This window comes from Musca autumnalis, unplaced genomic scaffold (assembly GCF_047663935.1).
Source record: "Musca autumnalis isolate F117 unplaced genomic scaffold, ASM4766393v1 scaffold_1, whole genome shotgun sequence".
In the NCBI taxonomy this organism is placed as follows: Eukaryota; Metazoa; Arthropoda; class Insecta; order Diptera; family Muscidae; genus Musca; species Musca autumnalis.
The window spans coordinates 116,848,739-116,911,428 of NW_027411644.1; the positions used below are offsets into that span (position 1 = coordinate 116,848,739).

Consider the following 62,690-nt stretch of genomic DNA (forward strand, 5'->3'; position numbering starts at 1 on the left):
TAATAGTAATAGGTAATCATTCTAATATATAGATAGTATGTAGATATATCGATATATGTAGTCATTATAATGACGGAATATTTGTTTTCTTGTGAAATATTTTCTTGTCCAGAAGAAAAGTACAGGTTTCCTAATTGATATGAAGCAATATGTAAAAAATTAAACTAACTAATTCTCCAAACAAACATACAGTAATTACTTTTCTATTATCAGATTACAGGGTGACGTAGGGGATGAAAGATACCAAGAAACGGCCATAACCGGTTTTAACACGCGCGAAGCCCACTACTTATCTCCTCTCTTTCATCACAAGCGGACACTGACCTACCCTTGGTGTCGACTGGATAGCTGACATGACAATCAAATTATTCTAGGCGATTTTAATGCCGAAATTGTATAGGAGAATATTTTTATTCCAGCAGTTGGGAAATTCTGTCTCTTCTCGACATTCATAAGGGCACCAGTCTATCACCAGGCAAAAAAAAACGTCGTTAGTTTGGACCGTCCAAAGTTTTTTGAAGTAAATAGAAACAATTAGTTCCCATTATTTTATAAAAGTACTAAGCTCTTCCTTTACGTAAAGGCTTATACCTTAGAGGAGCAGAATATCCTAACTGATGATAATCAATTAACATTGATAAATTTCTGCGTTGACGTTTTCTACCCATAGAGATTCCAAAATACCAAGTTACATTTACATACATAGATACAATCATCGGAATAACATTTAACACAGTAAGGGCCATTATTACATGTGTTCTTTTACTATCTGATGGATTTGAAAATGCAAAATAAACTAATTTTGAGGCATTAAAAACATAATTTTCACATTAAAAGTTAATGACTTGAAGCTACTCCTTGAAATTCAATCATCACTTTTAACTTTAAGTTAACCGGAACGCTGTAAATCTGTTCGGTAAATCCAAACTATAACAAAAGAAGACTTATAGTAATGGGGGTAAGGGTATGCTCAGTTCTTTTTAGATTACAATATAATTTCTACAGGACCATTGTAAAGTTGGATGACCTTTGCTACGAAAATAACAAAAAACAGAGGTCAATAAACTTTTGGAATCTTTTGGGAAATCAGATTACGCCAACAGCTCTGTGAACACTCACCTAAATCCATGGCAGTGACACCCACTACATCGGCGAGTTCAATACTCCTCATAATCTTCCAATAAAATGAAGAGTCCTCAGATTATGAGACAAGAAAAAAATGCAATCACATCTTCAATAAAACAATTCAAATCGGCCATAAATCTGATAAAATATCAAGATAATAATATTCAGGATTTATTAGATGCTCGAAATTCTCTAAAGACGAAAACATCCGTCACAACCAAGTACTGGGCCAGCCAGCATTCATTCAAATTATTTTATTGAAAGAAACAAAAAAAACAATGAGTTAAATCAAGAACAAAAACCCCAAATTGGATTGAATGGTCAGCAGGAAAAGAAAAAGTACAAAACAAAACATGTCACTAACGTGAGACAATTCCCTTAAATGGTGCAGACCGCAAACGGCGTTTATTACGGTGGCTCCCACCACAACCGCCACCAATTGTTTGGTAAGGTGTCAGTTTTGTAGTCTCTCATTTACACAATGGAGGAATTAACAAAAAAAAACTGAATGAAGTTTTTTTCTTAGTTGCCTTTGTCATAGCCCAAAATGAAGATGACGACACAGAGCAGCGACAAAGAAGGAAGGGTACAGGGCGAACCGTCACTTATGGAAACTGCCGTGATTGCAGTAAAGCCAATTGCGCATTGATGCTTTGATTTATTTTTATTGAATCCATTCACATTGATCACTGATTACGATCAGTTTTGATACCGAACGAAAAAAGAAAGGTCGCCATAACCCACCATATCCATAATGATCAAATGATGTATGATCTGGCCTGGCGTTTATTCGGAATTTATTTTTAATCGCTTCGAAACGATTCTTGGTAGATTACGCCAAAGAATTTTAGCGCAATTGTGGCGGCTATGTTTGTTTCTTCCAGGTAAATTCCGTACAAAAAACATTGATTTGAAATGGATGCTCCGTCTCCAGTCAATGGTTGACTTGCCATTATCAATGTGTAACCAAGAAGTTTAACGTGCGTACTGGTGCACGTACCATGATTCATGTTTAAACTCTGTTGTTCGGTTTGTTTTCCATACGCTTAAGACGTTTTTAATAAACTGCTAATTGATCAGATTAAAATGGTGTCCAAACTACGTTTTTATTCACTGTTAGCACGTGACATACAACATAACTCAATTTCTGGAGCACACCTTCCCACACATATCGCTGTTGTGAAGATGGATTATTATTTGTCAGACTTTGGGAATACGCGGAATTGTGGGTGAAGATGAAATTTGTTTGAATCAACAAAAAACAAACTTCGGTGTGGGAAGAAGCAATGTTGATGCCAGTAATGTAGACATACATTTTCTCTGAAATAGAAATGCCTGGCATGATCTTTCTCTGGGGGACTCTTTTTTAATTTATTGAAAATTTTCAGTTTATTTAATTACATAGTGCTAGTTGGCCGAGTGTTAACAATGTTTTGTGGAATATTTTCTTGTTCACGGAATGGAAGAACGTTTTATTCGAGGAAACCACTTGAACGTAGCATAATCCTACGGTGGCAGGTTCTATGCACTGGATTGACTCGAAGGAATCTTCGACCTCACCTCATCAATTATGTGTTTTTTTTGTTCGTGGATTTTTTTCACCATAGGAGAGGAAATTTATCCCGGAATGCCTGCTCCGAGCTCTTTTGGTCCGTGCTGGGATAGTATGGATGTATGGAATAAGTGCATTTCCCGAGATTACTGCGATAGGTATGTTGCTGCTTGCTGCGCCAGAACATCTTCCATTGTATCTCAAACTTCGTTGTCGGAATACGAGACGCCCCCGCAGTCTCCCCAACAACAAAAAACGCAGCATCTAACACCACAGGTAGTTGTTCAGCGGCCCGGAAATGCATCATTCCTGCAATTCAATTGCAACGGTATCCGCAATAAGGTAAGCGATAATGTGACTTTATGAGTCAGAAAAACATCATGATCGCCACGATCCAGGAAACGAAGTTCACCGCCACCTGTAGCTTTTAAGGTTGCGATGGTTACAGCGTTTTGCGGAAGGATCGCACAAGAAGCGGAGGAGGAGAACTCGCTTGAGCTTGACTCTAGTGACCCATACATGGAATGTGTGAGGGTAGCAGTAAAGTGTGGTACTGTCGAGGTAGTGCTGCTTAACGTGTACATACCGCCGATGAATAGCTGTGCCCTGCGTCATATGCCCGATATTAGTTCGCTTTTAGAGGGCAATTACCGTCTGGTGATAGGGAACTTCAATGCCCATCACGAGCTTGGGCATTCCGTCTTAGGTAATGAGGGGTACGGCGATGACCGAGTAAATTGATAGCTCCACGTTTTGCACAGTAAATGAAGACGCTCCTACGAGGATAAGAGGAGATTGCCACTGCTCGCCAGATATCACTATTGTGGCACCAGGTCTGATAAATGACGTATCCTGGAAACCCTTCATTTCCCTTGACTCAGACCACCTTCCTACCATCGTCTACGTAAATAGACCACCCGACATCACAACCTCTCAAGGAAGCGTTGGGCCCACACCGAATATTCGATGATAATGCTTAAGGAACTGGATGAACCTGGAGATGAACCTATCGTTAGCCACCCAGATTGTACCAGAAGCCTGGAAAGTTGACAGGGTGGTCCCGCTACGGACGCCTGACAAGGATACCAGCAGAGGTGAATCGTACAGGCCGATTTCACTCCTGTCGCCAGTAGCAAAGATTCTAGAGGCACTACTCCTCCCCACAATGAGAAGCAGTTTTCCAGTTGCCCAACATCAACATGGATTCTGGAAAATGCATAGTACTACAACAGCATTACACGCCATATCCACACATATCAGTAGAGGTCAGAACCAAAACAGGCCGTGCGACCGAACAATTATGGTGGCACTTTACCTATTGAAGGCTTGCCTCCCACGCAAGCCACAGCTATTTGTGATAAGATCAGAAGTAGGAACAAGGTCCTTCATACACTGGCACTTGGTTCGCTGACAAAGAAACCTTGTTGACCTCTTACAAAGCAATAGGCCTGTCTATGGTAAGCTATGCGGGGCCAGCGTGGAATGCAAATGTTAGCGCTACGCAGCCAGCGTGCAATGCAAATGTTAGCGCTACGCAGTGGAAGAGTATTCAAACTGCAACAGGGTACCATCTTCATGAGGAGACGAAGGTTCTACAGGCGCATCAGCACAACAGGATGTTGTCGATGCAGTACAGTCGAACCCCGATTCCGAACCCTGAATCGATTATCCGGGAACCTCCATTATCCGGGATAGAAAAGAAATGTTGGTCTCATTTTCATTACCTCTATTATCCGTTACAAACTCTATTATCCGGGAGTAAAAGCACACCTTTCATTTAATTTGATTAAGAAATTCTCCTTTTTCAAACAATTTGTGTATTTATAAGATCACAAAAACCACGAAACAAAATCAATACCGATGAATATGATTACGATGACGGAGCAATACATCCTTCAAAAAACTGCATGAATACCACTGTCTGCCCTAATATTTCAAAAAAAGATACTAATGTGTCCAAAAGCCGCATAAAAAACATTGACTGCATTATCCGGTCACAGGCACTACAAAGATACAGTGTGAATGCCGTACTTGGGGACCACTCCCATCCATCGCAGGCAAGCACGAGTGGTTTTAACCCAGTTAAAATCCGGACAATGCAGCCGCCTCAATTCGTTTTGGGCCTGAATTGATGCCACGATACCCAACACATGCCCAGCATGTGGATTGGCCACACGATACGCTGTATTTCTTCATCTGTCCACTTATTCTTTATGGACGCAAGCAGTTCAGGTTACAGAATTTTTGAGTCTGGATACAGAGGAACCAAAACCTGATAACTGAAAGAATGCACGAACGACCAACTTGAACGTAGCTAGTAGAGTACTTCCGTAGGCAGTGTACTTCCGTGCAGCACTCCTCATCCCCATAGCATATTGTCCACACCATGCTATAGTCGCATAATTAGAAGAATACAGGCACGAATCCAACAACAACACACCAACAAGCACAGCCGTTATGGAAATCCCAACCAAAGAGGAAGGCAACAAGATACTGAACTAAGTGAGAAAGAGCTTCGCAAAGCTCACAACAGAAACGAAGCAGCTGTCAGGAACTCAACCACCAAAGTTTCAGAAGTCCAGGTGCGGCTTAACAAAAAACAGCAGGATGTTCCCAAGGGGATCAAATACACTCCCTCCACTTTCTCGGAAAGGGGGGAAGGTATAATGTCTCCCGAAGAGCACTACATTGCGAAACCATCTAAAAAGAAGCTTCCCAACTTCAAGTGCCCCGCTAAACTTTGTCAAGGCCCACGCAACCGCTGTACAGAGAATCGTTTCGCAGAGGGCGACATGGTGTGCTCGGACAGGAAAAATGTGAGCCCGACCACTGAATCTTTTGGAAAGTCTAGGGATTCTGTCAATATGTCAATTGCAACCACAAATTATTGGACCACATCCTACAAGGGCGTGAACCAATATCAATTAGGGGGACATACATATTACTACTACTATAATTGGGCCGCATGCGCACTCTACCACTCATGAGGAGATAGTCAACAGTATTGTATCTCCTTGGGGAGGTGGCAAATTAAAGCTGGTGAGGAAGGATTAAATTCCTCACCTGACCAAAGCGGCGATGGTTGCAAATTCGAGACGAAACACACGCTCGTGGTCTTTGGAAGACAAAATGAGACTTCGGAAGTGAAGAGATGGGAGATCTTCTACAGGGAGAAGATACTCTCTCACTGGTCTGTCTGACAAAGATCATTTCAAGATTGACAGATGAGGACCAAACAAAGAACCTTCTATTTCTGACTGGCAGGCATCTTTACAGCACACCTTAGACAGAATATAGCGAATGCATGGCTTGCGACGAGGAACGCAGCTCCTGGAAGACAAACTAATTCAGGAAAACTAAATCAAGCCAAATGGGTTTTAACCCAGATATGCCGAGTGTACTACATGTAGTACACCTACTATTTGTAGGTTTCTGTGCTTATTTTACGTTAACTTTTCTAATAAACTTGCTGAGGTGCTACAGAACATAACGGCAAACAAAGCGTACTTTGACAAGTTTTGTCTAAAGTAATTGCTTGTGCGAATTATTTATGATCAAAGATTTCAGTTTTGTGAAATTTGAAAAAGTGTGAAGATGCCACGCAATCGGTGCGAAAAAAATTTATATGCATATTTTATTTTTGTTGGTTTTCTATGTTTTTCTAATTTTAACAGTTGTAAAAATCAATACGTGGCTAAAGTACGGATCAAAAAATTAATTACATGTGGTTTTAGTTGACATATTTCCTTGCGTACTACATGTAGTACGTTCGGCACTTGTGTGTAAAAAATAAAAATATTATTTTTACAGATTTTTATCATTAAATGAGATAATAAAGGCCTTAGAAGAAATATTTGAACAGTTTTTACACGATTTTAATGACATCGCAATTGTACCCGATGGAGATGTGAATACGAGGGCTACTAGATAAGTTTCTGGCCTAGGCAATATCGCTCAAAAACGGCCCTTGTACCAGAAAACATTGATGTCGTGTAAGAACTAATAATGCAAAATCGTCATGTGAGATAGAGGCAGCCTTGGTCATTTTTTGCACCAGCATACATTCGATATTGCATGAACATCTGTCCGTAAAAAAAGGTTTGTTATCGTGGGAACCTGCACAATTTGACAATCGCTCAAAAAAGGATCGTGTCGATTGGTGCAAAGAAATTTTGAAAACATATGGTAGCGGTGCTTCACAAGACGTTCATACCGTCCACAGAGGTGACGAATGGCGGATATATGCGTATGAGCCCGAAACAAAACAGTAATCGACCATGGGGTCTTCGAACACGAGCCAAATCCAACTAAAGTTGTTCATTGAAGAAGCACTTCGAAACAAATGGTCGCCTGTTTTTGCGGCTAAACTGACTATATGGCTTGAAAAACGTACGACGATAAATTCTGAGGGGTACACCACAATTTGTTCGATGTCTGATGTCTTCGGAAACGAACAAGAAAAGTCGAATCATTGTGCACCATGACAATGTGAGCTCTTACATATTCAAACCAAAGCATTTTTGACCGGAATTGATGGGTCATCCGCCGTACAGCCCTGACTTGGAACCCAATGTCTTCATTTGATTCCCGCACATAACGAAAAAAGGTGTGGTCAACGATTTTCGTCGCCAGTAGATGCTGTTACAGCGTTCAAAAACCATGTTTTGGAGATGTCTCATCCGGGGTGGAAAAAATGCTTAAACAATTGGTTTGAGTGCTGCCAAAAGTGTATAAATCATGATGGAAAATACTTTAGAAAACAACAAAACTATTTTTGTTGATAAATATTTGCATTTTCATTATTAGGCCAGAAACTTTCATAGAAGCCCTCCTAATTACATTATAGATGACGATCCTGGAGCAGATGAAGCGAATTTTAAAAATTTATCTCCACTATTATTAAATGTTGAAGCTGATTTTTTGGAAATCTTTATTCCACTGTTTCAGATAGCGATGACGATATTGCACTTGCGTTATTGTAACAGATCTTGCTTTTTCCTTCTCACTGGCGGCTTGATACGTCAGTGAAAAGAGCGAAGCAAAATCTGGAAGACATCGATGCTATTATTTCAGCATGTGATCAGGAAATTTTACCCAAAACCTTGGAATTGTTTTAAAAAATGTTGATGGTGATTTAGTGCAAGTTATTACTCAATTCTCCAATGACTATGCCCCAAACATAATAAAACTACATTTGTATTTTGCATACGTATATGCCGAGTGTACTACATGTTGTACGGCCTTAAAATCCAAGTTATAAAATATTTTTCTTTATTTTTTCTTCAGTTTTGTAATATTATCAGTCAGAATAACACTATTTTCGAAAATCACGAAAATTGCTTCATTAGTTTGCCCGTCGGCATATCCGGGTTAAGCAGGCCTCGGCAATAGGAGCCTCTTTTGTAAACATTTTTCAGACCGACAGTAAAAAAGAGACCCAACATACCAAATACAAATATGCTCTGTTACAGAACCTGCACGAAGCTACTATTTTTTACTACGATAACATTTTTTCCTTTATGTTATCGGAAAAAATAGTAAAAATTAGTAGATTCTTGCAGTACTGGAACAAACCAATAAAAAGTAAAATTACTTGAGGAAAATAGTATAAAATTAGAAAATTCACAATCAAAATATTAAGTTCGCAAACTTTTCCAAAGTCTGTCTAAATAATATTTGTATACACATTTTTGTTGATTGACATTTGTTGATGAATTAGTTTTCCTAAAAACTTTTTTTTTTAATTTTTAATTTGTATGTGATTAATTGTATATCCGCGTTGTGTTAAAAAATAATTATATCCGTATTGTGCTAGAATATAACTGCCGATTCCTAAAAACTATAAAAGAGTGTTAAAAGACAAAAAAATCATTAAACTTCTTTTGAATCATAAAAAAATACGAATCTGAAGAAGTTTTCAGGACTGGTGACATAAATAGCGGTCGTGATGAAACTAGAAGTAAATGCGAACAAAGAGAAAGTGACGAAACTACGATTAATTATAGCATATACAATGAATATACATATTGAGTACAGGATTACTCAATTTTTCCGCGTTCAAGTCACTCAAAGCCGAAAACTCAAAAAAGTTCGAAGACGATTTTTGGGGAAAATGACAATATTTTCTTGGATATTTTTATCTGAGACAATAGTTCCCATCAAAAACTAACCAAATGCAGTTTTTTGCCATAACAAAATATTTAATAACTTGTATTTGTTTTGGCGTTTTATATTGAATTTCTTAGTTATTACACACAATTCGAACATACTCGGTGAGAGCATTCCGTCGTCTATACGGTCATTATAGTCTATGATTATACCCTCAGCATTTATGCTAACGAGGGTATATACATTTTCATACGGGCAAAATGTGCCTCATCGAAATAATGGTTTTAGACCCCAAGTATGTTTGGACGAAATCCGTTTCAGACAATTTGGAGTTGATTTAGCCATGTCCGTCCGTCTGTGTGTCTGGCTGGAGCGCACGATAACTCTCGAACGGATTAACCGATATGGTCCAAAATTTGGCCTTCGTAATATTTTGTCCAAACTTAGTTTAAGTTCGAAGATGGGTTTATCGGTCCACTCTTTCCGGTACGTCCCCGACAAAAGTTCAAAAATGTTCGGAAAATTTGTGCGCACGATAACTCTTGAAGGAAATAACCGATTTGGTCCATACTTCGCACATCGTGAAATTTCTAACAGACCTAGATGAGGTTGCAATATGGACTCCATCGGTCCACTCCTTCGGTAACTCCCACACAAAAGTTCGGAAAAGTTCAGTTTAGGAACTACTCTCGAATCGCTTTGATTTTTTTTGTAACAACTTGTATTCACCGCTCCCCATACTACGGTACAAGTTTCATCTAGGGCAAGTCCATACTTCCTGAGCAAATAGCCTGTACGGTGCAAAAAACCCCTATGACACCGTGTGTAGTGTTTAAAGCGCAAGATAACTCTTGAATGGATCTGCAGATTCGGTCCAAAATTTGGCCTTCATAATATTTTGTTCAAACTAAGTATAAGTTCGAAGATAACCCATATCGGTTCACTTCTTCAGGTAACTCCCCCACAAAAAAGTTCAAAATTTTTCGGAAAAATTGTGCGCACGATAACTCATGAAGGGAGTGACCGATTTGGTCGATACTTTACACATCCTAATATATCTACCATATGTATATCCGGTTTGAATATGGACTATATTTACCCACTCCTTCGGGTACCTCCCACACAAAATTTCGGATAAGTTCACTTTAAGACCTGCTCTCGAATCACTTTGATTTCTGTTGAAGCAACTTGCATTCGCTGCCTCAATTACAGCGGTAAGTGCTTTTTCAAGGGCAAGTCCGTACTTCTTGAGAAAACAGCCCAAAAGGTGTCCAAACCTAGTTTCAGTTCGAAGATTGGCAACAACTTCCGGTACTTCCCTCCAATATTTAAAAAATGTCACTAACATGTTATGCACGATATCCCTTGAACGGGGCAACCTACCCCACAAAAGTTCAACAATTGTGTCGATCTGTCCGCAGATTAACGTTTCAATTCACATTGGCTGAGGGTATATCTCGACTGATACTTTTTTACTTGCTTCATATTGGCTTAATGACATGGCACCTACTTTTTATCGCCGAAACTGAACGACGTGGTTTACGACACCACTTGTTTAAAAGTTTTTCATGGTTGATCAGGAAACGTTTTTGCTCGGCCTAAGAATCGAAACCGTGCATACAGAGTGCAAGGCGCACGTGCTTACTATTGCAACGCTGCACCACCCATTATAAGAATAATTGAGGAAATCATTTTTCAATATGAAATGGCAAAGTGGAGTTGTTGTAGAAGAGCTCTGTTGAAAAGGAGCGGAAAGAAAGTGTACGAGTTTAAGCACAACAAACGCTATACAAAGTAAGTTTAATTTATAAAACGTACTGAAAAATTATCACTAAATTTCTACTTTTCATAGATGCCGCAACTCCAACGACACATTCATTATAGACGGTGCCCTAAAAATCATATAAGAATGCAAAACAATTATAAAACCAAAAAACGTAACTGTACCACAGATTTAAAACTTTACAATGATGCAAAGTAGGTTGGCTAGGTGGTCAAACTACAGAGAAATCGCAATCGGTAATTCATCCCATTTCTCCATTTTTGTAATCACGCTACAGGTCGCAATTTTGATCGGATCATCACGAAATTTCGGGGGCTGATGGGGGTTCCAGATAGAAAGAAGGCGCTAATCAGATCTTACTCAGGGTTCGTAATGGGCAAAAAACTAATGTGGAAAAAACTTAAATGTTTTGTTCTTATGCAAATATTTCCGCTTCCAGTAGGGGTATTCCAAAAGAAACGACTCTATGAAAGAAGAAAGCATCGCCTTTACAAAGATGCAAAGTAGGTTGGAGTATCATTTTTTAACTTAAAGTGTAATGACGAGTAGTCCAGCTTCGGTTGGGTGCATTTGAACAAAAGTGATCTATAATAACCAAGACATTCTGAGCTTTAAAGTGATCCCTTTGCGCCAACAAAATTGGTCAAATACTAGAAAAAGACACTCAGATATCCCAATTTCCAGTTTGTGGAATTTTATTTCTTGTTCTTGATAGATCACCTGAGCTTTAAGGGCCTGTTCATGTATGTCGATAAGAATATGAATGCGCAAAATTTGAGTGTGTTTTTCAAATTTGTTTTTTGTTTTGAAGCAAAAGCAAAGGCAATAATATTTCAAAAACTAAATTTTGGGTGTGTTTCATGCGCACACATTTTCGTTTCGAAATACATAAACAGGGGGTAAATTTGTAACAAATGCGTTGGCATTGATGGTAAAATATCAGAGTTATTGAAAAATGCGCTAAAGACACATTCCCCGGCTTCTCTTATTCTTCTCTTCTGCAAACCTTTCTATCACTATCAAATACATTGTCGGCAGTAGTTAAATATAAAACTATTAATAATTTGGTTCTGTTAGCCCTAACAGCGTGTTTTTGTAAAAAGTTTTTGCCCATTCGTTCGTCGATTTCATGAACAAAGACACAATTTGGTTTTCATAGCGGTTGACGTTTGTATTCGTGTGACAAACAAATGAAAGCTTTTTATTTTCGTAATTTTTTTGGTTTTCGTAACAAAATCAGACGAACGAATACGTCAAAAATAAACGAATGGAAAAGACCCATCGTTTTGAACGAAAATTAAATAATTAAAACACACGAAAACTGGAAGGGAATGCAATTTATTTATTTCCATAGGAGCACACGCGTATATGTATGTACATCCGTTTCTTCATATTATCACAATTATTTTTGGACAAATTTGATTAAATTTTTTCTTATTTTTTGTTTTTCATCTGTTTATCGGGGTTGCCATCAAGTAACACATATTACGCACAGATGCCTATGCAAAATTCACAAAATAAGTATCATGGAAACCCTGAAATATAAAAGCTTTTACGAAATAGGCGAAAGCTTTCAGATAAAAACGAATGGTTCGTAAAATTTTACAAGAACCAAATTTTGAAAGTATACGTTTTAGTACGAACGGTTCGCGTGACAGGCAAGCATTTTTACAAAAACACCCTGTAAGTCATTTGGAATAAGTTGGGTGAAAACTTTAGTGCCTTACTAAAAGAAATATTTTCCAGTGAAAAGCTTATACCCTAGACAGACGGCAGAGTTAATTTGCATTAAAAATGTCCTAATTTGAATTAATTTTTCACCCTGACAGACGATAGTATCTGCATTTATGAAACAGCTGTTTGTGTTGTTTTTTTGTACCCAGCAGACCATTTCATAAAGCTTTACAAATGTTCGCCAAAATATGCGAAACAAATACACTTTCGACCTTTGATCTTTTCACCACGATGAAGCAAAAATAAATTTAATTTATTCGCGATATTTTTGAGTCTTTTTAATATTATAAAAATATTGCAAAACTTTAAAAAACATTTGAGGAAGATATAATTTTCGATAGAATTGGTATGGTGGGTAATGAAATTTTTGTGAAAATAAAAATTTGAAAAAGAGATTTGTTAGAAGGCGTGAAAAAGGATTAGCTGCTATTCTACTCGCGTAAGACCACTACTTATTTTGAAGAAACGCGAAAATTGCTGATTTGCTTTCCATTTTTATTTTCTTAAACATGGAAATTTGACAAAAGACAATTGATTTTCAACAGCATTGCCATATTGAAATTGCTAAATTCAGTTTAAATTTCCTTTGATTTTGTGCATTAAGAATGTGGATAATGCACGAATTAATTTGAATTAAGGCAGTTAATGCAAATTAACGCTGCAGTCTGTCTAGGGTATAATGCACAGGGGTAGTGGTGTAGGGTATAACATCGTCGGCTCCGTCCCGACAATAGCCTTTGCTCACTTATTTAATTCCTCCCATGAGTCATTCATTGCTGCAAAAAACCCTAAATCAATTTTAAAACAAATGACTCTTTCAAACATTTCAATGTTATGGGAGAGATTCTTATTTATGGGAATTTAATAAATTTGTTCTTTATGATGTGTCCGTAAATCAGAATAAATTGCATAATAACCGTTACGCTGAATGGCTGAAATCCAAAACAAAAAACACAAATTTATTTTAATTGCCGGCTACAAAATATTTGTCATTTCTGGTCACACGTTAAAAATTCATGGTTTTTGATTAAAACATTCAGGACTTCATTTGTGGTAGCATCGATGTCTGTCATCAGCATTTAAGTGTCAAAATTTATGATTAAATTAAAATGCATTCAACGTTAGTCTTAGCCTCAGCGCAGCACTAAACGCCTCATTTACATCTTCAGTTCGTCAAAGAATATTCGATTTTAGCTTTGGCCAAAGGCTTTTTTATGACAGCAAAATTGCCAGCAATCCGAAGTGTGGGAGTGTGAATTTCATATCGATATTTATGTTATACCTATGTAGGTATGTTGGAAATGGTAGTCTGCAGAAATCGTAAGTATGTATGTATGTATGTCTGTTCCTTGATTATATTCATTCACATAATAAAGCCATAAAGTAAATAACCAAAGTCAATGGATAATTTCAATCATAAATATTGTTCAGAATCGCCAATTAAATTATTTGTAAATCACGTTCTTAACAAGGGGATAATTCATGGTTTTGCATAAAATAAATATTCATTAATGAGGGAAGTTATACGGTGGCTCAAAGTTATCAACATTCTGCATTAAGCAAAGAAAAAATAAGGTTTACAATGTCTCAACTCTAAATTTTATCTTAAACAAGAAATGTCTCTATTCACTCTTAATTAAAAACTACAGCTCAAGGTGGTAAATAAAAAACATAATCTTACGTAAAACCTTCCACATAAATAAATCTAAAAGCATGGATTTTATGGCCCCATCTAAACATTGTTAAATATTGACTTTTTAAAAAATGCTGGGCTATATCTCTGAAACCTATGTGAATCTTCATCTGACCTCTGAAGCAAATTGGTAGATAAGGGCAAGAATAAAATATTTGGAGAAAGAATAAACTCGAAAAACTAAATGTATTGGCTCAAATTTTATAAAATATCGAAAATTTCCATAATTTGAGTACATTTCGCACCATATCACAGTGCAAAATATGAACGCTTTAGCGGAACTTTACTAATAACTTTTAAAGGAAAAGGTGTAGATTCCTAAAATTTTGCACAAATGTTTTTTATATTAGTGGACAGTGTGGGGCTCAAATTGGGCCACATAGACCCGCGGTTTCCTGTAGCGCTCATGTAACGGTGACTGCCGTTTTTACGTTTTACATTCATTTTTCAATCGATTTTGATGCAAATTGGTATATTGAGTTTTCAGCGGATAGAAAACTTAGGTACAAAATATTTTCAATATAGATTCGCGTTTTGGAATAGCCCCCCACATGCCGGGTTCCCTCATATTGGGTATTTTAAAGGTTAAAGACAAAAATTGCAGCCGATTTTGATGCCAATGTAAATTTTAAGATGTTAGCGAATAAAAAATCTCCTCACACAAAAGCTGTCAACATAGGTCCACTTTTGGGTAAAGCCCCACAACTAAAATGTTAATATTTTTTGTTTTCATTTGTATCTAAAGGGTGTTTTTTTAAGCCCCATAGAACTTGAAATTGTAAAAAATAACACAAAAAATTAAATTGTAATCAAAAATTTTTTTTATTCGAAAGATCAATACGTGACATTAACATTTGAAAATGATTTCGGGCATATGGGCACCGCGGCTGTTCTTGACGAAGTGCATTCTGGACGTCCAATTTTTGGCCACTTTTTCGAGCACTGCTGGCCGTATGTCACGAATAACACGAACAATGCTGGCCTCCAAGGCATCAATTGTTGCTGGTTTATCAGCATAAACCAGTGACTTCACGTAGCCCCACAGGAAATAATCGAGGGGTGTCAAATCGCACGACCTTGGAGGCCAATTGACAGGACCACTTCTCGAAATCAACTTATCGCCAAATTTTGATTTCAATAAGTCGATGGTTGCGTTCGCCGTATGGCACGTAGCGCCATCCTGTTGAAACCACATCTCCTCCGGATCAATGTCATCCATATTTTCAAACAAAAAATCATTGATCATGGTGCGGTAACGATCTCCATTGACCGTAACGCGAGCTCCGGCCTCATTTTTGAAGAAATAAGGTCCGATGATACCACCAGCGTGAAAACCGCACCATACGGTGCATTTTTCTGGATGTAATGGAGTCTGTAGGGTCTCTTGTGGATTGGTCTCACTCCATATGTGGCAATTTTGCTTATTAACAAATCCGTTAAGCCAACACAATTTTGCGATAAAACAACGGGTCATTTGCCAACTGCTCTAGAGCCAATCGGCGAAAGAACGACGCATATAATGGTCTCGTGGCTTCAATTCCTGCACCAGCTGGATCTTATACGGGTGTAGGACGAGATCTTTGCGCAAAATTTTCCACGTAGTGGACGGACAGAGCCCCAATTTCTGCGACCGACGACGAATCGATAAATTTGGATTTTCTTCCACACTTTCGTTTACAGCGGCGATATTGTCTTCAGTACGAACATTCCTTCAACGTGCTGGTGTTATTGCATCCTCTAGAGAGTATGTGGTACGAAATCTATCCACAGTTCGACGAATGGCTTGTTCAGATGGACGATTATGTACGCCATACAAATGACGAAGTCGTCTATAAGTTGCGCGAATCGACGACTGATTTTCAAAGTAAATTTGGATAATTTCGTAGCGTTGTTCAAGCGTGAGTCTATTCATGATGATTTGTCAGAGTATACTGAAACAAATAAAAAAAAAAAGTTTCATCAAAATTTAATTTTTTGTGTTACTTTTTACAATTTAAAGTTCTATCTAGTTTAAAAAAACACCCTTTATAATGTTTATTGGTCCATTCAGCAGGACTGCACCATTAATTTTGTTAATAAAGTCTTTCAGATCAAGTTCAGGCCTGCACTGCATTACAATTTTTACCGTATTTTGGTATTTGCACCGCAGCATCTAAAAATGTTGCACTATATGTAAATCACCAACATTTAGAGGTCAAAACTATGAAAAATTGCGAGAGGTTTCTTAACTTTACAGAAATTATCATTGTTAGAATTAGTGAGTCCATTTCTTCAAAACACAGTCAACAATGGCTTTCATTTTCGCGTTTACCTTCCACTTTTGGAAAATGCAACTGAATGAAACTCCCGAAGTCTTTTTAGAAAATCTTGAATATCTCCAAAGACCGCGCGATACCGCACCATTTTTATAACTTTGCGAACAGAGGAGAATCCAATCTTTCAGATTATATACATATATCTTAACACGTGAATGTACGGAACTCACTTTTGAAATGTCCACGGAAAATAAAAAATTATAATTTTGAAAACTTCAAAAAATCACTTCTTTGCGACTAAAATTGCACGAAAACAATAAAGTTTTTTTGCATTTTTTAAAGTGTAAAATATCATAATTGTTTTGTAAAATATTAAGAAAAATAAATCATGGCATACTGACTTACCATTTGTCCGCGCCACTCCATTTGTCTAATGAATTAAAAATACATTTCTTACAAAAAAAAAATATTAAACAAAAGTGCAACTTTAAGTGCATTTTTAAGTCGTTTCGTGAAGTAAATCGGCAAACTGAGTATGGACCATTTGCAGTGGAGTACTTAGCTAACGAATTCAATAAAAGTTTAATTAATTTCATGTACTTTGAAAATCCCTTAAAGTTCCACTAAACTTCCCAAATTTCGCACTGTGCATATCTCCAAAACCGTTATTTTTATTCTTAATGTTTTCTTTTCGAAGAATATTCGCTGGAATGTAATACACAACTCTGTGTTTGAAATACACTAATACCTCGATTTGCGTTAATATTTGGTTCCGACGAACTTCAACGCAATGCGAAACACGTTTTTCCATATATTTATGTGAAGAATTTTGTAATTGGTTCCACAATTTTTTAAATTTAAAATTTGTCTCATTTTTTAGAGGTAAAGACCTCGGTACATAACAAGCATCGATGCCTGGCTTCCTTCTGACATAATAAAAATAGAAAGATAAAGAAGGCCAAGCCAATTTCGAACTAGGTTTGACTTCCCCCTTTTTTCTTCTATTTTTATTATGTCAAAATTGCCAAAAATTTCCTGATTGAAACCTATGTGCATGGTATAGGTTTCAATCAGGAAATTTTTGGCCAAAACCCTATTTTTGAAGTTTCGAAATTTTAATTTTTTTTGCACAGAATAATAATAAACACAACAAGTCATCTGAAAATAATTAGTTTTTGTAAATAGCATTAGTAATCGTTGATTGACGCAGTACCAAAGTTGACACTTTTTTATGTAAAAAATAAAACAGACTTTGTGCTGTAAAATATACAAGTTTTGTTGTATTGCGTCGCTGCATAAATATACAGAAGTGAGACCAAATTTATTGTGAATCGGGAAGCTGCTAATGAGTACTTTTATAATATTTACAAAAAGAACGATGAAATTTGTAAAATTTGCGTAATAAAATCAATGTTTTTATATATATTAAAAATTATTTTTTACAAATATTTTTTTAAATATACTTAAACTTTTAAAAAAATGTCCAAATATGTCCACCTCCAAATCGAATTTGAAAGAAAGCAGGGGGTCTGTACTAATAAATTCAGAAATCAAATCGTGCTCAAATTTGCCACAGTTAAAATAAATTGGATTTTTCTATTTTAAGATGGGAGAATTTTTTGTAAATACCTGTTTTGACTGTACCTAGTATCCAATTGAAATAGAACGATAATACCCACATCTATCAACCGATTTTCCTTAAAATTCATATTTAAGGGTTTCAGAGTGTAGAAAACAAGTATGTAAACGTTTTTGGAAAATAGGTCCATTTTTTGTCATAGCCCTCCACATAAAACTACCGTCCGATTTTAGATATTTTGTGGATTTTAGCGACACTTTATGACCGATTCGGCTGAAATTTGTTATTTTGACCTCTTGGAAGATCTGAATCCTTCGTACCAAAAATTATTAACATAGGTCAATGTTTTGGTTTAGACCCCACACAACGGGACCACCCTGTTCAACAAATTTTGGCAGTTTTTGGTCATTTTGGTCGATAAAACGTAAGAATTGCTGTTTTTACACATTTATTATAAATAATAATTAATTTCAATACAAAATGGACGTTGCAATAGTTTTGGCCAGAAAATTTTTATTTGGGACCATTGTGCCATGGCAAGAAAGCCAAGCGACAAAGCTTGTTATGTATTTCATTGGATTGTACTTCTGCTAAATGAATAAAGAATGACCGAAATAACTTAAGCAAAGCAGAAAAATTAATAGCTGAATTGAAGAGCTCAATGAGCCTCAAGTTATTCCTCTTCTAATGCATGTGCCATGTTAATGGAAAATAAAGGCTCGCCACAGATATGCACTGGATTTGAACTTTAGTTTCAAATCTTTTCGCAGATTCGATACTTGTAGATGAGAAACTCTTCCTTTAACCGTTAAAAATGTATAAAGCTAGGATTTGGTATAGAAGCATTTTTCTTTGGTTATTATTTTCTATCTATCTCGTAGTGCAAATCTCTAATTCATTTTTTATGTTACCGACAAAAATCGGTAAAAAAATGTGTGACAGTCTTACCATACTCATGATTAAATAACGCAATCGATTCGGTAATGAAATTCGAAACAAAATCTATTATTTTTTGATAACGCAAATCGAATCAGTAACGCAAATCGAAACAAAATCTAAAATTTTTTTGACGAAAATCGAAACAACGCAAATCAAGGTATTAGTGTACGTGATGTAAAAGATATGATGCAAAAAACCGCTGAAACAGCATGAAGTAAGCTTTTTAGAGTTTCAGAATATTCTGAAGAATTGCTGAGAACATTATTTGAAAAATTTATTAGTTCAACTTCCAAATAATTTTAACTGATACTGACCAGAATTTCAGCAATTATGTAAAATTGTGTATATTTTATAGATTTTGATGCCCTAGATGGAGTTTTTCTTATGTGGTCTGTTCAAAAGATAATTTCTACTAGTTTCCCATTTACCATTACCAAAGACAGCAAGACCCAATACCTAATCGTTTCTGTGATAAAGGCCCGATAAATGCAAAAATTTTAGTTTTATCCCGTTTTAGATGAGACCATAGGCTAGCTCTGACAGTACAAAACCCTACTAGGGATTTCGTAGCCTCACTATGTACTTTCAAAAAATGCATACTAGAATTTGTTTGCATCTTCAATGTTGCATTATCAAACACTTCGATCATTTACTTTGTCTTTCCAATTATGGATCAGTCACATCTTTACTGCATTGTAGTATTGGCCTTACAAATATGGCTATACAGTCAAACGACTCATTATATCCTCAGCCTTTAGCCTAAAGAGGGTATATACACTTTTCTGTGACTAAAAATGTACCTCATCGAAATAATTGTTTTATACCCCATGTATTTTTTGACTTTTCTATTCAGACAATTTGGAGTCGATTTATCCATGGTTCAATTATTAGAAGGTTGGACAGGTTCATGAAATTATAAAAAAACAACTCTGATGCCGGTTTGCTTATAACTTCAAATGACTAATATCAAATGCAACAGGTTTTGTTTATTTGAAATATTGTCAAATATTTAAATTGAAATATTTTATGTATGTATGTATGTATATCCACGTTTTGGTACAGTCCCATATAACACGAATTGTCGCTTTCTAGCATGTACCTATTAGCCCAATTTGGCGTTGTAATTTGGGATTTTGTATTTGCAGAGGTTAAAACACATTTCTACCAAAAGTTGTTTATAAAGTCCACCTTATAGTATAGCCCTCATATAATGCTACCAGCAGATTTTAGTTCAGAAAACTTGATGGTGGAGGATATAAACGTTCGGCCCGGCCTAGAGGATACTAAGCTCACCGTGGTGCCACCTTGGGAGCTACCTTTAACATCCGTTAAGGAGAGTGAGCTAACATGTTTACTCATAAGAACGTTAAAAATTTGTTTTGGGCATTGTATTAGCCCAATGTAAAACACCCATCCCTCCAAAAGATCGTACTAGAAAAACAGGGAAACGGAAAACAACCCCCTTTATGACCTCGGAAATGTTTTATGGATCATAAACAGCGAATCTGCACTTGTAATGTTCGGACTTTTTATAGAAAGTGCAGTTTACTCTTTGGCAGGTCTTGAAAAATACAAGACCTATATTACTGCCATACAGGAAATACGATGGATTGGGAAAGTGTCACAACAACACCTAAAGGGCCCTGGTATCCAGCTTTACACCAGTGATTGAAAGACTTACTACAATTCGCATAGAAGCAACATTTTTCAGCATCAGTTTTATTTGTGCTCATGCATCCACAGAGGACAAGGACGAACAGACCAAAGATATTTTTTATGAGCGCTAAGAAGAAAATCATGACTGTTGTCCTGCCCACGACATTACATTTATTTTATGCGATTTTAACGCCGAAATTGCAAAGGAGAATAACTTTGGCCCAGCAGTCCGAAAATTCAGTTTCCCCAGTGAAACTTCTGACAAAGGAATCTAGTTGATAGACTTTGCAGACGCAAAAAAACATGGTACTCAGCAGTACCAGATTTAAGAGTCTCGCCATTCATCGTTCCGAGGAGCTAACATGGACTCGGATCACCATATTGATGCAGCAAAGGTACGTGCTTCGTATCCGTTTAAAGGTTGCAAATAAAATACGAACAGACACAACACGGAAGTTAGACAGAAGCTGCACTCACAACACAGAGCCACAGCATATTCCACTCATCTGACCCAATTGTTTAATGAAAATAACTGTTTTCAAAATTGTACATTTTCTATATTTATTTTCGTTTGTATCCAATTTGATTTTGAATAAATTTATTTTGTCGTTTGTCAACTCTGTCAAAACTGTTTTGACACAATAGGAGGACCTCAGGAAAAAATTGTAATCAGATGTTTGCTGTGCCCTACCTTGTAATGATTGTACCATGGATTTAACCATGTCCGTCGGTAGACAGACCTATCTTGTTGGTGTACAAGCTTAGTTTAAGTTCTTAAACTTTCGTCGTTGAGCGTCAGAGGCTCAGAACTGCTCTTTTGAGATGAGATTTTACGATGCTCCCGCTGACTTCATCAACCCGCTTGAGGACTTTCTGGTTGTGTTAAATTTAAACTCCCCCTGAGCATCCCTGTCTTCTTCTCCCTAATTTGCACGTAGGTCGTGTGCTTATAGGAGTACCATGTATCACAGATGTCAAAGCACCCACATTTGTGAATGAGAGATTTGCTCTCGATCGCTTGATGACCGCAGGGCGGTATTTGCATAATTTACTCATTAGTGGCCCATTAGGAAATGTGGCGGCTACACCAACCGGATCTTACTTGTGTCAAAACAACTCTCGTTTGTCGAGACAGCTGTTATTCATCTGACATGTTTGTAAGTTTTTCCATTGCGTTTCACTGACGTTGCCACATCACACAGACGACCCCTTGGTTTACTACAACTTTTCGCGTTCTATGTCGTTAACTATTAAACTATTAATGATGGAACCCAAGGCCATAAGCGTAAAATCATCCCAGTACGTAATTACCTCAATGCTGTCAGGAGGGCGTAGAATTGCAGGAAGGTAGTGGTTTAACAGTTTTGGAGATATCATTCCTCTGCGGGGCTTAGACTCCTTGTTTCTGAATTCCACGTATGACTGGTCATCCAACGTTCCGACCGACCGTAATTGAAATTCCATGCGCTGAGGATGATTTTGTGCTTCAGATAACATCTGCAACATCACCCATAGTTTTGACGGTTTCCCTCGGCTCGAAGACATCGCAAACAACCCAAACCACTTTTACTCACATCCCATCCGAACGCTATCGTTGTGCTAAATAAATAATCGGCTCACAGAAGTTCCATTATCCCTTTTTTCCAGGGTTCGATAACGCCTTAACCGTTATGTTTTCAACGACAAACCTATTGAGTCCTAATGTATACGGTAAATAAGTTCTTATTTCTGACAGTTTTATACCCTCCAGTGGTAAAAAAAAAAAAAACATTTTCATTAAAAATTATAGACATAGGTATAGCCCTCATATACTAGTACTGATCGATTTCCGTTATTTTTAAGTTTTTGTCTATATTTTCGGTCTAGATTGACTGTAATTTTGCATATACCATTTAATGGTACAACCGATTCAAGTTTTTTTTAATTTTTTTTTCTACTTTTTCAGGCAAAAACTTCTCCACCTAATATTGTGGTCATTGGTACTTTCGTAACAGAAACTACACTTTAGTTCCGAATATTTCATGGTAAAGGGTGTAAGAAGTAAAAAAAAAAGTTCGTCCCGGCCCAACTTACTTACTCACTTGTTGGTATTAACATCGCCTAGAATAATAATCTGGACATAGGTCATTTGCTCATTAAGGCGGTCAGGAATTCTAACGTCGATGTTTTGAGGATGACTTACCATGGCTTCTTGACATCCGAAATTAAATCTTCTTGTCTCCGAGCTCAATGTTCGTCAAAAGCTTCTTGAGACATTTCTCCTCTGAATCTGAGAAACTGCTAATAAGTTTGCCTTTTATCATGTCATACATACATATTGTCAGCAGAAGGATTGATGATTATATCTGCAACTTTCTCCAAAATAAACAATCTTGATGATTTATTTGTAACGTTCGTTACCATTTTTAGTCCTTTTTATTTTGAGTTCTTCTGTCGGGAGTCACCAATTTGTTGGGTTGGATGCATGGTAGAACAAAGAAGGTAGAGTAATTACTACAACAAATACAACTCAACAACAACCATATAGAAATTTGTTTTTGTTTGTAGTGTCACCCGTATATGTAAACAACACAAGGAAATGTCTATAATGTCATGTTCACACGAGCGTTCCAATTACGTTGTTCGCCTGTCGAACGACGTACACGAATTAACCCGTTTCCACGACACCATTCGTAATAAACAGAAACATAAACAAAATCTCCTTCATTTTTGTTTCCTTGTTTTCACGAAAATTTGAACCGAAAACACATAAAATATACATTAAATGAATAGGAAAAGCAATAGACTTTCCTTCAAATGTATCTTCTATATTTAACTACACATATTTATTCATTTTTTCCATAAATTCTGAAAAGTTTTGTATTTTCAATATATTTTTATATGTTTCTATTTTCAAAATTAAAGAGAGAGAGACATGTCAAGACGATGTTTGTGTATACGGAATTTCAGTTATTTGCTTTCTTTTTGTTTCTGATTTTTTACGCGATTTTGAACTAATGGGCAAGAAATGTGTGTGGAATTAAGAAGGAAACACAACCATCTTCCTTCTGCCTCTATATAAAAAGTTTAGTACATTAATTTTCATTCATCTTTTTCCTTTTTTCTAAAAAATTTTGTGTTTTCAACAAATTTTTCAATTTTGAATTTAGACGTGTCATAATTATTTTTTCGATAAATTCTCTCATTTGTTAGGGATGGGACATACTTATTCGTCGTTCAGAGAGTATTTCTAATCGAACAACGTAGAAAAATCGTCGTTCGTTCATAGAATTTTGTATGGGGAAATAAGTAATTTATTCGTAGTTATGGGTCGAACAACGAATAGAGAACGAACGACGTACCGTGGAAACGGGCTATAAATTATTGGAATTTATAAAACTAATATCTTTTTCACATTTGTTTGAATATTTTGAAAAACATGAATGCAAATTCTTTACATTTTCAATATGAAAGTACGAGCCCTAACCACTATTAATTCGTACATCAGGTATTTTTTCACTATTTAACATGAAACTTTATTAACATCAAATATATGTCTAAAGAGAATAGATTTTCAAAAATTTTTGTAGGATTAATTTTTCAGCCATAATAATGAACTGGTAAATTTTTGCCATCGATTGGAAAATAATTGTGGCCTGTAGAGCGATTTTCGGAAAATTCGTTTTTGGTCCCCATACAAAGTTCTATGAAAAATAAAGAGCGGCCAGAGAGCACGGGTTATCGTTAACCGATCGTCATAAATTTTTGTAGAGATCATTTTTTAGTCACAATAATGAACTGCTAAAGTTTTTTCATCGATTGGGTCATAATTGCGGCCTTTAGAGAATTTTCGTGAAATTGCACCTTGACCCCATACAAATTACTATGGAAACAAAGTTCGCTTGGTAGATACGGGTTAACGTTAACCAATTCCCGTAAAATTTCATATATAAGGTTTTTGGATCAAATCGAAACAAATTTAGGAGGTAGGAGCTCCAAAATAAAAATATTTCATTTTTTATGGGTCGCCCTAATATACATACTATAATAACACATTGTTGAAATATGTTCTGTGTACGAATTAATAGTGGTTAGGGCTCGTATCCATATTCCACTGAATGGATAATTTCTCACAGAAAGTAGAATTTTTGCAAAATGTTTGGGGTCGCTAAAAATTCATTGAAAAAGAAGAAGCTGTTTCAAACTTTTGTTTTTGAAAACAAAGAAACACACGTTTATTAGGGCTTTATTTTTTTCAAATTTAACAAAATAACACACATATTAACAAATATTGTACCGCTTCTATAGGGTGTTTTTTTAAGCTAGATAGAACTTTAAATTGTAAAAAGTAACGCAAAAAATTAAATTTTGATGAAACTTTTTTTATTTGTTTCGGTATACTCTGACAAATCATCATGAATAGACTCACGCTTGAACAACGCTACGAAATTATCCAAATTTACTTTGAAAGTCGATTCGCGCAACTTATAGACGACTTCGTCATTTGTATGGCGTACATAATCGTCCATCTGAACAAGCGCATTTTTGCCTTAACGGGTTTGTTAATAAGCAAAATTGCCGCATATGGAGTGAGACCAATCCACAAGAGACCCTACAGACTCCATTACATCCAGAAAAATGCACCGTATGGTGCGGTTTTCACGCTGGTGGCATCTTCGGGCCTTATTTCTTCAAAAATGAGGCCGGAGCTCGCGTTACGGTCAATGGAGATCGTTACCGCACCATGATCAATGATTTTTTGTTTGAAAATATGGATGACATTGATCCGGAGGAGATGTGGTTTCAACAGGATGGCGCTACGTGCCATACGGCGAACGCAACCATTGACTTATTGAAATCAAAATTTGGCGATAAGTTGATTTCGAGAAGTGGACCTGTCAATTGGCCTCCAAGGTCGTGCGATTTGACACCTCTCGATTATTTCCTGTGGGGCTACGTGATGTCACTGGTTTATGCTGATAAACCAGCAACAATTGATGCCTTGGAGGCCAGCATTGTTCGTGTTATTCGTGACATACGGCCAGCAGTGCTCGAAAAAGTGGCCAAAAATTGGACGTCCAGAATGCACTTCGTCAAGAACAGCCGCGGTGCCCATATGCCCGAAATCATTTTCAAATGTTAATGTCACGTATTGATCTTTCGAATAAAAAAAATTTTGATTACAATTTAATTTTTTGTGTTATTTTTTGCAATTTCAAGTTCTATCGGCCTTAAAAAAACTCCCTGTATATGCGGTGTTATAGCGTGCGGCACGTTGTTCGGACATGGAAGAGGTTACATATCATTGATATGAAGAAGTCTTTACGGGAAATAGTTTTTTTTCTGATTTTTTTAAAAAAATATTTAATGTTTTTTTAAAAGACAAATTAGAACTAACTAGAAAAATGAAAATTATTTTGATTGTCACAAAATACATAAATTATGAAAATCAATGCAAAGTTCAAGAAAATGGAAATTTAAAAAATCAACGGTAACTTGCTGAAATAAAAATAATATTTTTAAAGTAAATAATAAATGAGTATTTTCAAGTATTCAAGTATTTTGTATGGGACCAAAGTTGAATTTTCACGAAAATTCTTTAAAAGCAGTATTTATGGCCCAATCGATAAAAACACCATTTACCAGTTCATTATTGTGGCTAAAGAACGATTCCTACAAAAAATAATGATGATCTGTTAACGATAACCCGTGCCTCTTGATCAACCTTTATTTTCATAGTTCTTTGTACAGGGGCCAAAGGCGAATTTTTCGAAAGTCGCTCTGCAGACCACAATTATTTACCAATCAATGAAAAAACGTTACCAGTTCATTGTTGTGGCTATTGGAAAAAAATTAGTGGTTAGGCCTTTCACAAAAATAATTTTGTCGTTTTTTGGACCTTCCTAATGCTCACATTCTAATAACATTTGTGCTCATCTGCTTTATCCGTTTTTCGCATAGGCGTAGATAGTACTGATTTTGAAGCAGTTTGCTTTATTCAAATTTTGGCTAGCTTTTCATTCACCGACATGAACCCGTACACGAGATGTTTTAGGCCCAAGCTTCAACCAACACACAACCAAACTCGTGTCTTGTTTCATTCCATCTATAATACTGTAAATAACCCTTAAATCTTATTTCCTCTCCTTTCCCGTTATGGCGCAGTTTCAGTAGGGCGATTATATCAATTGTGTACTTTTCAACTATTTCCGCCACCACCTACCGTATCTTATCTGTAAAGAGTCCGGACATTAGATAATTATTATTATTATATTATTTAGATAATTCGATACTTACGCCGATACAGACAGTTTTTTTAACCATAATGAAATCTTTAGATATTTTAATAATTACAAAATAGCCCTGTAGCAAATTTAACAAATATTTCCTTGAAACAAATGGCGACATTATAAGCCTACGTGGAAAAACGTTAACATTTTCTAAACATAGTTGATAAACGTTCAATCCCATCTTTTACTGCACTACCATGAACATGAACAACACTTAACTTTTCTTGCTACTATGTCCCCCCCAGTTGACAATGACAGTACCACCTGACTGACATACAACGTGTGACTTAACCTAAGCCATACCTGCACTTCGATGTTCTCCTATCGGTAATTTGTCAACATCGGCATTTTTGCTGTCTATTGCCGGCAGCAACTTGTTATAAATTTTATTCTTATCTTAATTTTATGTATCTTCCAATAATTTTATTATTTCACCATTTTTTGTCGTATTTGTTCTAAGGTGAACTAATTCTACGATAACAAAAAACAATATTTTCCATATTCTCTTTGTGCAAGAGATTGATTGTCCCATTAGATGTAATTAATGGACATAATTTTTAATAAAGACTCAAAGCAAATAGCTGCTGTTTATGCAAAATGTAAATTTATTTACTAAACACTTTCAGAATAGCATGGAGGGTAGGTAGGTAGAATGGCTGGTATTATTCTCCAACGTCTTATTAATTGATTTAAATGCAAATTGCAGCCATAAACAGCGGATGCAGGAGGCTGCGGACATTTATATGATCTTTATGAATATTTTCCTAGATAAGCGGGAGTGGTTATTTGTTGTGGGATAAGTGTTAGATGCTATGGCGAATTCAAATAGATAATTTTTTTAATTTTTTGAAAATGTTAAAAATCCAATAAAGAACTCTTATAGAATAATATGAAAATGGACACTATGGAAGAGTACGGCTGACTTGCAGATTCTTTGTAGTTTTTTAACATCGTCAAAATATTTCAGTTGCACCCTCATGATTTGTTCCTCGAAAATGCAACTAAATGCATCAAAAATAAAAATGATACATGTTTGCTTTTTACTGCGTTAAAAATGCGCAATTGTGACGTTTTGAAATACATAACATCGCATTTGTTAGGTATTACGGCGGTATGGAAGACACAATACTTCAGACATTTGTAGTAATTTGCCAAGCATCTGACTACACGGAAGTCGGCCTACATAAACAATTTAAATTGAAAATTGAACAAATTTTCACGATAATAGCAGATTTGTTTCCGCCCGGGTTCGAACCGGGGACCTTGTGCGTGTGAAGCACACGTGATAACCACTACACTACGGAAACTACACGTCCGAATCGGAGTTTCAAGATATTCTCGACCAATATCTTCAAGCTTATCAGTTTGTGTTTTCAGGATGGTTGAAATTAGGACTCTCACAAAAACGACAATTTTTTTTGAAACACCTACCCCCTACATTTTTTTCCATTTGATCCGAAAACCTTATATATGTATGTATATGAAAATGTATGGCGATAAAATTCTCTAAAGGCCCCAATTATGGTCCAATCGATAAAAAAAATTTACCAATTCATTGTTGTGGCTAACAAACGAATCCTACAAAAAAATTGTGAAAATCGGGTCGGATTTTTTCATAGCTATAGGACCAAAAATAAGTAAAATCGGCCTACCGAAATTCATAAAAATATATTTTCTATTTTCACCATGGGACAACTTAAAATATTATCTGCAAATTTAATGAAAACCCGTTCAGTAAATTAGTAGATATAACTTATTTAAACAAGTAAGAACGGCGTTAAGTTCGCACGGTCGAACTTTTTATACCCTTTACGACGAGTTGTATTGAAGTAAAATTTAATCATTAGTTTCCTTTCGTTCATGAAGTAGACTAAATACCCAATTCCAGTAATTTCGGTAAAACAATGTGGCTAAACTTCAAAATATCGAAATTCGGGAGGTACCGTTCTATGGGAACTATATGAAATCGTGGATCTACACCGACAATTTTAGGAGGGAAAATTGAATACCCCCATCGACGACTAAATACTAATTTCCAGCCATTTCCATGGATTATTAAAGCCACAACCGTCCTATAGGGGCATTATTAAGGCATGGAACTATTCCTACAAATTTCAGGTGGAAAGTTTTGTGTCCCCAACGAAGGCAAAATATCAAATTTCAGCCATTTCGGTAGAATATTGAGGTTACAACCTTCGTTCTATGCGGCTATATGAAGGCGTGGACCTATACCGACAAATTTAGAGGGGAAAACCCCAACATAGATTATATACCAGCCATTTCGATGGATTATTGTGGCCATAACCTTCAAAATACCGAAAATAGGGCGGTATCGATCTATGGGGGGTCTATATTAAGGCGGGGACCTGCACCGAAATTTTTCTGGGGGAAAGTTTTATGCCCCCAACGAAGACTAAATACCAAATACTACATACTTGTTCTGAAACCTCCTACTTTACTACAGGTCATTTATCGGCAGCTGTTTCTTTCGCCTAGGCTTTACACTCTGGATACTTCCCCGATAGTTTTTTCTTGCAGGAATCCCACTGTGAAATATAACTTTCAACAATGTATTAATGACAATCGAAGGACCAACAGTTTCCGTAGTGTAGTGGTTATCACGTGTGCTTCACACGCACAAGGTCCCCGGTTCGAACCCGGGCGGAAACAGATTTTCTTATTTTGTACATCATTACATTAATATATCATTAGAAGAAAAATGAACAAATTATTGGTTGCTAATGTTTTCAATAATTATTGATATATGTTAACATATTTTTTCACTTATTCTCCGCTATCTGGTCGAAAATGTATAAAAATTATATTTAATTTTGTAATTCGTGTGCCTATGGTTACATAGGCGTAAGTTCTTAACAGATAGTTTCCGTAGTGTAGTGGTTATCACGTGTGCTTCACACGCACAAGGTCCCCGGTTCGAACCCGGGCGGAAACAGAGCTTTTTAATGACAATGTAAAAACACCCAGTAAACCAAGCCTTTTAGAAAATGTTCCCCGAAATCGCTCCGAAACTCTAATGCTGCCTTGAGGTTTCAACCCAGCAAAAAATCTTTACTAAATAATCGCCCTTATTAGGGTTGGCGTAGTCGTATGCGCGTTCAAATGTCGTAGTCGTAGTTTACATTTTCTATATGATAAAAAATTATATACTACTATTTTTTTATTTTATAGCATCATAGGTCCATAAAATATCGAAAGAAACACATTCATAATTTCCTGGACGTATTTCTTGGGTTATAAATAACATTTATTTTTTGATACGACAAATCGGTATCACGTATGGCGTTGGAATACGAGGAAAGAGTCGACCGATTTTTTTAACGACTGGATATAAAAATAAAAACAAATCAATTACAATTTTTTTTTTTTTTTTGGCAATGATTAATGAAATTTATTGGAAAATAACTAAAATAAGTAAAATAAAATTTTACTTCTTTTATTAATTTTCGTATGACAAATTTCGTGTTGTTATCGGATGACAAACTTTCTATTGAAAATCTGTTAAGGCCTGCTTACATAAGCTGCCTCGCCTAGTTGCCTTGCTTTCCTACTTCATTTCTGACATACATAATAAAAATAAAAGAATAAAGAAGTCCTAGCAAATTTCGGACTGGCCTGCCCTTTTCTTTTTTATTCTTTTATCAGAAGCAAGCAAGGTCAGCAGGCGAGGCAGCTTATGTACGCAGGCCTTTAGAGTCCTCGTATAACGATTCAAGCAATGCAAATTTCTTAAGGCCGCTGCACATACGGCGCGTTGAGCGTTGCGTTACAACAACCACATGAAAACTTCAATAACAAACTTGGCATCACTTACACATTTTTCATGTGGTTGTTGTTTTCAACGCGCAACGCGTCGTACAACGCACCCGCTTGCAAGATGGAGTAGTTCGGCATCGGAAACTCGTCGATTCTCTGGGTTACAGTAACTAGTTCCACTTAAGACCCCTCACAGTGCAATCAACTGTAAACTTTAACATGGGAATATCATAGGAGGTAACCAATTGACCCTCTATGCATTACCTGTTGGTGGTATTGTACTAGTTCCAAGTTTACAGTCATATACCACTACCATTAAAAAAGTGGTAGATTTTATTTAAGAGTAAATAGTAGCAACTGACGCATCTTCGTTTACTTGGGTATAAAAAGGTGTCAATTGGTTCCCTTCGCATTTCTTATGGCCCCGGCACATACGGTCCGTTGTGCGACGCGTCACGCGTTAAAAACAACAACCATATGAAAAAAGTGTAGGTGATGGCAAGTTTGTTCTAGAAGTTTTCATGTGGTTGTTGTAACGGGACGCTGAACGGACCGTATGTGCCGGGGCCTTTAGGGGTCAATATTTGTACTAGTACGGATTAGAACTAGTTCTGGACTACTTCAATTGCGACAATTGGAATTTTCGTTGCAAGCGGGTACCGTATGTATTTGGCCCATTAGTTCTTGTTCAAAAGATGATTTCGAACGAATTATTTTACAATTAAAAAAATATACATATATTTTTTAATTTTGTATGAGAAAAAAATTTCGTTTTCGTAAATTTTTCGTGATACCATAAAAACCCCTCTTAAATTATGTCCACCAAAAATTTGGAATATATTTAACTCAAAACAAGCTTTAAAGCCACATAATAATAATACTTACTTACTTAGCTGGCCCATTACATAACATTTGTTACATAGACCGAACTAAGAAATGATTTCCAATTCCCTCTATTTGTTGCTTCGCACTCTGGAATACCGCGCCTTTTCATCTCATCATCCACTTGTTTGTGCCATCTATTCCTTGGCCTGCCAATTCTGCGTGCACCGCCAAGCGGTCCGTATTTATACGCCTTTTTAGCGGGTTCATCATCGCTCATTCTTATAATATGGCCTAGCCAACGCAATCGCTGCATCTCGATGAGTTTAACAATATTGATGTCGTTATATAGCTGACACAGCTCGTGGTTCATGCGACGTCGATATTCACCGTCAACGCAGATTGGTCCGTAGATCTTTCGAAGAATTTTTCTCTCAAACACACCAAGCACTGCCATGTCTGCTTGCGCAAGTACCCAGGCTTCGGAGCCATGCATCAGCACGGGTAGTATCAGTGTTTTGTAGAGCGTTAGTTTTTTTTGCGTTTTGTTTTTAAACTGCTTACTTAAACCAAAGTAGCATCTGTTGGCCAATACAATTCTTCTTTTTATTTCACAACTGATGTCGTTTGTTGTGTTTACGAGGTAGACGAAGTCTTTTACTACCTCAATATTATAGAAACCAACTTCCACAGTCGGTCCGAGCTCAATGGCGCGTCGACACCATCAACTTGGTCTTCTCACTGTTTACCGTCAGACCCACTTTAGCGGATTCTCCTTCGACCTTCATAAAGGTTACTTCTTTTACTGATCGGCCCATGATGTCTATATCATCAGCATAAGCAAGTAACATGTGACTATTGCTGTAGATTGTGCCACTTCTTTTGACGTTTGCCTCTCGTATAACCTTTTCCAGTCGGATGTTGAAGAGATCACACGAAAGGCTGTCTCCTTGTCTGAAACCTCTTTTGGTACCAAACTCTTCGGAGAGGTTCTTTCCTATTTTAACTGAGGACCTCGTGTCAGTTAAAGTCATTTTACAAAGCCGGATGAGCTTTGCGGGGATGCCAAATTCAGACATGGCTTGGAATACCTTTGAACGCAGCGGGCTGTCGAAGGCTGCTTTATAATCGACAAAAAGGTGGTAGGTGTCGATCTGCATCTCTTGGGCCTTCTCCAGGATTTGCCGCAGGGTCTAAAGCCGCATTGGTATGGTCCAATTATCTCGTTGACCATAGGCTTTAGTCGTTCGCACAATATCCCTGACACGATCTTGTAGGCAATAGGGAGCAGACTTATGCCCCTATAGTTAGAGCATACAGTCTTATCTCCCTTCTTGTGGACGGGGCACAGGATACTCAGGTTCCAATCGTCGGGTACTCGTTCTTCCTGCCAGATGGTGCTAACTAACGTTTTGAAATAGCCCCCATAGAATAGTGCCTCACATTGTTTTACCGAAATTGCTGAAATTTAGTATTAACAGCCTGTTTCTGTATGTCGAAAGAAGAATGTGTGCGAAAGAAACACGTCCAAACTCTTGTGTGTTTTTCAAATTTGTTTTTTGTTTTGAAGCAAAAGCAAAGGTAAAATTATTTCGAAAACTAATGTTCGGGCGTGTTTCATTCGCACACATTCTTCTTTCGACATACAGAAACTGGCTGTAAGTCTTCTTCATACACGAAAGGAAACAAATTATTCCATTTTACTTCAATACAACTTGTGGTGGAGGGTATAACAAGTTTGGCCCGGCCGAACTTAACGCCGTTCTTACTTGTTTCAATGTATTACTAACCAAAAACAAACTTAATATACCCTCCATACTTTTGCAGAAGAAGTTACGCTTGGATTTAGTGAAGATTTTTTATTATTTGCGTTAACGTCATAAAGTTTTGTAGATTCCTATTAAATAAATAATTATTTCATTTTATTATTCTGTAGCATTTTGCATAGAAAACAGCATAACTATCATGCAGTGTCATTTTTGTAGTACAACACACTCAAGCACTAGACGTACTGAGCAAGCAAAATGGATTGTATCCAAACCCTCGTACCTTAACTTAAATTTTGTTGACTTTGTTATGACGTTTTAATTCAACATTTTTAGGTTTTAAATAACAGAACCTTAAATTTTAATTGTGCCTTAACCTTCGACCTTCTAAGTATGTTTCATGCGGAAGTACCCCCACTGTGTACTGTTCAGAATGAATTAATACCAAACACTTAACAGTTTTCGTAGTGTAGTGGTTATCACGTGTGCTTCACACGCACAAGGTCCCCGGTTCGAACCCGGGCGGAAACAGGTTTTTAATTGCAACTTTACACGGAGAGACAAAAACATCATAGTACGTTTAATATATAACCGCATTTTTAACAAACCCACCCACTGGGTTTCAAATGTCAATTCCTATGCGTCAAATAAATCCTCGGTTAAACATGCAAATTTCCCCACAATGTTGAATTTTGATAGGTGGTTAGCAGTGATGCCGGATTTGCCGATTTGACGATTTTTACCCCTAAAATGCCGATTTTTAGTTATGTCAACTTTTTTACATAAAAATTCTGTTTTGTATGAATATAGTGGTTGGTTGCACTGATCTCTGTAAGACAACTATACATAAATCTATCACATTATTATAGTACGTGTATATATATTACCGGATTTAATAAAGGCACTGGGTTTTAAATGGCCATCTCATTGTGTATACTTCAAATAAATCCACATAAAGAAGGTTAACCCGACAAAAAAGCTATATTAGTTGTGTCTTTTTACTTTTTCAGTAATAATTATTCAGTAACTTCTTTTCAGGGAGTAAGAGAGATTTTACTCTTTGATACGAAAATAGAGAAAAAATAAAAAGACAGCATTTATGCCCGTAATTTCTACGCGTAGTTATCTATGAGTTCTTAGATATCTCTCGTGTAAGCAAAATTTTATAATTTCAACTCATAGGTAACGTTACCGGGCCAAAAACGGTCGCGTTACTTACACCAAGGATTTTACCTAGTTGATCGTTGCCAATGTGTTAACAGATGTAAAACACTTTTATGTGGCAATGATTTTGCAAAATCATGAATGAAAATCACCAATGTTACCACATGATTTCAAAAATTACACCCCTCGGTAAATGGCACCTAGAAATTACCAAACGCGTAGGTAAAGATAACTAATAGTTAGCTACCTACCCGGTTACCTAGACGTTGAAATTACGGGCATTAGTAAACTTTACCAAGATAACAGTTGATAACCAAAACAAAAACAATTTTAACCAAAATAATAATATATTAATAAAATAATCAATAAATATAGCTGATTCGTAGTATTTATAATATTTTTCCACAAAAATCAGGGGCCAAATTGCGACATTCGATTCGATCGAGTATTTGCTCGTAAATAAAAAATCGAACTATGAAAACATATACCACCAACCGTACATTTAATAAGGTAGATATGTACATTAGCAATCTCTTACAACAATGTCAAAAATTTTTACAAAAATAAAAAAAAATTCGTTCATTTTCCCAGCACAACTTTATTCGAAAATTATTCTACAAAGTATTGTTCAACGATTTTAACAAATATTTACATTTTTTTCATTCATTATTTTGTTTTTTAGTTTTTATTTTAAAATAAACGCATTTTTTACCATCTACCTTCTTAATTTTACCATCTACCTTCTTAATATTCTTTAAAGAACGCATAGGTTGTTATAGTTAGATTTTTTCATTCAAGAGCAAATACTCGATCGAATCGAATGTCGTAATTAGTCCCCAGATAAACATTGAGCAGCTGACCATTAGCAGATGATTTAAAAACAGCTGATCGAACTTGCTAAATGTTGCTGGGAAAAATTCTTTCAGCAACTTTTAGGAATTTCTCAGCAAACAACTGTCAAAATTGTTCTCTCATTTCGCTCTCTTTTACTGAACTTTTGTGTAAAAAGACAGCATTTAGTAACATTTCGTAATAATTATTACAAATCATCACGTAAAAAGTTTTAAAACTATATCTGTATATGTTTTGTTAAAAAGCTATCACCTAGTCGTTCAGCTCAAAAACATAAATTTTTATGATTTTTTTAAAGAAAAGTACCAGTCCTTTTTAACCGATAATTTTTTTCATGTGGAAAGGCACATTTCGGTATTTTTTTTTTTTTTTTTTTTTTTTTTGAGTAATATTGTATAGAAAAGTGTTATGTGGTGTCCGCTCTATCTCGAAAACGACTGGACGGATCATCACATATTTTTGTGGGCTTATTAAATACCTAATAACCTCGTCTTTAAACGAGGGATTAAAACAATAAAATTTTTTAAAAGAATGGTGGACTGATAAACAAATATTTTTTAAAATAAATTGTCTAGTTTTTTTGCCAAAAAAAAACGTTCAATGATCCCATCCTTGTTCCACAAACACCCACAAAAATATATGATGATCGGTACAGCCCTTCTCGGCCTATAGTGAACACCGCTTATTTAAAAACAGTGTCTCAAAACTATGCAATATTCTTCAACACATACATATGTACATGGTAAAACCATGTATATGGTAAAACCATTTATATTTGTTCACAGTTTACATTGTTGCCCTGTTTGCTGAATTGGTTTTCTTTACATTTTTTAACTCATGCTTATTATATGTATATAACAATAATTTGAACTGAAATACACGTTATTTTCTTTGACGATTTTGAAATACTATTTTGACGATTTTGGCAACCGAAATTTGACAATTTTCGAGCAAACTTATCTGGCATCACTAGCGGTGAGTGTTGTTAGTGTTTTATCCATTACCACCCACTAAAAACAATTCCTGTCGAGTTTTCTCTCATATTAGATTTTTTGCAAAACATTTACCGATTTCTCAAAAATTTCCTTAAGGCCTGGGTACATAAGCTGCCTCGCATCGTTGCCTTGCTTTCCTGCTTAATTTATGACATAACATAACATAAAAGAATAAAGAAGGCCGAACCAATTTCGAACTAGTTTGCCTTTTCCTTCTTTATTCTTTTATTTTTGTTATGTCAGAAATGAAGCAGGAAAGCAAGGCAACCAGGCGAGGTAGCTTATGTGCTCAGGCCTTTAGCTTTCCTTTCACCAAGATTTCTTTTATGAATCCCTGCACATTTTCTTGTGCTTGTTTAGTTAGGCCGTCATCAGACCATCTGCTTTTTCACATGTATGACATCAGCTGTTCTGTATATTAGTATACCAAAGTGACAACATACATGTGAAAAAACAGATGGTCTGATGGCCGCATTACTTCTCAAATGTTAAGTGACAAAGACGTAACGGAACAAGTTATTTTGTGATTAAATCGCGCATGTTTTAAAACAAATGAAAAATTATAAGTTTGCATACATATTTCTTAAACGTTGTTTATACAAAGCAAAAAAAATCATCAATAATGTTTTATAGTACATTTTGGTAGTCGTCATCATTATTTTAATAGGGGCATGCCGCACTGGATAACTAGTTATTATATAACCACTAGAATAAGCAGTTATCTATGGGCCACTAGAAGTTGAGATATTATGAGTGAAATCGGACACTTTTCCAAAATGAGTTTTTGATTTCCTTTATTTTTTGCTGTGGTGACGCTACTCATCATTGATTGTACTCTTCGATTTTCTTGAAATTGTTTTGTATTGAACTACGATCAATTACAATAATTTTAAGTCCTATTTGGTAGTGGGATTCGAATGTATACTATTTTTTCTTAATTTTTTAAAATTTGTCAACACAAAATTTCCTTTATACCAGTGTGAAACATTTGTTTGTTTACCAAAAGATACAAAATTACAGTTTATATTTAGGAATTCATCTTAAACATCAGGGGTCACGAAACTTCTCCGCCAAAAATCGTCAACATAGGTATATGTTTTAGTATAGCCCCCATATAAAGGTACCTCCCGATTTTCGATATTTTGAGGATTTTAGCTACACTTTTTAACAACACTAGCTGTAATTTGACATTTGATGTTCTCTGTGGCCACGAAACTTCTCCACCAAAAATCGTCAATATATAACAGTACCTCCCAATTTTCGGTTTTTTGAGGGTCTTAGCTACAATGTTTAACGGAACTACCCGTTATTTGACTTTTGGGGTTCCCTGCTGTTATAAAACTTTTCCAACAAAAAAATTTAAAAATAGGTCGACATTTTGATGTAGCCCTGTAGGTTTTACCTTTCTCCTGGCTGAACACACTTTTCAGATTACATAATTAAGGCATTTGGGGTATCCATGGTCGACAAATTTTGCCATGGTCGAAGGGAAACTTATTATTCCATTTTAATAAAGACTATTTTATGGTGGAGGGTATAAAAAGTTTGGCCCGGCCGAATTAAACGACTTTTTACTTGTTACACCCTCCATCATAATATGGAGGGTATCATTAAAGTTGTCATTACGTTTGTAACACATCGAAATATTCATCGGATACCCATTAAAGTATGAATATTCTTGATCAATGTAAAATTCTAATTCGATATAACTATCTATGTCCGTCCGTCTGTTGAAATCAAGATGATACAGCTCACAATTTCTAAGATAGAGCTTTGTAATTTGGTATAGAAGTCTCTATTGCTCCTAGGATGTTTGGTATTGCAAATGGGCTATATCGGTCCACGTACCACCCGATTTTCGGTATTTTGAAGGTTTTAGCTTCATTATCACGCAGAAATGGCTGAAATTTGGTAATTAGTCTTCGTTGGAGGTACAAAACTTCCCCCCAGAATTTTGTCGGCATAGGTTCACTCCTTCATATAGCCCCTATACAACGGTACCTCCCGATTTTCGGTATTTTGAAAGTTGTGGCCAAATATTCCTCCGAAATGGCTGCAATTTGGTATTTAGTCTTCATTTGGGGTTTAAAACTTTACATATGAAATTTGTCCACGCCTTCATATAGCCCCCATAGAATTTCCCGTATTTTGAAAATTGTGGCATCAATATTGCCCCGAAATTGTCGAAATTTGGTGTTAAGTCTCAATTTTGGGTACAAACTTTTCCATATGAATTTTGTCGGTATGGGCCGACGCCTTCATACAGCCCCCATAAAACAGTACCTACCGATTTTCGGTATTTTGAAGGTTGTGAACTCAATAATCCAACGAAATGGCTGAAATTTGGTATTTAGTTTTCGTTGGGGGTTTTCAACCTTCCCCTCTAAATTTGTCGGTACAGGTCCACGCCTTCATATAGCTCCATAGAACGGTACATCACAATTTTCGTTATTTTGAAGATTGTGGCCTCAATACACTAATACCTCGATTTGCGTTGCCTCGATTTGCGTTGTTTCGATTTGCGTTAACGAAAAAATTATAGATTTTGTTTCGATTTGCGTTACAGATTCGATTTGCGTTATATAAAAAATAATATATTTGGCTTTAAATATCGTGAAGCGGGCATTCATGGGTTCTTAACGTCACACGATAAAACAATTAGAAAATATTTTTTATTTTACATTGCCTCGGAACATGCATTAGAGGGACAATCACTAGCGACAAATTACCTCCGAAAAAATATGTTTGAAATTCACTCAAATATCAGAAACTAATCAAATTATAACCAAAGCAATTGAAATGTTTGTGTAGCTGTAATCCAAAATAGGCTGTGTGAGATGCAATTAATATTTTTACCAAAAAATTTATTCGGCCAAAATTGAAACTGCTTTTCTCAGAGTAATAAAATGCTATAAATCAGTCGCATATTGTGACGATTGTTTAAAAGAATAAATAATTTTATAGGAATGATTTTTTTTTATATTTTAGTTAAGTTTTTCGTAAAAAGACTGATTTTGATATTCTTTACACACTAATAATAATAATTGATATAGCACTTGTACCATTAAATGTTAACAACCACATCCGTCTGAATTTTTAGTGCAACATTTAGAAAAAACGTTCTAAAAAACAATTTGGGAACCAATTAACAAGTTCTTCACACAAACACGTTGAAACATGTGTTTCGATTTGCGTTGTTTCGCATTGCGTTAAAGTTTGTCGGAACCAATTATTAACGCAAATCGAGGAAATGGCTGAAATTCGGTATTTAGTGTTCGATGAGGGTACCTAACTTTCTTTCTGAATTTTTTAGGTATAGGTCCACGCCTTTATAGAATGGTACATCCCGATTTTCGGTATTTTGAAGGTTTGTGGTCACAACTTTCAAAATACCGAAAATAAGCCATCGAAATGGCTAAAATTTGGTATTTAGTCTACGTTGGAGGTAAAGACCTTTCCTACTGAAATTCGTCGGTATAGGTTCACGTTTCTATATAGCCACCACAGAACGGTACCTTTCGATTTTCGTAACTCTGAGGGTTGTGAATTATCCCACCGAAATGATGCAATTTGTTATTTAGTCTTCCATGGGTTTAGAAAATATTCCTGAAGAGAATTAGGTCCACGTCTTCCCATATCCCCCATAGAAGCGTACCTCTTGATTTACGGTATTTTGAAGGTTTTAGGCACATTATCTTATCGAAATATCGGAAGTTTGGTATTTAGTCTTATTTGAGTCTAAAAACTTTCCGCCAGAAATTTGTCGGTATAGATCGAAGTTTTGATATGGCCCCCATATTTTGAAGGCTGTGGCCTCAATATTCCCACGAAATGGCTGAAATTTGGTATTTAGTGTTCGATTGGGGTACAAAACTTTTCCCCTGAAATTTTTAGGTATAAGTCCACGCCTTCATATTGCCCTTATAGAACGGTACCTCCCAAATTTCCGTATTTTGAAATTGCTGAAATTTGGTATTTAGTCTTCTTCATAAACGAAAGGAAACTAATTGTTCCATTTTACTTCAATACAACTCGTGGTGGAGGGTGTAAGAAGTTCGGCCTGGTCGAACTTAACAGCTTTCTTACTTATTTTATTTTGCTCTCTGGTGGAGAGCTGAAAACACATCCAACGTTTGAAAAAAGTTTTGTGTCAACTGAGCGACGAATGAATCGTTTCCAACTCATTCTTGTGTGTCGTTCTCGAAAAAAAATATCCGCAAAACTATCGAGAAACATTCGAAAACGATATCGTGTTCCATAGCAATTACACAACCGTGGGTTGTGTTTTCAACGCTCACCGTCAGGTTTTTGTTAACAAAATAAACAGCGGTTGGTAGTGCACATGTAATGGGCCAATGGGACACTCAACTCACCGTGAGTGCCGGGGCCATAATGGGCCAAATACATACGGCCCGTTGAGTGACGCGTTGCGCGTTGAAAACAACAACCACATGACAAATGTGTAAGTAATGCCAAGTTTGTTCTTGAAGTTTTCATGTGGTAGTTGTAACGCAACGCTCAACGAGCAGTATGTGCAGAGGCCTTAAGTGTTTAAACAAGGGCTTAACCCTAAACACATTCAACGTTTGAGTAAAGTTTTGTGTCATTTCTGGTAGATGAATAAAAGACAAAGTGCTGCCAAGTTCACGGTATTGGCGAAAAACATTTTTGGTGTAGTTTCTTTGATGTTTCTGTTATGGCCCCGGCACATACGGTCCGTTGTGCGTCGCGTTGCGCGTTATAAAGAACAACCACATGATAAAGGTGTAAGTGATGCCTATTTGGCTGTTGAAGTTTTCATGTGGTTGTTGTAACGCGACGCTTAACGCACCGTATGTGCAGAGGCCTTTATGTGTCTTTTTCGTCTTTATTTCTGTTGGGCCAAATACATACGGTCCGCTGTATGACGCGTTGCGCGTTGAAAACAACAACCACATGAAAAATGTGTAAGTGATGCCAAGTTTGTTCTTGAAGTTTTCATGTGGTTGTTGTAACGCAACGCCCAACGCGCCGTATGTGAAGCGGCCTTTTGTTATGTTTGCGATACTAGGTGTGTTCGTTTACTCAATAATTTGTAAAAGTCCAATAACTTCTTGCAAACTGTAGAGTAAACGAACAACATTCAGTAACAATTTGTACAAATTCACACACTGTTGATAAACATTCCCGCCATACCAACAGGATATTAATTAACCTCTTAAAACTATATTTGTATTAGTTTTGTTACAAGGGTCACACCTAGTCATGCAGATCAAAAAACCTAATTTTCTAAGATTTTTTTCCAAGAGTATCAGACTTTTTTAACATATACTATTTTATGAGGAAGGGCACATTTGATCTACCCTCGGGAATTTTTTGTTGAACAATACTACATAGGTTCGTAGAAAATATCCATCTACGAGACACTATTTTTAAAAAGGGTCTTGCGGTGTCCATTCTGTCTCGAAAACGACTGGACGAATCATCACATATTTCTATTGGCTTATTAAGTATCTTGTCTTTAAACGAGGGAATTTGAAAAGGATTAATAAAAAAAATGGTGGACTTCCACAAACATCCCAAAAGCGATAAGTGAGAGCTGGGATGGTGTTGTACTCTATAAGCCCACAAAAATATATGATGATCGGTACAGTCCTTCTCGACGTATAGTGAACACCGTGTTTTTGTAACAGTGTTTCGTAGGTGGTCATTTGTCACAAAACTGCTTTGTTTTATGAATTTATAATTGCTTTCTTTACTTAACTTTTTATTTTTTATCGTATATAGTAATAATTTAAACTGAAATCCAAGTTATTGTATTAGAAAATTTTTTGACGATTTGAAAAACTATTTTGCCGATTTGACGATTTTGGCTGCCGAAAATTGACGATTTTCGACCAAACTTATCTGGCATCACTGAAATTGTGAAATTTTCTTGGTCAGAAATGTTAACATTTCAAGTGGATTAAAAGTCAGCTGGCCAAACTTAGTCTGTGTTTAGACACACAAATTTCTCGGGAAAGTAAATTCAGTTTTTGGGAGAGAGCGGAGAGCAAAGAGCTCCTCAATACTCTTCCCTACCCCCTATTGCCTAAAAACTGAATTTACTTTCCCGTGTGTCTACACACGGACTTACAAATTTTTACGGGACAAATTTTCCCAGCAAAAATTTGCAAGTTCTTAGTCACAGAACTGGCAAAAAATCTCTATCAACTCGCTCTCTTTTACTGGACAAATTTGTTATCGAACAGCATTCAGTAAAAATGTGTACGAGTTTGTACAAATTTTTGGGTTACACTGTGTGTAATTTTTTGTGTCATGGAAAATTAACCATATTCTGACACCGCAGCGTGATAGAAGACGACAAATAAGAAGACACGTGTCTCGGCGTTTTTCCCTGTTACTTCGAATTTCGCGGTAATGGGCCCCCAAAGACCTGAGGCCTTGATGTCAAAAAGGACCATTTTGTTAGGCTCATATCTTCTAAACCGCTAAGAATTTTGGTTTACTCGTGGAGGCAAAGTTGTAGCTCTCATCTTAAAGACTAATAATTGTGAAGACATAAAATCCATTCAACCTTATCTTCAAGGTCAAAATCGTTAAGGTCAAGTTTTCGTTATAATTTTTTCTCAGATTTTGGCCTATAGATATCAAACCGATCAAAATTGAATCAAACAACCAACTACAAAAATGTACCTTAGATCTCAATAAACAACTTTCTAGAACATACGAACCCTGTAGAAATGGTTCTTAAAGGTCAAAATAGCAAAACAAATGCAATATTTATTTTCTTTTTTCGGTTTCTGCTTCATAGAAATTAAACCATTCAAAACTCAAGAAAACATTTTACCACAATAATGTAGCGAATATATCAATATACAACTTTGTGGAACATCAGAGTCCACTACGAACTGTTCTTAAAGGTCAAAATAGCAAAAAACTTTAGAAAATATTCGGTTTTTATACTTTTTTCTGCGATTCTGGTCCATAGATACCGAACCGTTCAAAATTCAAGAATACAAGCGACTACAAAAATTTACCTAAGATCTCAGTTAACAACTTTCTAGAACATATGAACATTCTAGGAGCGGCCCTTTAAGCTCAAAATTCCATTAGTTTTACCCATTCTTTCCTGGTCAGGTCCGTAAATAACAAACCTTTCAAATTTTCTAGAGTGTTGAACAGTTTGTTATTTCCAGACCTGAGCATTAACCATAATATAATTGTTAGTGAATTTTGAACATGAAGGACCGTTCCTAGAATGTTCATATGTTCTAGAAAGTTGTTAACAGAGATCTTAGGTACATTTTTGTAGTTGCTTGTATTCTTGAATGTTGAACGGTTCGGTATCTATGGACCAGAATCGGAGAAAAAAGTATAAAAACCAAATATTTTCTAAAGTTTTTTGCAATTTTAACCTTTAAGAACAGTTCGTAGTGCACTCTGATGTTCCACAAAGTTGTATATTGATATATTCGCTACATTATTGTGGTTGAATGTTTTCTTGAGTTTTGAATGGTTTAATTTCTATGAAGCAGAAACCGAAAAAAGAAAATAAAAATTGCATTTGTTTTGCTATTTTTACCTTTAAGAACCATTTCTACAGGGTTCGTATGTTCTAGAAAGTTGTTTATTGAGATCTAAGGTACATTTTTGTAGTTGGTTGTTTGATTCAATTTTGATCGGTTTGATATCTATAGGCCAAAATCTGAGAAAAAATTATAACGAAAACTTGACCTTAACGATTTTGACCTTGAAGATAAGGTTGAATGGATTTTATGTCTTCACAATTATTATTCTTTAAGATGAGAGCTACAACTTTGCCTCCACGAGTAAACCAAAATTCTTAGCGGTTTAGAAGATATGAGCCTAACAAAATGGTCCTTTTTGACATCAAGGCCTCAGGTCTTTGGGTGTCCATTACCGCGAAATTCGAAGTAACAGGGAAAAACGCCGAGACACCTGTCTTCTTATTTTTCGTCTTCTATCACGCTGCGGTGTCAGAATGTGGTTAATTTTTTTCGTGTCGCACAGTGTTATCGTATAAATCGCGTTTTTACAATAATTTATTTTTAAATCAGTATAATAACCGCGATAACTTGTTTCCGCAACGACCAAAAGTAGGCTCGCGAGGGGATTCGTACTTAACCTATGTACGAAAAATCGCTGATGTAGCGCCAAAAGAAAAATTATTATTTTTTTGGAATTTTTTTTTTTTTTTTAAATTGAATATATAAAAAATTGGCGACATTTCCCATATATTATCCACCACTGTACATATTCGGTACTAACATCCAAATTGCTTATCTTCACGCCTTAAACACGTGAACAACAGAAATCTATAAATAGCAACATGTCCACCCCTTCCCAGTGTGCAATAGAATGTTTAATTCGCCTTTACTTTAAATATGTTATTTGGCAACAGCCCCGTAGAGGTTTTCGTAGTGTAGTGGTTATCACGTGTGCTTCACACGCACAAGGTCCCCGGTTCGAACCCGGGCGGAAACATACTTTTTTCATCTTTTTTCTTTTAATTTTAATTATTAAACAGTATAAAGGAATTTCGTGACAGTTGACTAGTATTCTGAATATAGCTTCAATGTGGTTCCTATAATAGTATTTTACCCAAAATAATCAATTTTGTTCTAACATTTGTTAATTTTATCAGAGTATTTTCGGCGGGTCAAATGGAATATTATTTTATTAAAAAATAGCATAGATAGTTTGGTTTTGTTTGAAAATAAAAGCAATTCAAATATTTTTCAAAACACAAAGTTTGGTTGAAGCTCGAACGAATTTGTATTCGAATCGTCTTAGTGAAAAAGGCCATTAAATATACATAAATGACAGAATGTTTTTGGTTAGATATGTATTTTCTAAAGTTTTCATAGGTATAATAACACGGGTATCGACACTTTTACTTGAAATGTCCTGCCAATAACATGTAATATTCATGCTTTTAGTGAGCTGAGCTAAATCATGTTCAACAAAAAATAAAACGATTTGGATTATTTATTTCTTGCGATTTCCCATACGCATACATATGTATGCATGTTTGTAACCTGTGTCTTTTGAGGTAACAAATTAAAAATATTCAAATTATAAAATGTTGCTTTAATGAATGAAAATTTAAAAGTATGTACCTATTCGAAAATTATAATTCTAATGTTTAACCTCAATTAAAATTCTTCCCAATATAATGAATACAATGAATTCTTTTGTAAATGAATTAACTGGGCGGGATCAGTAGACGCCGGTTAAAGATTCTATTCTTATTTTATTTTTCTTAAAATGTCACCGGTACACCTCCGTTTTTATATTCCTAGCTATTGTTACCTTAACCACAATATCACCTATGAAGCGGTTTGTAATCACTACATCACAAGAATATTTATACCTATTTCCCCTGGCTCGCCCTTCCTCTCTCAGATATGACTTTAATTGATCGTAAATATCAATTCAAGATCAAGTTCACAATGGCTAAAGCGCACTTCGCACGAACACACTTGTTGCTGTTGTCCACCTTAGCGTGATGAGCGAGTCTGGAACTCATCAAAAGGAGTGTCAATCTGTCGGCTGTTGTGTAAACATTTATTGAAATTTATGGGATTTTAATGATCTGCTTTTTTTCGTTCAGTTGATTGTTTGTTTGTTTCAGAGGTCGTATCTCATAATCTATGAGAGAATGTTTACAAATATCTAGCACATTATTATGATGATGACGAAACACCGAACGAAGGCATGATCCTCCTCCTCCAAATGTTCATTTCATTCACATGACAGACAAAAATGTGTGTAAAGATCATTTCATTGTCAATAGGTTAAGGGCGAGGTATCGGCAACCCTCCCTCCTCTTTATTTATTAAATGTGAATAAAGAACACCCGTTATTTTATTGCCGATCGTTAAGTGATTGTTTTTCGATCAATGATTTTTATTATCCCCGAAGAACACTCAAGGCGTGTAGGGAATTGTCACGCATTACATGACATTCAGAATAAAAACAAAACAAAAACTCCTTTTGTATTTGAAGAGCATAAAATTATTTTGTAATTCACAGAATAATAGAAGTATTTTTTTCTGTAAAAAAACAAAAGTGTCCTTTGTTTGCAAAGAAACTGACAAGATTCTCTAGAGTCTAATCTGTCGTCATGATATTCTTCATTATAACCCTTTTTTCTTGTGGTAAGCATTGTTTTTATTGTTCAAGAGAAAGTCTTAGAGAAAATAATTTATTACATCCATTGGCTATATTGAAATGCTAAGGGATTTTTTTGTAGGCAGTGTGGTTTTAAATCTATTTCGTTCTTAACACATACATACATAAGAAATTTCTATGTACCATAAAACTGGGTGGTCTTCTGAAAATGTCTCCATTCCAAAGGAAGTAGATATGCTATTTAAAATCTTATTCTAGAAGACGGAGTTAAGTAAGGAGGGAAAGCAACTGAATATTTGCGAATATTAAAAACAAGCAAACTGTAAACAAACCGTACGTAGGTACATAGTATTTACATATATGCTAAAAACTAAAACATATAAAGAAGCGTTAAGTTCGACCGGGCCGAATTTGTTATATCCTCCACCATGAAATATTCTGAACTCATATGGTATAATTGTTTTTATTCTGTTACGACATTATTAAAGCCCATTATTCGGTCATATATAAATTTAAAAACAAAAAAAAATGAAATCGGGAGTACCCTTTTATGTCTACAATTGTTGATGGAAAAGTTTTAACCACTGAGAACCACAAACACCAAATTGCATCCAATCTTGCCGAAAATGTAGATAAAAACTTAACTAAAACTTGAAATCGGTGGTGATATGGGGTTATTCCAAATTATAGCTACTTCGGTCTGAAAATATAGATAAAATCGTCTGAAAATGTAGCCAAAACGTCAAAGTACCTGAAATTAGGCGTTACCGTTATATGGGGACTATACCCAAACTTCGTCCTATGTCCACAAAAAGGCAAATTATATTTAATTCGGTTTGAAAAAGGAGCTAAAAATGTCTAATAACCTCACATCGGGTGGTAACGTTATATGGGGGCTATACGAAAACAGTAGTGCGATTCTCTAACACATTTTTGGTATATGAGTAAAAGTAAAAAAAAAAATAGTTTCCTTGAAGCCAAGGTTTATAATACGCGAACTATGGTAGTTTATCAGTAACCAAGATCTGTTTACCTTTTCCCAAAAGGAACTAGTTCCTTAATATAGTTCCATAGTTCCGAGAGGGATATAGTTCAATAAATCTTTCTCTTCCGTCGTTCTTTTTATTTCCTTAGTTCCAAATTGTTCCGAGAGTGAAGTAGTTTAACGGATCTTTCTCTTTCTTTTTGTTTTCATCTTATGGAGGATAAATTGGCATACAAATAAATTAATTGTAGCGATTTAACGAGAATATGATTTACGTTTATTTTACAACGTAACCGTATTTGACAGATTGAAAACACTACGCTGACGTTTTACGCCACCTTATAATTTCATCATGCCAGTAATTATGACTATTGTTAGATCAAATTAAGTGTCTTTTAACAAAGCTGAAAAATACGGCTAAAAAACTAAACAACACGCAGAGAAAAAAATATGTTTGATCCAACAATATTCCAAGAGCAAAATATGTATTGTTAACATATTGTTGGATTCCTCATGTAGTATTGTAAGTCCAAAAATAGTTTGTGTCAACTGAACAATATTTCTCTCTTTTCTTCGAAAATTTGTTTCTCTTATCTCGCTATTCGATGCCGTGTTGAAAAAACAATTTTGGTGAGTTGTGGTGTGTTTGTATGACATGCTGCCTTTACCTTTGTTTTTGTGTGTATGTACTTGTGAGACTCTTGTTTTTATTTGTTTCTGTTTTGTTTCATTCTTCTTTCCTTTTCATGTTTGTTATGGTGTTTAATTATTCCTTATGTTGTGGTGGGTTCTTGTGGCTTTTTGTTTGTCTTTGTTGTCAGCCAATGCAGCAAACCATGTATTGTGTTCATCAATGATTGCAATATTATACGCGACATTTATATCCAAGTTATGCGAAAAGTGTATATGAGAAGTATATGCACTCAAATCAAAAATTTCTGGGCTGGTTTTCTGTATTGACAATACTTTTTGTAAACAAAATTAGATTATGATAGTTCCTACAATCGGTATTGTTAACGATTTTAACAATATTGCGGAAATTCGAAAGTTGTTTTTGTTTTCTATGTTTGGAACAAAAGATGGTATTTTTGGATTTGGATTACAATGTTTAAACAAAACAAATACATTTTTGGAACCAAAACATATATTTTTGTTCCAACAAAAGCGAAAAATATTTTTTCTCTGCGTGTACGTGGAAGTTATGACCGCTTAAAAACTCGTTGAAGCTAACAAGTGTTTTACGATCTTATTCGATTCGATTGCTGGTTAAACCATTCAAATAATGGACATCTTCCCAAAGTAAAAGTGGATCTCAAAATGAAGATTACACTTCTAATGTACCACTTTTCAAAATATCCTCTGCATCCACCTTTTATGGATGCTGACACTTTGAATTCGTATTTTAGGCGTTTTATGTATTTTTGATCTGGTTGCGATGCGCATTCACCTATTTCTAAAAACCAAACATAGGATTAAAGTACTCCCGATTACGGATAACTTCGTATGTATAATGACTATGTAGCCTAGAGGAGCATCACAGCAAACCACTACCAAAGGCTAAAATTTAGGGCGATAGTATTTCAAAAAAAAAAAAAAAAGAAAAAAAAAATGTACAGTACTTACAATATCTTCTTGATTGTGCTGGGACCCCGCGATATTTTAGTTTTTTGACGGTTCGGATCATATAAATCATAGCTCGGGAAAATCCATCCACTAGAACGGCGGAAACTGCAAAAATTGAACAATTTACGAAAAATGTTTTTGATCGTTTCATTTTCAGTTAAGAAACCGACACATCACTCGCATTTTTGCGGACGCAGAGGTTTAAAAAGTTTAGCGGTATGGAAGCTGTATCCGATTTATTCAAGTGAGCAAAGGCTATAGTCGGGACGGGGCCGACCATGTGATACCCTACACCACTACCCCTCTGCATAAGCTTTTCGCTGGTAAACATTTCTTTTAGGGAATATAATCCGACTACTACCAAACATAATACCCCCTTTTTCTCTCTGGGACCCCCATAAGCAACCAAAATTTCGTGACCATCCGATCAAAATTGCGACTTGTAACGCAATTGCAAAAAAATGGAAGAATTGGATGTATTACCCACCATGGTGGTATCTCCCTTGTTTGGCCACCTTCGCCAACTACTTTACTCCTTTGAATTACTTCCTTAAAACTTTGAATTTGTCTCCACATACGTTTTTCCCCATTCCGACCCCTAAATATTATCCGACTATCACCAAAATCAATAGGCTTTTTATTCTATGGGGCCACCATCAACCCCAAAATTTCGTGACTATCCGTTGTTGTTTGACCACCTACGACAACCTACTTTACATCGTTGTAAAGATGATATTTTCTACTTTCAGTGCCATGTTTTGCTTTTGATATACCTCTTAATGAAACAAAGATATTGACTTTGAAATACAACGTTGACCTTTTCTCCAAATAGGTTTTGCCCATTCCGACCCTTAATATTATCCGACCATCATCAAACTCAGTAGGCTTTTTCCTATGTGGGTCGCCCATTAACCCCCAAAATTGCGACCCGTAGCGTGATTACAAAAAATCGGAAAAATGGGATGCATTACCGACGATTGCTATAGCTCCGTTATTTGGCCACCTACGCCAACCTACTTTGTATCATTGTAAAGATGGGATTTTCTACTTTCATACCCAGGCTTTGCTTTTGGAAAGTCCACATCCAAATCTGTGATATTCGTCATTATGATTAAAATCGCAAAATTGAAAAGTTGGGTTGTATTTGCGACTGTTGTGATATCTTCGTTGTTTAATCACCTACGACAACCTACTTTAGGTCGTTAGAAAGGTGATATTTTCTACTTTCATTAGCAGGTTTTGCTTTTGAAATACCCATTGTAGATGTACAGATATTCGCTTTGAAAAAAAAAGTTGATATTTTCTCCAAATAAGTTTTTGGCCCATTCCGAGCCTTAAATATTATCCGAGCATCACCAAAATCAATAGGCTTCTTCCCCTCCGGGACCCTCACCAACACCCAAAATTTGGTGACGATCTGATCAAAATTGCCACCTGTAGCGTGATTAGATGGACAGACGGACGGACACACATAGCCAGATCGACTCAGCTCGTCGAAACATTCATTTTGGTATATATATATATATATATATATATATATATATATATATATATATATATATATATATATATATATATATATATGTATGTATGGGTCTATAGACAAAAACAAAGGTAAAGGCAGCATGTCACCACGCACACACCACAACTCACCAAAATTGTTTTTTCAACACGGCATCGAATAGCGAGAGAAGAGAAACAAATTTTCGAAGAAAAGAGAGAAATATTGTTCAGTTGACACAAACTATTTTTGGATTTACAATACTACATGAGGAATCCAACAATATGTTAACAATACATATTTTGCTCTTGGAATATTGTTGGATCAAACATATTTTTTTCTCTGCGTGTACGACCATTATTTCGATGCGTTACAAACCGTTTGTCCAAAACCAACTTATACATAGTGGTGTAGGGTATAATTAATTGTGAATGTACATCCACGGTTCTTGATGGATTTTTTTTAAATAGGTTTAGATCGATGTATTTTTCATGGTTGATAGTGAAATCGGATGCGCATAAAAAGTGTATACACTTTGTGCAAATTATAACCGTTATGCAGTTTTTTGCCCACTAAACTGCAGAAGATGCTACAATTTCGCCTCAGGAACTTGCCCCCACCCCGCTCTCAACTTCCCCCCAACCCTCAAATCACCCCCCGCCCTCAACTTGCCCCCTCACCTTCACCACATAAACTTCCCCCAAAACTACACAAAAAAAAAATTAAAAATATATATCAACTATTTTTCACTCGATTTTACTCTTCGAGTAAACTTTTACTCTATTTCGAGCATTTTTCATTCCCACTCCTATTTTTAAACCATGAGTACTCGCGATTGCTCCCAAATAAAACAAAAGAGTGAAGAGTAAACTTCTTTTAAAACTAGTACTCTTCGAGTACTCCCACTCGCGAGTAGTTTTCACTTTCGCACTGGTATCTGACTAGCTGTTTGCAAAATAGGGTCCAAGTAGTTATTTTATTTTTTGGGTAACTTTTAACGGTGAAAATGTTCTATACAGAATCAGACTTGATGGAGTGTCCTATATGTGTATGTTCATCGGGTGTCTGACAGCGACAAAATGGGGCGATATCACCGGATTTCACCAAAATACTGGTGGATTTATTATTTAGACACTCGAATGTGATCAAAATAAGTTAATAAGTCAAAATAAAGGCATTTCAAGCTAAAAAAATAAAAAATATCTTACTTTTGGCAAGATTGTAAACTTTCTTTTGACTCTTAAAAATGTGGGTTATTTTATCAATATTTATTTATTTCATAATTAATTTAATCTACCACTAAACACTTAAAAAAATTCATTGATATTTTATATTTATTATGTACAGTATAGTCTCGATAATCCGGACACTCCTTAATCCGGACAACGCGGTAATCTGGACACTAGAATTTTTTACATTGTAGACTCGGTAATCCGGACATCACATATTTTATTTTTGTTTCCTATCTTGAGCGTTAGATTCGTATGTATTTCATTGACGTTTTCGTTCGTAACAATAGCAATAGGTGTATAAATAACAAAAAATTAAGTTTTTCAAAGTTTTCAGTCAAAATCTCGAACTAGATATCCACTGTCAATTCAGTTATACAGTCAATATGGAATTAACTATATGAATCTGTCAAATAATTTTCCTATCGTTCAACCATTGATGACTGGCACTGAAACAACTTCTAGTATGCATTTTTTGAAAGTAAATATTAAGACAACAAAAACCCTAGTAGGGTTTTGTCTCGTAAGATTCAGTTCAGATTTTGTGGCTTCATCTAAACCGGGCTAAAACTACAGTTTTTTGCATTTATCAGACCATTATCTCAGAAACGATTATGAACTTGGCCTTGCTGTTTTTGGGAATATTGTAGCCCTAAAATAGTAGAACTTATCTATTGAACAGACCAGATAAGAAAAACTCCACATAGGGCATCAAAATCAAATCAATTCTGGTCAGTATCAGCTAAACTGTTGGGAGTTGAACCAAGTAACCATTTGCAGAAATATTCCAAATAAAGTTATCAGCAATTCTTCAGAACATTCTGAAACTCTAAAATGCTTACTTCATGTTGTTTCGCCGGTATTTTGCATCACATCTTTTACAACACGTATTCCAAACGCAGTTCACACCACATGATTGACATATTTACTAACTGATCGTTGAAAAACGTACTGAAAACAACGTGATAGAGGCGTTTTACAACAATGACATATTCTGAAGAGTTGTGGATTACATTCGTGCGAAATTTTTTCTAAAAGAAAACATTAAGACAAAATTAACGGTATTGGTATTCGTGCGAAATGTATAAAAATTATGGAAATTGTCGATATTTTATAAAATTTTAGCCAATTAATGTAGTTTTTCAAGTTCATTATTTCTTTAAATATTTTATTCTTGCCTTTATCAAAAAATTTGCTTCAGAGGTCAGATGAAGATTCAAATAGGTTTCAGAGATATATCCCAGAATTGCTTTAAAAAGACAATAAACCATGTTTAGATGGGACCATAAAATCCAAGCTGGATCTGACACAACAAAACCCAACTAGGGTTTTTGTCTTTTGGGTCTGTACTATCAAAAAATCCTAAGCTCAAATTGTTTGCACAAGATTACCTTAAAAATGTTGCACAGTGTAAGCAACAGTATTTAAAATCTAGGGTTGATTCCCTGAAAAATCAATGTAGAGTGGTCCCTTCCTCTAAAGGCATTACGAATAGAGTCCTTATATAGTAATTTCAATAAATTTGAAAAAAAGTAGTATGGACCCTTTTATTTTCTTTCTTTGGTATTCAAAATCGCCGGTAACTAAGGATTATATTATTGCATTCTCGTACTTATGCAACCGATAGATTTAAATTACATTTTGTCTTATTCGTAAGCTATAACATTTATATAAAATGAGAGATGAGATGTCCCATGAAAAAGGGAATTCAATTGTATGTATGTACATGGGCTACAAAGTTTATATTCTAAAAAAACTATGCATAAATATACACCAGTTGTAGAGAAGTTTTAGATGAAAAAGTAATCTGCAAAAGTCACCCAAATTATGCTGGAGGAATATTAGACGTAAATTTGGTAGCCAGGGAAGCTGCGCAAACCTCAATATTTGGTTAATATGAATTTGTTTACCTTATTTGTCAGGTTATTATCTAGTAAAAGTCCATTATTAATGACTTAACGTAAAAAATTATATGTTTTTGTTATTACTCGGTAATCCGGACAATTCGATAATCCGGACACCGCCGAAACATGTGGTGTCCGGATTATCGAGATTATACTGTACATATATCCTTATACCGGTGTAATTATGCTATTAAAAAGTTTTTGTGAGGTGTAAACTTTCTTTTGACTCTGACTGTACACTTTATAGGGTCGCAAATGATTATCCCAATGCGTTACAAAAGTAAAACAAACTTAATATGTATGTATGTCCTCCATACTATGATGATTTCGTATAGGCATTAGACGTACTCTGCATCTTTACGAAATACAGTGAGTGTCAAAAATATTCGGTTTTCGATTTCACCAATAATAACACCTCAGTATTTTAGAACCCCATAACCAATATTCAAAAAACCAAATACTTAAAAAAATGTTGGTCCTGTGGCTATTAAAAAATTTATGTAGCATGGATCCATGGCAACCCTATAAGGGGGAATAACTAAGAACACGTTGTTAACCCTGTTTTCTATGCGTCAAAAATATTCGGTTTTTGTAACTTTTGTTAAATATTTTGGCAAAAAACCAGTCAATATCGAACTTTTTCTGCAATATTAGTATAAATTTCAATAATTGCGAACAGAATCTTTGTTCCTGTGTGCAAAAATATTATATTTTATAACAAATTATTACAATTTAGGGCTAAGGAAAATCGCTATCCTAGAAAAGAGTAAAAATGTTTATATTTCATTATAAAAACGGTAGAAATAAAGGGAATTTTTGCTAATTTTTGAATATTTAGTCGAATACATTTGAAATAATGTGCAAAAGTCACGAAAATGTAGAAATAATCGATTTCGAGAAACACATAAGCCAGCCAAACCAAGGCCTGGGAGGGAAGGTAGAGGAATATCCTGAAATATTACGGCTAAACCGCCCTTAATTTTCTTGAAATTGGTCACCGAGCCCTAAATGACTTTCAGAAGATAAAAAATATGCACTTACTTTCCAAAAAAATCGTAAGGATAAAGCCTTTCATGGCCTTGTAACACATCATAAGTCATTGATAAATACATGTCTCCTATAAGCGCCTTCGTACTTTTTGTGTTGGAGTACAGAGAAAGGCCGGAAACTTGGTGGTATACTGATTTTCCTGCTTAGACATTCAAAACTAACTCCATTTCACCAGGTTTCTGATGTACATCAAGTTTTGAAGGTATATCAAGGCGAAATTTGAACTAGATTTTTGGTTATGTAAATAAGCCGATGGTGTGTGATGTGTTACAAGGCCATGAAAGTCTTTATCCTTTCGATTTTTTTGGAATGTAAGTGCATATTTTCTATCTTTTGAAAGTCATTTAGGACTCGGTGACCAATTTCGGGAAAATTAAGGGCGGTTTAGCCGTAATTTTTCAGGAGATTCCTCTACCTTCCCTCCCAGTCCTTGGTGTGGCTGGGTTATGTGTTTCACGAAATCAATTATTTCTATATTTTCGTGACTTTTGCACATTATTTCAAATGTATTCGACTAAATATTCAAAAATAAGCAAAAATTCCCTTTATTCCTGCCGTTTTTATAAAGAAATATGAACAGTTTTCTCTTTTCTAGGAAAGCGTTTTTCCTTAGCCCTAAATTGTAATAATTTGCTATGAAATATGATATTTTTGCACACAGGAACAAAGATTCTGTTCGCAATTATTGAAATTTATACTAATATTGCAGAAAAAGTTCGATATTGACCGGTTTTTTGCCAAAATATTTAACAAAATTTACAAAAACCGAATATTTTTGACGCATAGAAAACAGGGTTAACAACTTCTTCTTTGTTATTCTCGCTTATAGGGTTGCCATGGATTCATGTTACTTACATTTTTTAATTGCCACAGGACCAACATTTTTTTAAGTATTTGGTTTTTTGAATATTGGTTATGGGGTTCGAAAATACTGAGGTGTTATTATTGGTGAAATTGAAAACCGAATATTTTTGACACTCACTGTACTTAATTTTAATTTTTACCAATATCTTTTGAAACAGTCATTTGAACATATTTGAAAACGAAAAAATAATTACGTATGTAATATAACGATGTTAATACGAACAAAAATAAAATATTAAAATTACAAAATCAACATTGATATCATGTTTTGCCTACTGTTCGTCATTGTTGCTATAACTGAGCTTTCTGTCAGAGCAACAAATAGTGTTATTCCTTTTACATACAACGACAAAGCTTTTTTAAAAGCTTTGCTATTAGCAAACAAAACCACTTTTTATCATCGTCCGTTATCGTACGTTTCCGTAGTGTAGTGGTTATCACGTGTGCTTCACACGCACAAGGTCCCCGGTTCGAACCCGGGCGGAAACAACCAAAGTTTTTGTTTCTTTTTTAACGTTTTCCATTTAATTACTGTTCCTAATATTCGACATTTTACCCGATTCTAAAATTTAACAGGCTGTTTCACTATGTCGAACGAAAGAAAAAAAAACTAAACTCGTGTATGATTTGTAAATTTTGTAGTTGTTTTAAAGCAAACACAAAGTCAATGTTGCCATGAAAACCACTTTGGTTTGGTGGTTGTTTTTCGTTCGCAATCATTTTTTTCGACATAGAGAAACCGGCCCTAAACCTTGCTATTCTAAAATAAAGGTCCATGACAATTAATAATTATTTCAAATATAAGAGCTAATAATTTTCAAAGTCGAAAAATGAAGAAGTTTTTAAAATGTTTAAGATAAATTCCTAAATAAAACAACAAACCAAATGTTAATAAATGTATTTTTTGTTAAAATAACAAATGTTTCACACTGGTTTATACTTGGGAAAAAATTTTATTGACAATTTTTTAAAAATTAAGAAAAATAGTAATTGTTACAATTCCACTACCAAATGGGTCGTAAAATTTGTGTAATTGATCGTAGTTTTATACAAGAAAATTTTAAGAAAATCGAAGAGTACAAGCATTGATAAAAATTGGTTTTAAATATTAAATACCGAAAATTACATTTTTTTGTTCAAAATTGTTCTCTATTTTTATACCCTACACCACTATGTGGGGAGGGTATTATAAGTTGGTTTTGCCCAAATAGTTTGTAACGCATCGAAATAATGGTCGTAGGCCCATACTTATATGTATATACCAAAATTATTGTTTCGACGAGCTGAGTCGATCTAGCTATGTGTGTCCGTCCGTCAGTCCGTTCGTCTGTCCGTCTGTCCATCTAAACCTTGTAATCACGCTACAGGTCGCAATTTTGATCGGATCGTCACGAAATTTTGGCTGTTGATGGGGGTCCCGGAGGGGAAGAAGCCTATTGATTTTGGTGATGGTCGGATAATATTTAGGGGTCGGAAAGGGCAAAAAACTTAGGTGGATAAAAAGACAACGTTTTTTTCCAAAGCGAATATCTCAGCTTCTATATAGGGTATACCAAAAGTAAAACCTGACAATGAAAGTAGAAAATATCACCTTTCTAGTGATGTAAAGTTGGTGCTCGTAGGTGATCAAACAACGAAGATGTGAGGCGCTCAGTGCACACTTCGACTAACTCCACTTTTTGAAAATTTTGAGATTTTAGTGTCAAAGCCTTTGATATCGCCATATCTATTTATGATTATAATATCTTTTCTGAATAATAAAGATGAGCACCTTTAAATAACAAGTTTTTATTGACCACTGAATAATATGCAACTTTTTTCAGTGCACACTTCGATTAACTCCACATTCATATGTAGCTCTGCTCGCAACGTGTACATTTTTACATGCAATGTCCTTTCGGCTTTTGTTGAAACCATAGATGGCCTTATTATGACGTATATAACATACATTTTTGACGTATATTATATACGTCGGAAACGTCGTAAACCTAGCCATGAAGAATGAAGCTAACATAAAGCTAACATGAATTAATTACAAATATTGTTTTATAACTGAACTGGCAACATTAATTTTTATGTAAAACCGGTTATATATGTGTAAAAAACTAAGTTTTTCGTTAATAAAAAAATTCAAGACCTAACTTTATTACTTTTTTCAGTGCACACTTCGATTAACTCCACCATTACCACAACATTACTAACGATTGTTTGTTGACTATTGTTTTTGTTTTATTTTATATACCGTTAGATGAAAGCTATACCTGCTATTATGCATTCTACATTATATATTTGAATCCATATAATCAGGGGAATTTTAAAAAACAATATACATTTCATCATTGCTTTTCTCAACTTTTTGTTTTATGGAGTTAGTCGAAGTGTGCTCTGAACGCCTCATGTCACAATACTAGCAAATAAAACCCCAATTTTCATTTTGCGATTTTAATTATATTGACGAATATCACAGCTTTGGTTGAAAACTTTCCAAAAGCAAATCCTGATTATGAAAGTTGAAGATCCCATCTTTACAATGATGCAAACTGGGTCGGCGTAGGTAACCAAATGACGGAGATATCGCAATAGTCGGTAATACACCCCATTTATCAATTTTTTTGGAAATCCCGCAACAGGTCCCAATTTTGATCGAATCGTCACGAAATTTTGAGGGTTAATGGGGGTCTCACAGATGAAGAAGCCTATTGATTTTGGCGATGGTCGGATAATATTTAGGGGTCGGAATGGGCAAAAAACTTATTTGTAGAAAAGTCAACATTTTATTTCAAAGCCAATATCTCTGTTTCTTTAAGAGGTATATCAAAAGCAAAACATGGCAAGGAAAGAAGAAAATATCACCTTTAAAACGATGTAAAGTAGGTTGTCGTAGGTGGTCAAATAGCAGAGATATGGCAATAGTCGATAATGCATCCCATTTTCCGAATTTTTTGTAATCACGCTACAGGTCGCAATTTTGATCGGATCGTCACGAAATTTTTGGGAGTTGATGCGGGTCCCACGGAGGAGAAAGCCTATTTAGTTTGGCGATGGTCGGATAATATTCAGGAGTCGGAATAAGCGAAAAGCTTATGTGGAGAAAAGTCAACGTTTTTTCTTTCAAAAGGAATACCCGTCAATGGAAGAAGAAAAGATCTCGTTTATATTGATGCAAAGTATGTTGGCGTAAGTGAGCAAAACGAGATATTGCAAAATTCAGTAATATATCCAATTTTTCCATTTTTTGTAATCACGCTACAAGTTGGAATTTTGATCGGATAGTGACGACATTTTGGGGATAGTTGGGGGCCCCACAGAGGAAGAAGCCTATTGATTTTGGTAATAGCCGGATAATATTTAGGGGTTGGAATGGGGAAAAACTCATTTCGAGACAAATTCAGTTTTATTCTTTGTGAATATATCGGCTTCTAGTAGGGGTATCAATGGAAGAAGAAAATACGTTGGTGTAAAGCGGGTTGGCGAAGTTGGGCAAACAAGGGAGATACCGCAATAGTCGGTAATGCATCCAATACTTCCTTTTTTTGCAATCAAGCTACAGGTCGTAATTTTGATCGGATGATCATGAAATTTTGGTTGCTTATGGGGGTCCCAGAAAGAAAGAGGCATATTATGTTTGGTGGTAGTCGGATTATATTCCCTAAAAGAAATATTTACCAGTGAAAAGCTTATGCACAGCTTATGCATGGTCGGCCCGGTCCCGACTATAGCCTTTGCTCACTTGTTGTATTATGTAGCTGATAAAAAGCTAATAAAATTCAATACAAGATTTTTTCTGTTTGGACCAATATTAATGAAGTTATGAGTATTTCATTGCATATTGTTTTTAAAGCATTCGACTTTTTCAACTGTTAGCCAAAAACAATCTGAAAATGTACTGAAATGTTTTGCTGGGTGAATATTGTGAAATTACTGGTTTTGGGGTCGCAAACGGCAAAGTGCGATAATGGGTTTATATAAAAATTTTTCGGCTTATACTGTTGCACCGACGTAGCCAGAGGGGGAGAAGCCGCCGCCCCCCTTTTTATTTTAGTTTCATAGGATATTAGCTTATGCTACACATTTCTGAGTAAAATTTTAAACTGTTTTAAATTCGGCAAGAAATATGTAAAGTATTGGATGAAGTATTACAGAGGATAATTTTACTACATCTGTATACTTATTGTCCAAAATAATGAACAATTAGGCTTCTTGGGTAATTCTCTGCATAGATTCCGTCAAGTTTTCAGTTACTGACTTCGCAACAATACGTTTATTTATATTTATTGAACTTTTTGATATATAACGCCCAATACTTTGGCTTACGAACAACATCTAGAAAAACAATTCTTGCGATTTATTGGTTTTGAAAATTGTGATAAGAGCAATTCAACAATGAAAGATAAAATCGTTGTTTAATCTTTGTGGTTTTCAATTTTTGTATATTTTCTCCAACGCGTTTTTGTAATGACTATTTAAATACCATTATTCTTTGATTCGGATTGAAACGACTGCATCTAGCATAGCATTTGGTCACATTAGCGAGTTTTTAAAAAATAATAATAGGAAGAGGTTACATCGCATACACAGAAAACCTTGTACAGCGGTTTCACTACCTCATACCCCTCGCCTATTAACTCGATGTCGCCATGTTGAAATAGCGCTAGTGTGACCTTCGCCATAGAAACCAACAAGTATATTTGCGTAAAACATTTCTTTTTCCATCTTCAGTAAAGGACTTTGCGAAGAGTCACAAAAAAAACTGATGAGAAACCGACAAAATATGGATTTGGATCAATGGTGAGCAAAATAGGAAAAGAGAATATTTAAGGGAGAATTATTATTTAATTTTTCTTGTTGTTTCATTACATATTTCAAAAATTTTAAGCATTAATGTTGTCTAAAATCGTGCTACAAATGAGTTATTAAAGAATAATTACAAAAAATACTTGAACGCCCAAAAGTTGTAGAATTCATTCAATTAAGAGTATTTTACTGCATCCACCAGTGGATGGCCGTGCACACGGTTGATTTGGATTAATGATCACAATTCCTTCCAATACATATTGCGAACACCAGTATTTTCAGTTGGTCACCGTATAATTTAGAGCTGTTGCCCCATTATGAAAAACATAATATCTCTGCAGACAGGACCACAAGGAGTATCTTCGGTAGCAATTTTCAAAGGATCCTCGAAGAGAGCTTAAACGGCACTTAAACAAAAATGTTGAACCTTTGTGAGGGAGTTACCCTAAAGAGCGAATCGATACGGCCCATTTTCGACCTTAAACTATGTTTGGACAAAGTATGTATTACTAAATCCAAAGTTTGGAACAAATCGCTTACTCTGTTTAAAAATATCGAGCGTACAATTTTAACGAAAATGTTTGAACTTTTGTGGGGAAGGTACCGGAAGGAGTGGGCCGATATGCACAATCTTCGAACTTTATCGAAAACTCGCAGAAATATTACGATATGGCTGTAGGCGTTTTTTACAGCTGCCGGGCCATTTTCTGAGGAAGTATGGACTTGCCCCTGAAAAAAACTTGTACTGTCGTAATAGGGGCCCTTGTTTGAACTTTCCATTCATAATTTTGCGTTTTAATTTTACAGATTTTTGTCGGTAACCAAAAAATGCCTTAGAGAGTCCCACTACAGGTCTTACAGCCTGTTTCACTATGTCGAACGAAAATGAAAACGAAAGAAAAACAACTAAACTCGTGTATGATTTTTAAATTTTGCTTTGTTTTTAAAGCAAACACAAAGTCAATATTGCCACGAAAACCAGAGTTTAGGTGTTTTTCGTTCGCAACCATTTTCTTTCGACATAGTGGAACAGGCCCTTAAACTGCACTATTCTGAAAATGTTGGAAATTTTCTGTGGAAGGTTTCCAAAGCAGTGGACCAATATAGTCCATCTTCGAACTTGATTTTAGTTGGGACAAAATATTACGAGGGCTGAATTTTGGATAGAATGGGTTGATCCGTTCGAGAGTTATCGGGCTTTCCAGCCATCCAGAAAGACAGACGGGCATCGCTAACTTGACGCCAAATTGTCTGAAACGGGTTTCGCCCAAACATAAAACCCTAAAACCTTTATTTTGATGAGCCACATTCTGGTCGTATGAAAGTGTGTAAATTCCCTCATTAGCCTAAAGATTGGCCAAAATTGTGTTCATGGATTAGAAGAATTCTTTTCACAACCTAAGAGTATTTGTATACATGTTTAGACCTTGGATTGGGCGCCAGAATTTCATTTTAAAAGAATTCAAGGCTGGTTGCCAGAGTATTGCTTGCTCCTGAAAAAATTAAAGGATCCACGAGGATAAACCAGAATTTATCTCTGTTAAAATAAACACGGTTGGATGCCATAACTTTTCTATAAACAAATTGACGTCTGGTTGCCAGAATATGTACATATATTTAAAAGATACAGTTTGGAATCCAGAATATTAATATAAACAGGACCATGATTGGAAGTCAGAAGTAGCCCATTAACACACCCACGATTGGGCTCTAGAATTGGTCTACTAACAAACCCACGTTTTATCGCTAGAATTTTCATTTTAACAGGATCTCGTGGAAACCATAAAAACACTGACATCGCAGCGTGATAGAGGACCAAAAAAGAAGACACGTGTCTCGGCGGTTTTTTTTTCATCACTTTTATAACCGAATTCTACCTTCAATACAAAAAAAAAAAACCAAAAAAAATATGTGGATGACGCCACGATGTCCCCAAATTCCCACTGCATCATAGATCAATTCTCAACTAATCTCATCTTCTTTTCATAAAGTACTCAAAAAAATTAGAGTGCGAAATTGAAGTCATAATTTTTTTTACTTTTTTGAAGTACGTAACAAAGGGAAGGACCTGACCATTCCAGAGACATCTTTAACACAATTTTGGCCTTGGGGTTATATGACATTACAAAGTGTGGATTTCCTAAGAAATCGTATAGTTATAATATCCAAAGCGCTACAACTGCTTTGGCTATGTTATGTGCAAAGTGCTCGAAAAAAGCGCAAATTGGTTAAGAAGTCTTACGCCATTTCAATAAAAAAATAAAAGCAGTAATAATAGTACTAGTAGTACATAGTTATACAAGTCTACAACAAGGTTTACATCATTGTTAAATAACAAATTTTCGCTAACATAAACTTCCAAAATTTTGGTCCGATGAGTATATGCACTTTGCAACCAATTTTGTTCATATAAATATGGAGAATATTTTTTTTTTGTTTTTAGTGCTTCGTTTAAGGACATTTTGTTTTATTTATTCCGTTTCTAAGAATTTAATTTTTTCAATATTTTTAACCCTAAATGTGTCGGGACACAGAAA

General features: G+C 35.5%; 6 non-coding genes across 6 annotated transcripts; 5 read left to right on the forward strand and 1 right to left on the reverse strand.

The window, feature by feature from the left end:
• Positions 1–27,927: 27,927 nt before the first annotated feature.
• On the reverse strand, positions 27,928–28,000 carry TRNAV-CAC (transfer RNA valine (anticodon CAC)). Its single transcript has one exon. It is a non-coding gene; the product is annotated as a tRNA-Val (tRNA).
• Positions 28,001–29,290: 1,290 nt separating this feature from the next.
• Positions 29,291–29,363, forward strand: TRNAV-CAC (transfer RNA valine (anticodon CAC)). Its single transcript has one exon. It is a non-coding gene; the product is annotated as a tRNA-Val (tRNA).
• A 210-nt stretch (positions 29,364–29,573) lies between these two features.
• Positions 29,574–29,646, forward strand: TRNAV-CAC (transfer RNA valine (anticodon CAC)). Its single transcript has one exon. It is a non-coding gene; the product is annotated as a tRNA-Val (tRNA).
• A 3,867-nt stretch (positions 29,647–33,513) lies between these two features.
• On the forward strand, positions 33,514–33,586 carry TRNAV-CAC (transfer RNA valine (anticodon CAC)). Its single transcript has one exon. It is a non-coding gene; the product is annotated as a tRNA-Val (tRNA).
• A 10,894-nt stretch (positions 33,587–44,480) lies between these two features.
• Positions 44,481–44,553, forward strand: TRNAV-CAC (transfer RNA valine (anticodon CAC)). Its single transcript has one exon. It is a non-coding gene; the product is annotated as a tRNA-Val (tRNA).
• An 11,222-nt stretch (positions 44,554–55,775) lies between these two features.
• Positions 55,776–55,848, forward strand: TRNAV-CAC (transfer RNA valine (anticodon CAC)). The gene has a single exon. It is a non-coding gene; the product is annotated as a tRNA-Val (tRNA).
• The last annotated feature ends 6,842 nt before the right edge of the window (positions 55,849–62,690 follow it).